We start from the raw sequence: 72,089 nt of genomic DNA, 5'->3' as shown, positions 1-72,089 counted from the left end.
TCGTTAAAGTTTTACAAAACATGAAATCGATAATAAAACAAATTCCAAATTTCAAATTTGGTCTTCCACATGCCCATATTCGTAGGAGGATTACGTCATTCAAAATTCGATGTTTCCCGTTGTTTTATCACAATATACATACATTTATGGAGGTTTTTCATTATTTAATATTTTCAAATATAATGCAGGACTGTAACATTTGGTGGCAACAGTTTGAAAAGTGAAACGGATATTTATAGTGATTCAATGCAAAATCGCAGAACGAAAACAACAGTCCTTCGGGAACAAAGCCCCTTTGGACTTTAATATATATATATATTCCGATTACCTGAATCTATAAAACAAAGAAACAGTGAAATAAAATTAAATACAACAGGAACTGACAGGTGCTTGGCCTTTCCTATATTCTGAGAGCAGCGAAGCAGAGAGAATAGACAGCAGAGAAGAATAGACAAACTTCTTAATTTTGGGTAGTGGATGTTTGTATACGCGACTACGCGACACGAACTAAGAAATGCGCATTCGCCGCTGACAGGATTTAATAAGCTTTTTTTACCTTCTAATCTTTAAAAATAAATTCCTTTTTCAGTATAGTAAATTGAAAGAATGCGCTTCGTATTTCGCCTTAAAGAAGCTCTGATCTTACTTCATTTAATTCCTATCGTAGTCGTGTAAACGCATATAAGTAGTGAAAGAATTCAGAAACTTGCCCATCTTAAGAGAATAAATATTGCAGCTGTTCGAAGCATAGATCAGAATATTTTAGTTCGAGTATGAATAGACTAAAAATATCATTTTGATGTGTGCTACGTGGTTAATTGCGTAGGAAGTCTAGCTAGGTTCCAGAAGATACACTGGTGTGCAAAAATTAAGGACGAAGTCGAAAAATTAGCATATCAGCTGAACGAAGAGGCAGAGCGGACAGAAAGACCAATCGGGAGATTAAGTAAGGTAATGTACGGTAGCACATGCGCAGATATGCAGGTAGACGTAATGGGGGAGTGTCTGAGTAGTATAAAGCATGTTGTCGGTGTAAGATCAGTATTTCTGGCAAAGAGATTGCATGCCGTATAGCAGTTAAAATCACACCGAGTTGCTGCCTCAGCGAGAAATGGCGAATAATCAAACTGTTAGACGACATCTGGATGCTTTTACCCGAGGTCCAATCATTGGGAAGTTGGAGGAAAGCCGCAGTGTGACAAGTGCGGCTGCAGAGTTCGGAATTGCTCACAGCATCGTTTCGCGACTTTGGAGACAATTTCAAACTACAGGAACAGCTATCCGGGGGTTTAGTAGTAGTCGTCCACGAGGAACTACACCCGCAAATAACCAGTATATTGCCTTACAGGCCAGAAGAAACAGGCGGCAGACAGCGGGAGAAACCGCTTGACACACGACACAGGCGACTGGACGACCGATATCGCGTTTTACCGTGGCCAGAAGACTGCACGGTGGTGGTCTGTTTGCACGACGCCCTGTACGGTGTGTACCTCTAACGCCTGCCCATCGGAGAAGGCGTTCTCTGTGGTGCCAGGAACACCGGAATTGGAGAGACAATGAATGGGGACGAGTACTCTTTACAGATGAGAGCAGATTCAGTCTGAGTAGCGATTCTCATCGCATACTCATCTGGAGAGAGCGGGAAAGTCGCAATCATCCCTCGAACATCATTGAAAGGGACAGGTATGGAGGTGGCGGTGTTCTCGTTTGGGGAGGCATCATGCTTGGTAGTCGTACAGACCTTCACATCTTCGACGCAGATTCAGTCAACGGGACCCGTTATTGTAACGAGATTCTTCGTCCATATGTGCGTCTTTTTAGAGGCGCTATGGGTCCGCAGTTCCTTTTCATGGACGACAATGCACCATGTCATCGCACAGTAGCTGCCGAACAGCTCTTAGAGAGTGAGGATATTGAACGTATGGATTGGCCGGCACGATCTCCGGACCTCAATCCCATCGAGCATGTATGGGATTTTCTAGGCAGACGCTTGGCAGCTCGTACCTTACCACCAGTAACGATTCCGGAGCTTCGATTGGCGCTGCAAGACGAATGGGCAGCAATGCCTCTACAACTCATTGACACCCTCATTCTCAGCATGGGCAGACGCTATGAAACCTGCCTAGCAGTCAGGGAAGATCATATCCCCTATTAAAGACCGGATGTTTCTTGCTGGACACCCATCACAGGGATGTTTCGGCCCTCAGTTGCATTGCGCTCCATGCTACTTTTTCAATAAAGCTTCTTTTTATCCCTCTGATTTCTCTTTTAGTAAGTGTTGCTTACATTACTCATGTCCTTACGTATTGGGGATCTTACGGTATTAAATGTGTTGATTTGGAAAGCTTTTGTACAAAGTTATATTGAAAAAACCGTCTCGTCCTTAATTTTTGCACACCAGTGTATATAAATCAATACCTGCACTAGAAAAGTTCAGAATATTTTATGTAAAATTTATTATCACATAAATTAATATAAAATCCCAAAATTATTTTCGAACACCTTGTGGATCTAAACTAATATTTCCAAGAAACCTCAAGAGTTTATAGATAATGGCTCAGTCAACGGGCTTGTCGATTCATCATCGCAGGAGCTTGTTTTGCCTCTGTAGTAGTGCATTTGACGAAATACCCTGTGACAGATTGGTTGAATAATGACATCATTATAGAGGCACATTCCAATAAAAAGTAAGAGAAATCCAACTAACTGCAAATAATGGAACTCTTGCCATGTGAAAAACAGACAGAATATCCATACAACAAATGCTCTAGCACTATCCAAAACCATTCGGGTTGTAGCACTCAGTTCCTTGGTTATACTTAATCCAGCAAAATTACCGATGCCAGTACCTATAATAGTTCCTAAGGGGAAAAATAGAAGAAATTTAAACCAATAACTTTATGTTTAAGTAATATAAAAAGTTAGTACTTACTAGAATTAAATTACAAACTGCAAATATCTAAAATGAGCATTGGATTTTGGAAATCATTAACATAAAGCAAACCTTGCGCAATATATATATAGTAAAATGCGTTTTTCTTATACTATATAATCCATAAAGTGCAAAGTGCGCAGGGTTTCTCTCATATGCAACATGAATGCGAGCGAATCTCCCTTAAGAAGACAAACCCTTCACGAAAGCATCAAGCATCCTTTCCCTTAAAGAAATAGACCGTCTTTGCCGTAATTTAATAAGTCCTCGTTTTATGAAATTTCGCTTTTATTAAGCATCTAAATGAGTACCTTTCGATAAGCGAAAGAAATGTGAAGATTTCCCTTTTCATCATCATCATCATTATCGATATTGCCGGCATATTGCTGCTTTTACGCAATGTTTCCGGCTCATGATACATATGCCCAAAGGGCGCATGACGGTAGAAAGCAGTGACAATTGAAAGGAGGCATCAGTAGTGCGAAGAGGGGGTGACAGCATGACATCACAAGTCTATTAAAACACACAGACGAAGCTCAGAACCAGGAGAGGCAAAACAGGGTGAAAATCAGACTTGTTCTGTTGTTCATGATAGGTACATGTCATGATAAGGTAATACTAAAAAGCAGAAGCATATACAATTTATTAGAATGAAAAAATACATACAAATAAAAGAAAAGAGTAAAATAAAATATGGCAAAAGTCTATATACATATATACAGCGACGTTGCACTCGTGAAAAGTTACGTAGGAAAGTTCGAATCTCGAGCGGTGAAGGCCGCAAGTGGTCGAATACGTGCGTCTTCTGCAAAAATCTGATAATCAAACACTTTGAAGTGTTTCATATGAGGACAATTTTTTGCTTTTTCAAAGAATTTTCTATTAATTTTATGAAGAAACTCTTCAACTCTGTCAATACGTAGGTCTCTATGTAAGGTCTCATTTGAAACGTAAAAGTGCGCATTAGTAATTATTCTGAGAAGTTTGTTTTGCGTAATTTGGAGTTTTTTCATGTCGCTTTGAGTGTAGGTCGTCCAGGCAGGTGATGCGTAACAGAAAATTGGTCGGATGATTGCAGTATAGATGTGACGTTTCCTTTTGAGATCAAGTCTAGAGTTTTTACCTATTAGAGGGAGGAGATTATTGATAGTATAGGAGGTCTTCCATTTAATGCTGTGAATGTGGTCTTTCCAGGTGAATCTGTGATTCAAAACTATACCAAGATAAGTAGCCTTTTTAACAAGTGGCACTTCTTCATTAAAGATATTAATTTTTTTGTCTAAAGGGATTCGGGAATGTCTCTTACCAATGATAATCAATTGGGATTTTTGTCCGTTAATTGCAATTCTCCATTTAGTGCACCATTCTTCTATGGCTGGAATTTTTTCTTGAAGTTTTGTCAGTGCATGATCTTGATTATGTGACTTCACGGCAAGGGCGGTGTCATCTGCATAACATCCGAGGTACGTATTGAGATCAGAACTATTGGGTAAGTCATAAACATAAAAGAGATACAGAATTGGGCCAAGAATAGATCCTTGAGCTACCCCGGCTTTCAGATATTTGGTCTCAGAGTGTTCATAACCAAAGTTTACAAAGAATTTGCGGTTTCGTATGAAAGAGTTAATCAGTAAGATGAGGTCTCTACTGAAATCAAGTGTGATGAGCTTGAAAATGAGCCCCTCATGCCAGACGCGGTCGAAAGCTTTCGCCACGTCTAGCATGAGTAAGGCGACGCTTTGATGTCTAAATAAAGCAGATCCAATAAATTCACACAGACGAACAAGTTGTTTTGTCGTGGAGAGATTTTTACGGAAGCCAAATTGTTCCATTGGGAGCTTATCCATATGCGGTTCAATTCTTTTATAAATGACCCGTTCGAAAATCTTACCAAGTCCTGGGAGTAGACTTATCGGACGGTATCCTTCCGGTTTGGTGGCATCTTTTCCCGGCTTTGAAGAAGAATGTAGAAGAATGACTTTAGCCTTTTTCCATTTTTCGGGAAAGTAGTTATTTTCTAGGCAGGCATTGAGAATGCTGACATATCGTGTAATAGTATTTCCCTTTTACGAAAATGAATATATATATATATAATTCAGTTCTTTTTTTTTTTTCCCCTTTTTCCTCTCTTTTTTCCTCTCTCTCTCTCTCTCTTTTTTTTTTTTTTTTTTTTTTTTTTGAGTGTTTGTGTGTGTGTGTAGAACTATTAGTTTTTTCAAAATAGGGAACACAACAATTCTGTTATACCCTCTTCGAGGTCCAACCATGGATCTTCCGAAAGGTAGCTCTGTGTGCTACAAGTTACACCACAAGAGCACGCACTATGGAAGGAAATAATTCTTTATAGTTTTATGCAGTGACTGCAAAACGTGTGACTTATACAGCATATGAATTTAATTCAATTTTTACAACATGTTTTAACTGCCTACGAAAAACTGTAAGGCAAGGGGTATACTATAAGTAATACTATCTTAATTTCAAACCTGTCGCAACAGGGAAGAGTACGATAAAATTTCAGCTTTGCATACAGTCAAAGAGGCATCGAAACTGTAGATACGGTGATCTTATGGAAGTAGCGATGAGGTAATAAATAAGACCCATTTTTTTTCCTTCCACCGCAGAGGTTTTTGTGTTCCTCTCTATCGTATCTTCTATCAAGGCCCTCCTTAGTAATGTAAATTTCGAGCTCGGGAAAAGAATTTATTTCGGCGTTCTATCGCTTTCCCCGAAGAATCAAAAACTGTGAAATCCTGTAAGGACTCTTTGCAAAAGATATATTAGTGCATAATTTAGAATTAAAGTGTAGTATTTTACAATCAAACTATGGTCTATTTTTTATTCCTATGAGTTCAAAGAATTTCTGGAAGGAAGGGCTTGGAAAGCTCAAAGACTTTTGCACGTAAATTAGTGGTAATTGCTTTTTGCTTTACACTATTTCGACTTACGAAATGTTTCCCAGAAGCAAGAATTCTACTTTTGTAAAGCGTGGAAAACCCTTATCTGAACCTTTTCACGTAGTTTAAACGGAAGCAACGAAAACAATATATTCCTATTTAATAATTTAGAAAATGCGAGACCGGACATATGTGTATTAAAAGATACCCTGTAAAAGAATTAAAATATAATTTCTCACCTGTAAAAGCCAGAGTTACTTGCCAGCTATTTGACATCTGAATAAAGCCATCTAGGGCGTCTTCCATTCTTCCATAAGGATTATTAAAGATACTTTTTCCAACTTTAATGTAATACATAGGCACCAATAGTACTGATACGATAGCGAAAGCAAACAAACCTGTAAAATATGAAAAGAAATTTTTTTATCATGTTTAAATTTACAATTTTATATTTTGTTGAAATTCTTCCTTTTTCTGTCCGATGGAGTCAATTTTTCTTTTATTATTTATCGTCTGTCGCCGACTAGGTCACATGACAGGCGGCGGCAGAGAAAGAATGTAATAACTCTTTAGTTTGTCTTGAGTGTGACTCTTGAAACGATCTGTTCTTGGCCACATAGCGGTAATCAGTAATTATAATAATTGTTCTTGATAAAACTAATCTTGGCCCTATGATGGGGAAAATTTCGTGTTTTGAATAATGTACATAGGCACTTCATTAAATATTTCTGTCTTTCAACTGGAAGTTCTTATTATCGAGTTGAGTCTTTACGTGAAAATGCATATATTGACTCTTGACATACTCGTATATTCTCGATTAAATTGATGCTCTCCCAACTCGTGAATAAAAGAGAATCGTGAATCGTGATCATAACGTTCAAATTGATACATTTAAATCTTAAAATCTATAATATTTTTTATATTTGTGTAAGAAAACATACCAAACGAAATTTTCTGCGTGATCTTAATAAAGTGAAAATCTTTAATTTTTTAAAAAAGAATTCGATATGTTTTCTGCCACTATTTGTCTGTTTGTATCGAAGCAAACAAATCTTGATGCACATCTTATGAGTTATTACTATCTAACATTATTTTCTAATTATTAGTTAATCATAATATATACCTCCTTAAGTATGGTGTTATAGTTTAAAAACAGATTAATCATGTAAATTGCATACAGGCATAGTATTTTACCCTAGTCTTTTTAATCTACGAGTTCCATAAACACCGATAAAATAAGCAGTTATCTTTTAATAACTCTCTCGAAAAAAAGAAAAAAAAAACCTTAATTAATTCGTGTATACCAAAAGCTTCATATGCAATAAATATTATTTTTATTTTAAGACTGTTTTATTTTCCTTTTATGATCATTTATTAATATTTTTAAGTAAATATATATATATATCAAAGCGCGAAGCTGGAAACGATTGCATTGCAATATACATTCAGTGCAGTGAAATAATATTATCTAGTAAAAATCGTTTTTGAACGTTAGAAATTTCCAGAGTCATTCATTTTTAGGCCATTACTTTACGTTACTTCATAAGGAAATATACCATTTTATCCTGAATGATGTGGTGTATGAGTGGTTAGTACATCCAACCAGCAACTGGAAAATCCTCGATTCAAATTGGTGTTGACTAATGCTCACTTGTCTGACGCATAGTCAGCCCAAGCCCTCGAAATTCCTTGTAATAAGGAGCCCAATATTACTCCTGTCGTTGGCAATAGCCTTTACCACCAACCTCTCGAGAGGAGTTTTGGCTAGCCGTATATTTAAAGTGCCCCATGCCGCACAGATACCATATATTTACAAACAACCATACGCTCTCCGGGATTCGAACCCGGGCCGCTCGGCACGGAAGTCAGCGACGCTAACCACTGTATCAGTTTGGTGCACGATTCAAATAGAAAAGGCATAGCTCATTTTCACTTTTCTTGCTCCGAAATTCAGAACAGTTTCTATAGTTTTACTCATTTCAATTTCATTTCATTCAAGGCATTTATCGTCCATGTGCTCTGCTGAATGCTCTCCTTTTTCAATATTTATAAAATCTTCAAGTGGGCCTTAAACAGCCACTTTTCAGACTACTGCCCTTCGGAGGAGCAAAAGATCCTTAACTTCTTAATTTAAACAGCGGCTACTTAGCCAACTGAGCAATTTGAAAGCAATAGTAGCATTTACATGAGTTTAATTTTAGTAATATATGTAACTTGTATGATTAAAAATTTATTTAGCTGTCAATCTCTATAAGATATCTAACAGGTCATTTTTATGAATCGTTCGTTGTACGCACTATCCGTTATAATAAATAAAGGAGGTTACTAACGTCATGTGCTACGTCACACGTGTGTCCCGAATAAACATTTGGTTAATTTTTTCAGAGTCTCTTTACAACAAAATTTTCAGTTAGCAAAATAATTGTTTTATACCAATCGTATTTTGAAGCTAATTTTTAAATTTAAAAATAAGCACTTTTAACTCTAACTTAAAACGCTTTTGTGGCTCACAACTATTGTCGAAATCGTGTAATTATACGATGATATAATGAATAGGGATTGAAAAAGTATTACCGTTTAAAAATCAGAGGCTTTTGTGTGTTACTGCTGAATGTAAAAAAAAAAAAAAAAAAAAAAAAAAAATTGAAGAAAATCAAAGCAAATATACACACCAACCTTCCCATCCAATACTCTCTAATGCAGAAATGTCGTATTTTGTTACAAATTTTTCCTCTAAAACCATTTGAGTCGCAACAATAATTTGTGCCAATACAATCAGAAGGTCACCTAAACGAAAGACACAAATATCACACTTTTAGAACTTTAGAACTTTTAGATCACTTTTTTTATGATCACTTTTAGAACACATTAAATCAAAAGCAAATTTAGTTTTTATTAATGAGCCTGCTTTATTCTATAACTCAGAAGATTACACCATGCCATAAAAAGAAGTATTTTAGATAATATCTACAATCATATTATATCTTTTAAATCCTAAGGAAATTTTATTTGTGTGCTGCTGAAGTACAGAAATTTATCAAAAGCCAATGACCTATTGTTATTAATATGCATTGTGTATTTAAACATAACTCCAGCAGCACGTAGACAGAATATAACAAACAAAATGTTTACCATTCATCCGCAAACTAACATATGTGACTTCTTGCGGTTTACAGTTAATAGAAGGGCGGGATTAAAATATATAAATGATTTTATAGCTATAAGATATTTCTCCCTCCTTCCGACATGCCTTCGTGGTGTAACAGTTAGCACACTCGGCGCGTATTCGAGAGGTCCAAATTCGAGCCCCGATGAAGGCACTTCTGATTTTTCACGTCTCCGGTTTCAAAAATATCCTAATGACTCTATAGTGGCGCCCGAATTAAAAGGTAGTGGATAACGATCTTTCAAACCAGGATTTTGTGATTGGATTTCTTGATACCAAGTCGCCCTTTAAAAGCGGATGTATATAAGGTATTTCTCCATCCTTCTGGCATGGCTCCGTGGTGTAATGGTTAGCACACTCGGCGCGTATTCGAGAAGTCCAGATTGGAGTCTCGGCGAAGGCATTGTTTATTTTGCACGTCTCCTGCTTCCAAAATAACCTAATGACTCTACACAGCAATAAAATTAAATCATTTTTCGAAATTAATATTTTCATGTTTCATTCTTTCAATCAAACTTTTTTCGCAACCTTGAACAAAAAATTAAAAGTATAATCAGTTGTATATTCTATTTATTAGAAACGAATGAACCCAAATCGGAATCCAAATACTGAAAGATTCTCGAAGTCCTTAAATCCTTCAAATAAAAGCATGAAAAGAAAAAAGGAAGAAGAAAAAAAATGAGGAGAGAAAAACCTCTTAATATTAAAAGTTTGTAATTAAAGCAAAATATGTTACCATAACATGAGTTACCTGAAACATCCAAAAGTCAACATGCCATTATACAAATTTTAGATACTGCTAGAAACATTGCCTATCTTATAAACAGAAGTATCGAGACGATTCGAGAATTAGTTTGAATAATTTTCTAGAAAACGTACTGCTCCGTTTATTCTTAAAAATATTGACAGATTTCCCTAACTGGCATAATGAAACAATTTACAATGTAAGGGAATTCGAATGAATATTGCTGATAAAAGGACCACTGAATGAAACAATCCGTTTCTTTTAATGAACTGCGTTCCTCAATTCAAGAAGCAAATTCAAGGTTCAACGCAGACTTGCTCTCAAGCGTACCTGAATACATGCCTGCGTTCAATAATTCTGTGTTCAAGGTTATTCGATTTGTCCCTAATTTTTATCGCATAATATATAATTATTATACTAATAGTTATTAGTTGTAAGCAAATTAACTACAATATTTTTTTTTAAATCTAAAATAAAATAATCTTATATGTGGACACCACGTGACTTCCTTGTACGGCGTATTAAATTATACACATTTTTGCTGCACATAATTTAAATTTATTCCCTCGAATTTCATTACAGATATATTTCTCATCGAATCAGTTCAGTTCTTCGTACTTCACTGCAAGGCAAAAATACGTAAAATTCAATCTTCATTAAAAATTGTAAAATTCCGGAAAAAAAATAAAACATCAAATACAGATAAAACAGCTTAAAAAAGAATTTTTACATCTAAAGTTAGAATTTCTAAGCGAAATGAACAACGGGTAGAAAGACAAATTTTAAAGTTATTTCAAAAATTTTTCACAAAATTTAAAATTAGCTTCTGCACTGGGTAAAAAGACACTCAGGTTGATGTACCATCTATTTTACCAACAGTTTCACACAATTTACTGTTCTGCTAAGAGTTCCGTATGTAAACGAATGGCAGCCACGTTAGACCTAGCGCTTTTTAAACTTTTAAATTGTTGGTAATTCTACAACTATTGCATGCAGATAAACTAAAGGCATAAAAGCCTTAACCGAAACATAAGTACAACAATATTTAATCACTTTTAAAGCAAAAAATTCACACTTTACCAACGTATTAGGGATGCATAGTTTACCAACATATAAGAATTTAAAATTCTGAGTTCACCGAGTCGGGTAACAGTGTGAATGTATATATATATAAGAAAAATAAAGAGTATATAAAAGATAAAATTTAAATTAGCAGCGTAAATTAACTTCCCTTCTCTACTACTTAATTTCCCTACCTACTTCTTCTAAAAACAATAATCTCTTTTGGCACTGCGTCATTTTGAGATTAATTTAATTAAATTACTAAAAATTATTTTAATCACAGATTTATAGAAGTTCATTAGTGAATTAATTCTTTTATTATTAATTTTCAACTGTGAAAAAAAGCTGCTCACATGTAAACGTATTTTCAAGCAAAGCGATTATTCTTAGTGCTAAAATTCATTATTTTGCTAATTTATTTTTTTTATTTTTGACAAGTACAAGCAAAGTTCCTAAAATCTGCATCTTCAAATCTTTGAATAAGATTTATAGCATAGGGTCAATTAATTAGCTCTATATAAAAATTTTCTTTTGCGTTATTCGTGCTCGTTCTTAATGGAAATGAAAATAATCTAAACACGAATTAAACACAACAAATCTATAGCCGATATATCTTCGCGGGCCGCATAAAATTGCTTTGGCGCCACATGTGGTCCTGATATGGACGCCACATGTGATCCAGATGACTGCATTGAGACCGCTGGTTTAGTACATTGCACGTAGCTTTGAACTCAAGAGTATGGCTCAGCAATTTTTCCTAACCTAGTTTTTATATCAGCTACATCTTCCTACTTAATGGTGCTGACTCCTGCTATTACAAAAGCACACAAGGCATTAGTAATATTTTTATCAGCATCAAGCAAAACTTTTACATAATACTGTCATTAGAATAGAAAGGATTATACAAGCATAATCCTTAATACGATGACTCTGGATTTCTTATAAGAATGCGATATACAGGAATCTAACAATTTGTAATAGAGAGATTAAGAATGAAATAAATATTTTATAATATCGCAAATCGTATGATTATATTAAGTATTTACAAAAAATATGAATTAAAAGTATACTTGCCTGTTATTATGCCATTTAAGCTAGCATTGTGCTCTGAGCCTGGATTGGAGCTAAAATCATCAGATATACCAACACAAAGCAAGCCGAAAATAACGATAAATATTCCTACCCATTCACAAACTCTCAGATGTCTTTCTAAAAATGCTACCGATAATAGTCCAGTGAACACAATTACGGCACCTAAAATAAATGAATAGTAAGGTGTAATAAATGCAAAAATAATATGAATACAGCGAAATACAAAAAGGCATTTATAAAATGAAATTACTTCGCAACATTTGGTAGCTTGAAGCGTGTATGAAGGTGAGTCCAACATTCATAATAGACGTTGCTGTCACGTCACATAAAGCAGGCAGAAGAAAGATCATAGGATTGAATCTTTGAGAATGTATACTCGGCACTCCTTCAGGGTTTTCCTTTTTTTTCCTCTGCATGCACAAGAAAATCTTAAAAGCAATGAGGCATGATAATTCGCCCAAAAACATTCCAGCAGCCTAAAAACGTTTAAAATATATTTTAACTTATTTCAGTTAACATTTCAGAATAGTTTATAATGAATCATCTCCTCTTTTTAAAATATGTGTACAGTTTTGCTATCAATGTCAGAAAGAATATTAAATCTTTCAAATGCAATAAAGTCTGGGACGAATATACCTAGAATAACAATGAACCAAAGACAATAAGGATTTATTACAATATGTTTCGAGATAAAAAAAAGGAATCAAATTTAAATGCAATTTTGAAATTAAATCACGCAGGCATCTCCATCAACGGACACTCCGTTTAGAGGTTCCTCAATTCCCATATCTTCGAAGCAAGAAACTAGCGTACTCTCAATTTACCGAACACTAATTCATTACTGAATTAATGAAACATATACAACGAACTATCAATTCCCATGAGTGTCCACCGACGGAAGGTTTGACTACTTTTGTATATCTTCAAAAATATACAAAATAAAAGAGAAAAATTTGAAAAAAATTGAATAAATTGTTTTTAATTCTGAATTAATCTCAAAGTAAGACTTTGGTAAGACTTTAACTTTGATCTTATGTAGGATTAGCTTACCTTATTTATTACAAATATGTTGATAAGAACTAAACATAAACAACTGTAAGAATAAATATTTCTTTGCACTTTAAGGGTAAACATTTACCTGTAAGAATGAATGATTAAATTTTGCAAGATCTCCAGCTCTATTCACAGAGGAAAGCCTATCATCCCATCTAATAATGGAAGAGAAAAATCTTAAGAAAAATTTTCCATTATACTTTAAAGGGAATTTTATGAACAAAAAACGTAAGATAATTTCCAAAATACTTAAATGTTTAATGTTTATTCGCCTTAAGGATAGAAAAAAAAAAAAAAAAAAAAAAAAAAAAAAGCTCATTTAAAAATTTATTAAAGCAGTTAATAGTGGCATCAGCATGTTGCAATGAATCATCCCTTTGAAAGTGCTGCTTTCCTCAGTTCCTAAGGAAACTGCTTGCTTTGGTATAATGAGAAACTTTTACTGTTCAATGCAAATCCAGTGCGTGAGTACGTTTTTGAATAGCAAAACAAAAAATAAATAAAGAAAATAATAACTTCTGATTTGTGTTTCAGAAAGTTTTTAGCAAGTCTAAAAAATATGCTTTCCTGGTAGGCATTCTTAGAAAATCAATAATAGTTGTAACGAAATATTAGTACATATATATACAGATAGATAGAGAGACATCAGATGGGCAATAAGCAATGCTATACTGACTTGATTTCCAAATATTCATTTCCCAGTTTTCTCCTTTCTTTTGATGAAAATCTGCCCATAAAAGTGTTAATATTGTAGCAAATACTATTTCAAATGTCATTTCAATCGAAGATTAAAATAAAAATAAAATTTTGCTAATTTCGTTTAATTATGATATTAATAATTTTAGTCAATTAGAATATTTTAAAAAAATGAACGCAAATTTTCCACAGGCTTCTAAACTTTCCATTTTCAAAATTGTTGTCTCTGTTAAAGAAGTGTTAAATTTCGGTACTTTTTTTAACACGGGGGGGGATATCTACTGCTTAATCCTTAACAACATTAAATTAAAACTAGTACAGTATAAAGTCTTTAATACGGACGTCCGTAATTCGGAATGATCTATAATCCGGACCTCAAAGCTACAAACTTCCTGCGCATAATGCGTTTAAACATGCGCATAATACGTTTACACATGCGCGTTTAATGTATAACGGACGGTATAAGCTAGGCTAAAATTATCTAATTTTCTATTTCAGTTAATGTTGCAGATTGCGTTGTTCCTTAATCTTCTAACTGGATCCGGCTTATTATTTTTTGAAGACTCTTAGAGCAATTTTATAAAAAGTACGCTTGAACTTTCGATTATGTCGAAAAGAGTTTCTGATTCTGGAGCTGCCAAAAGATCTACAAAGTGAAAGCATATTTCGATGTCCATCAAACAAAAAGTGGAATTGCTGCAAAAAATGGATAAAGGCATGAAGAAAGTTACAGAGAGGTTAGTGAAAACGAAAAAATTTCGATTGACTAATTAGTCGGTATTCTCGACACAGCAATTACAGGACTTAAACAGCGGAACTTTGTAACTGAGCGAGAATTTATAGAATTAAAGAGAAAGGATTAGCACATAAAACGAAGCAACTTAAAAAACTTACATTGAAAGAAATATTTAATAAAATAAACAAATAAATATTAAGTTTTTTTTTTTTTTTTTTTTTTTTTTTTTTTTAAATTTTGTTACCTTTTAGATCATAATTGCTCTTTATTTCATAAATTACGGTTTCATATTTCTAATTTTATAATTTCTGCATGCCATCTTACCAGATTAAAATTGATGATATATAATCCGGAAAAAACCCCTAATCTGGAATCGCCGAAGTCCCGACGAGTCCGGATTAAAGATTTTGTACTGTATATCGTTTATTTCCAACTTTAATTCGAAAGAAGAGATAACTGTACGGGGCAGACAATACGATTCCGGACAGTGTTATCTTCCAAAGCAGATAATAGTGTCATGAGCAAATGTGGTCTCGTAAAACCACAGAATTCTTAAAAACTCGGCTGCAAAGATATTCTTAAGATACTATGAACTTGAAGTACTCAGTTCCTGTATAACTTTTGGCTTTTGATCATTGTATGTACCGCCAAATATTTACATTATTCTATATTTATGTCGTAAGAAATCATTTGAGATTTTAATCATGGCCCCAAAAAATACGCCATTCCTCAATGTTATCTTTACATGTCAAATCAATGTCAGTTTTTGTTTAAATTAGAAAGAAGCAGTAAAATGTCTTATGAAACTATCATGTTGATTTTACTTTTGCTCTTTTTAATTACCAAAATGGTTATTTAAGATGTAATTCATCAGCCTTGAATTTAATATACGTATCTCTGTTTCAAATAGATTTCTGAAACATTAATTTAGTCTCTATTCCTGAAATTAACTCAGAATCTAATTTTCCTTCTTTTCATAGTTTTTAATAACACACAACGAATTCAATTTTATATATTTTACGGATGAAAACAATTTTTATGTGAATTTCTCTTCGCGTGAACGTCTTGCATTTTTCTAAACTAAAACTGTTCTTTCCTTGTACTATATGGGCTTCCATATAAAATGCTTCTTCTTACTTAGAAATTCGGTTACTAAGCAGCAGCTACTGAAAGAGATTTTTCAAATTTAATTATAATCAATGTTTTCCAAAATATTTTCTCTTATTTAAAATAGTCACTGGTATCTTACCACTTCATTCTGTTTGCTTCAAAATTGTCTTTATTCTTCATAAGTTTTGGTTTCAAATCTCTCTCTCTTTTTTTTTTTTTTTTTTTTTTTTTCGTACTTCAATGTGTTATGATCTTACACTATATTGTAATTCTTGGGAAATACTTATGACATTGTGGTTTAATAAGCATTAAAGAAAGGTAGCTATGAAAATTTGCATTAAAGATCAGGATTTTTATTCTAAATTATTAAATTAATCAATTATCAGTCACCATTAGTTTTTCTCTCGGGAACGTTGGATCATTCTTTCCCTAAACATGCCTAAAAGCACTTTCAGTTGTTAAAATATATAATAGCTTCCTTTGAAACCTCCCACATTCGATAACCTTGATAGTGTCAGTCAAAAATAAACTTATCAGACACAAAATCTATCACACCAACCCCGCCCCCAGTTTTTATCCTTTAATAAAAATAGAAGAAAACACTTGAAAATAAACTGACCAGTACCGCTTTGATTACATTACTTAAAATTATTTGCTTCAAATATTAAACCAGTATTAAATCAATTTATTTAATTAAACGTTAAAATATAATATATAATTATTTTTGAAAGAAATTCATTTATATACTAAAAACATCAAATTAGAGTTATAAATGATTAAGATTTTATTTCGTTTTTGTTATTTTAATAGCTTGAGATCAAAATTTGAAATCTTTAATACATGCATTAACGTTTTCAAAGACTAGTGTGTATTAGGAAAATATTATTTTCTTACTTCGTGGCTAAAGTACTTATGGAACCTGCGACAAGCATTAATAATGCTAAACTTCTTTCGTATGTTGTCCACGGCATTATGCACTAATCTCTCTGTAATTAAATTATTGTACTATTATCTTAAAGATAATAGAAGAATCTTACTAACATTTTAATCTATATTAACAATCATTCTCATACTGATTGCAAATCGGTTCTTCTGGTAAAAATCTTGCCTCAGTATGTTACGAATGATACCCCTAACTTCAACAGCTTTCAGTCGCCAAAATGTTTTATCCTCGCCAATGTATCTGACAGACAAATAATGACGCTAGAAAAGCCTATGAAATAAACTATGGAAGTTTCATTGAAATCCTTCCAGATGTTTTAGTATAATTGAAAAACGATACCCTGAATCTATGAAGCGATTAAAAATTTTATCTTTTAAGCTAAAAATGTATTTTATGTTAGGCTAAATGGATCGTAAAAATAATGAAATTTTAATTAAAATGCGTCTAAATATATTTTCCATGCCTTATTTTTCATATGAATTCGAAATATGTTTTAAAAAGTGAAAAATACTGCAATTCTCCAAGTATGAGAAACGCTGTAAACGATATATATAAGTAATAAAAACTTCCCCTCTTTCGCCCTAACTCATAGAAGAGAGGACTAAATGAGGATTTTTCAGAGTTATATAATAGCATTTTTTAAATTGTTAGAACGTTTGTTGCAAATCTAAGGGTATTCCCCATATGTAACGTGTATTCGAGCCAGTTTCCCTCCACGAAGGCATTCCTGAGGCAAATAGCCCTCGAGGCTTTACCATAATCACACAAATGAATTCGGTTGCAAATGTAAGCCTTGTACTAAAAAAACCTGCATAAAGTCATTGCAAAAGTTCTAAAAATAAAAAAAAACATGTTTATATTTGAGCCAAATGGATCGATATATAAACGTTTCTGGTTTCATCTCAGTTAACAAAGCGCCAAATAGTCGAACTCTAAAAAATGCTGCCTCATGCCGTATATCAAGCTAATGATCTCTATAGCCATTCGCCTGGCAATTTCCGAAAATGATATTTCATTTTTTGAAAAAGGTACTTGCAAGCTTTGTTTACAGGTTAGCTGCACATACTTACGTATAAGAATATATGTATAAGAAGAATATCAGCTGTTTCGAAAATCGAATTCTGTCAAAAGAAATTATACATTTAAAGAGTCTTTAAAGAGCATTAAGTACACGGGTCTCAGAATTTTTCCATAATAAAAGAAACTTATCTGTATGTCTGTTCATACCTAGAAGTGTTCAATATGAGATCCGTTATTCATTCACAATCTTTCTTTTCTACCAATTTGTCACGCTTTTTTTTTAAATTATATCCCATTTATTCCCCACTTGCCAATGTAACGTTTTATTTATAACTGATTATACAAAATTCTTCAAATTTCATATATAGCTGCACTAAAATCATCTATTTTATGTACAAAATTCGTAACAGTAAGTTATAATGAATAATAAAGAACCAATTTAACGTAAAACATTGCAGATTTGTTTTGTTATCGCCACTTTGATTTCCTGACATCCATAACGTTTATCTTAATATCATCGTTAGTAAACGTTTCTGATATTCCGTTCCCTTTTATCTCTTCATTATCCCCATGTTTCAGCTCAATTTTCTCCGTTTTTCCCAATATTTAACGTGCAGTTTAATATCTTAGAACAGTCTTATTAGCCTATAATGTCATAAAATCTTTAAATTTGTCGTCTGATTTTTCTACAGTGTCTCACAAAAGTGATGGGACACTTGTGCTTTACAAAAGGAAACTGTAGTAAAATAAATTTAAAAAACATGTAAAATTTTTTGGGAGTGTGTTTCATACTTAAATTTAGTAACAATTATTACATAGCATATATTTTCTCAAAACATTAAAATATTAATTTAATAAAAATACAATTGTTTAGAACGGAGCAAAAAATGGCTCACATAAGTGATGGGACACTTACTTTTCCATCAAATATTTATCCAAAAATTTTACTTTTTAAAAGGTTTTAATATTTTGTTGGATTTCCTTTTACTTTTAAAATGTGATTTAATCTTCTTGGGATGGATTCGACTAATCTTTTTGGGATTTCTGGAGTGATTTTACCCCATTCTTCTTGAAGCACCGATTTTAATTGTTTTGAAGAAATGGTATGTTTGCGAATTCTTGATTCCAATTCTTGCCAAATATTCTGTATGTGATTTAAGTCTGGAGATTGTAGTGGTGTTTTTATTATTTCAGGACAGTTATACAGCAGCCAGAGTCTAATGTTCAAAGCAGTGTGCTTGGGGTCATTGTCCTGGTAGAATTTAAAATCTTTATGAAGGTTCAATTTTTGTGCTGAAGATTTCAAATTTTGATTTAAAATGTCAATATACTTGTACTGATCCATTATACTGTCAATAAAAACAAAATTACCAACTCCAGCGGATGACATACACCCCCATACCTTAACTCCTCCTCCACCATGTTTTACTGTTGGCACCAAGTTCTGTTTGCGAAATTCTTCCCTGGGTTTTCTCCACACCAAGATTCTACCGTCAGAACCAAATATATTAAATTTACTCTCATCAGCAAATATAACTTCATTCTAGTAATCAGAATTCTTTTTTATGTTGGATTTTGCGAAAGCCAGTCTGAGTTTTCTATTCTTTTCACTTACGAAGAATGTTTTGCTGGCTGCTCTACCGTGATATCCAGCAGATCGAATTACTCTTCTAATAGTCTCAGGATTAACAATTACTCCATATAATGCTTGTAAATCAGACGCAACTTTAGGAGCACTCATTTTTGGATTTTGTTTTAATATTTCGAACGATAATTCGCTTTCTTCCATTGGATAGCTTTGATGGTCGGCCAGGTCTTCTTTTATCCTGAATCATATGATTATTTTTATATCGTTTAATGATATTGAAAACTGTTGAATGACTCAACTGTTTCAGCAGTTTCTCTAACAGATTTTCCACGTTCAATATGCAAATTAATAACTAATTTTCGAATTTCGGGCAAAGTTTCTTTTCGTTTAGCATTCATGGCTGCACAGAGCTAAAAAACACAAAATTTCCAAAACAAACTGGAGAGAAATACTGCAGACGATTTTATAAATTATTGCCAATTGCTTTTGAGTAAAAATAAAAACCCAAAAAAATATTTCTATTGTAGTATGTAGTAGTATCTAATGGTGTCCCATCACTTATGTGAGCCATTTTTTGCTCCGTTCTAAACAATTGTATTTTTATTAAATTAATATTTTAATATTTTGAGAAAATGTATGTTATGTAATAATTTTTACTAAATTTAAGTATGAAACACATCCGCAAAAAATGTTTACATGTTTTTTAATTAATTTTATTACAGTTTCCTTTTGTAAAGCACAAGTGTCCCATCACTTTTGTGAGACACTGTATATTTAAGATCTTTGATTTTATTTTTTATTTAATGCCACCAATTTGATTAAGTAAAAAACTACCCTAATTAACAGTGGAGTATTATCAATAAACTAACTAGGTTATAAACATTTTTGGATTAAGACCTTGTGTTAATTTTTTCCTAGAATTTCAATCTAAATAACATTAATGCCACTTCTTTCTAAAACAAGCGTTGCATTGAGAATGATCAGTTGACTCGTTACACAAACAGGTAAAAATCGAGTCGAGTGGCTTGTAGAAGAACTGGATTAGCTATGTTTCCTCTTTCCCATCATGCTATAAATTCAGATTTTTTAAATTAAAAATCCATTTTACTTATTTTCTCGCGTTTATATTTTTTTTCCGTCTCTCCAACAAAGGTCTCGACTTGAAAAACGTTTTGTCACAATTTAACTCATTATTAAAAAATACAGTGAAGCGATATTTTTGAAGGATGGAGTGAAATTTGACAGACTGTACTATTTTTCAAGTAATGTGTTTGCAGACTTTCGAGGTGTAGTTCGATAATAATTAAATAAAACTCAATATATTCTATTAGTAAGCGCCGATTCTTTAATATCGATTAAAATTAAAATGACCAACTAGCGTACCTGTATCCTGTCCAATATTCAACCATTGGTTTCAGTTCCCAATGAGCAGCGTTGAATAATTTTCTGAAGCGTTAATATTGATGCAGCGCCTGCAAAATAGCTGAAGTCAGCCCCTTTCTTTTTTAAATTTTTGTATAGGAGAAGAAAGTTTTGAAGAAAGAATTTGTTGAAAATTTATTTTAACAATTTATTGAAGATAAATTATTTTTCTGCATTTCATATTTACAAATTTTTCTACAATTTCTTTTCCATCTATCTCTTGACAGATTTCACTTCCAATGGCAATCAAAGAAAATCGGAGTCCTTCCTGCTATATACTTGACCGTAAATATGTCTTGATCAATTTTAATTTGGAGAATGATCTTTCGGTACTAGCAACACTAACAGGAATGCTATAAGTAGTATCCTCAATATTGTTACGAAATGTAGCTGTTTGTTAATATTGTTACGAAATGAGATAGCTTCCCAGCAAAGCAGCTTTATGGTTGCCATAAAATAACAAGGAATGCAGGGTCTCACATTTGGCGAGAAATCGCTCATTTGGCGACAAAATTGGCGATATACCATGGACGGATGGAGAACCTTCTGGAACGACTTCTTACCGGTTTAGCCCAGAATGTTCTCGAACACCAGTCAAAAGCTACATAAACCCTGCTGGTACGCGGAGAGTTAGTATCGAGTTCGTGTCTCGTCTAGCGAGTCAATCCCTGCGGAGTAGATCGAGTTGACAGCCGGGCAGCGAGTGCCGAGTGGGTCGTCCCCACATAGCACAAAAACATCCTTGGGATATCCCGAGGATGTTGCTCGCGGGATATGCGCACATCCTCAGGACATCCCGGAATATCCCGCGAACCTCCTAAACACCTCCTCCTGAGTGCTTAAAGTCACATCCCAGGATATCCTCAGGACATCCTAACTAAGTCCCATCGACAGCATGCGGGATGTTATTAGGATATGAACTCCTACTTACTACATCCTCAGGCCATCCCGGGATATCCCACTAACATCCTAAACACATCCCATTATATCCTAAAAACATCCTATCTATGTCCCATCGGCAGCGTATGGGATGTTATTGGGATTTAAAGTCCTACTTACTACATCCTCAGAACATCCCGTAATATCCCAGTTTCCTCCTAAACTCATCCTCCCGAGTGCTTAATGTCACATCCCAGTATATCCTTAGGACATCCTATCTAAGTCCCACCGACGGCGTATGGGATGTTATCAGGATTTGAAATACTAATTACAATATCCCTTTAACCTCTTAAATACATACTCTCAACTGCTTAATGTTATACCCCAGTATATCCCCAGAAATCTTCTTTATATTCCAGTGAAAGTGTGTGAAGGTGTTTTGATAACCTGAAACTTGCTTATTTTCCACAGGCAGTCTCAGGTCCTCCATCTGTGGTTACTATGGAGAAATAAGAAATGTTAAGAATATTTATACAATTTATTTTTCTAATTTGAATTTCAATTTATTTAATAATTTGTAAATATATCTAAAACTGAGCAAGAGACTTGAAATGAATTATTAATACAAAATATTATAAGAGAAAATTTTGCTTTAAGATATTAAAAATCTTTCAATCATTTTTAACCATTCAATAGCCCAAAACTGAATTCTTCGATATATTCATAATTAAATTATTCTACAAATTCAGTTCTGACTTCAGTTAATTTGTATTCAAAATTCAATAATAAAATTAAGCATTTAATAACCTTTAAGTAGTGGACCAGATGTGTGTAGATTTTGAAATTCTGAACTTAAGTCGGTTACGTTGATTGAATCATTATTCATGGCTACAATATGATTAAACAGTTCATGAGTTCGTCTTGCTGTTTGCTGTAATGGAGCGGAAGATTTTCTAATCAATTTTTTTATAGAAGATATATAGCTTTCAAATTTAAATGCACTGTAATTATCTAACGGCCCAAACATTTTTACATCTTCGCAAATATGCAGTAGGCCGTGAACATTATGAGACATATACTGTTTTTCATAATAAAGCCCAAAATTTACTACGAAGAGTTTTAATAGAGACTGTGCGTATTCATCAATTGCCGTCTGATTCTGTATTTTGCATAAGTCTAATCGAAATATGAAGTAGTAAAAAATGATCATATAGCTTTTTGTTAAATTTAAAAAAAAATAAGTGGGCTAGTGTACAGTAAAAACTGACGGTATTCTGTAGCTTTCCAGTGTTTCAATTCTTTTAGAGTTGGTTCCTTGGTTTTCTTGCAAATTCAACTGGTACGTAAGGCTTTAAAAACTGGTCATTTAAAAAAAAATTAGTTCAACATTTTTATGTGGTAATCGTGCTTGTAAGGTGCCTCCGCCTATCCTAATAGTAATCATTTTTTGTACTACTCCTGAGCACACAAGGTGCATAAAGTCTAACGGAATATTTATTAGTCCTATATTTGGAATATTCCGTAAAATGGGATAATCGTTTTGGTAATCGTCATCAGTCAGTTCTTCTTGAGACATAAAAGTTCATATTCCGAATCACAGTTTGAAATGGAACTTAAAGAATATTTGCTAGCGCAAAAATTCGATACAGGCTTTTTTCATAATTAAATGCTACTTTATCAGGTTCAATGTTCCTTCTAACCTTCTTCGGGAACATACAAGGACCTGACTAGGAACAGAGAGCTTACTAAAGCTATGTTCACTAATTTGTAGTAAGTAGACAGGATACAGACGAAGGGTATACAAAAACCCTTTATTTTTCTCTATATACAATAACTTCCGTACTTCGGAATACAATGACCCGCCACTCGGGCTCTAACGTAAAAGTATAAAAATAAAACTAAACTCTAATTTAACTCTAGAATAATACACGTCGAAGATTGGCCTTATAATAACAGGAAGCGTATGTAGCACAGAGACTGTGAACACTACAATACGTTTTAATTTATCAAGAGGATTAAAACCTCTGGCCTGGAAGGCAAACAGCAACTGCGTAACTTCTAAGGTAAGCGGCCTGCGTTGACTTACTGCTTCCTCTCTCTCGCTTGGCAAAAAGGCCACACTTAAATACTTGGCGTTTGCCAGACAAACTTTGCATAAAAACCTTCACGCTTATAATTCTGGCCGGAAGTAGAAAATAAGAAGTGATAGTAAAGATTTAAAATAAAATAAACGTTAGTAAAAAACGTTAGTAGTTAAGATCCTTACAACTTCATCTTCTGACGAATCCGCTAATATACGTTAATTTATTCTGCTGTAAATCCGTCTTTTAGATATCTGAGGTAATATTTTTACTTCTGATCATTTATGTAGAATAAAGGAAAGATTTTGAAACTTACTTTTCACACTCTCTCAGAGTAACGCTTGCAAGCGTCAGCAAGTCAGTTCGTAACTGAAAGAGAATTTGGAACGACGGCTATTAACGTTTAGCAGAATAGCTGAATTCTGGAAATCAGAAAGTAAGCACGTGTACTTTCCACTTTGTAGGGTTCTTCAAGGATATCACTATTACGGAACAATTAAAACCGTTGGGGGGCATTCTGCGTCCTTTGTTGTGAAGGGATGCCTCCCTGATGGTTCCTACCTCCATGGTTTCCCTTTTAGGGTGATACAAAGAAGGAAAGTCTGACACATAAATCTGCCACGTTAACAAAAGATAAATCTTCTTGGGGCATCGGCTACAGAAAAAGTGCTTAGAGGTGTTACATTCTTAGCGAAGCTCGCTTTCTCAAAAGCAAAGAAAAGTTGAGAAGCATTACTAATATAATAGTGTAACAGATCAAAAAGTATTTCGAACAATGATAAATAATGTAAACAAAGATTTAAGATTTTCAACTTCAATTGTTATTTATAGTATAAAATAAAGTAATAAAACTGCTGAGTTTAAAGAACGCATTTAATTTAAAAATTAAAGCATTTTAATTTAAAGTTTGAACATCTATTTAATCTGTTATCTAATTTTGAGTTTTCATAACAACATTTAACTTTGTGTTATATACCTTGAACAAACGTGTTTACTGCATTTTCTGGATGTTACAAATAAATTAATAAAGCAGTAATTATTGTTAAATTATGAGGAGTCATGTAGCATTGCCGGCATAACGTATAAGACTGCAGAGCGCTGGATATATTTTTTTCGCGCTTTGTTTAGCAAAGATCGAATATTTATATGTTTAAAGAGGTAGCAAAGTGAGGTTTGAGGAGAGTAAGAACTTAATGTTAGTTCTTCCCATTCTTAAACCTCATTTTCCTATTACAGAGAGGTAAAAAATAAGTTACATTTTACCTCAGTCGCTTTGAAAGACTAATAATTCTCATTATTAAAGAACTTACCAGAAAATGAACGATGAAACTGCAATGAATTTTTTAGCCCAATAAAATTATTCTTCTGTTTATAAATTCAAATTAACGCAAGTTAAACCTCGTACAGACTAGTTTTTAACTGCGTCTGTAAACTAAAATTTCGTTTGTTAAAAAAAAATATTGTTACTAATTACTACACAGTACTAAACATCATTCATTACTAATATAATAGTGTAACAGATCAAAAAGTATTTTTTTCTTTTGCAGTTTCAAAGTACAGTTATTTCTATGATAAGAACTATCGATGAATTTAATAGAATACTTTTATAACTTGATATTTCTGATTAGTGCCTCAGAGACGAGTAAGTGATTAGTGACAGATTGCCGTACAGAAGGGCTCAAGTTCGAATGCCAGATAAGGCATGGATGTACATCATGCCCATCTGTTCATAGGATAAATGTCTTCGTGAAAGGTTTTCTGAGCTAACCTGTAACGTAAATAATATTTGTGTTCAAAGATATTAGAAAAGTATCTAAAATAATGTTTACAAATATATTATGTAGCAATTAGAATTTAATCGTAAACACAATTTCAATATGAAACTCAAAACGGCTGAAAACACGTGCCTATAATTTGTAAGAAAGTACTCTGATCAATAGGCATTGTGAAACAACAACAAAAATTTGAAAACATTATTACTTAATACTTACAGCCAACATATACAAGACAAAAATAAGTGCGTAAGCATAACAATTAAATTTTCATATGTAGAATAGGTAATCCATAGAGTAAGATTTTGATTCTTATAACATCACTTGCGTGTGGTACAAGGTTTCTTTACTTTAATATTTTCAGATATGAGCTTCAATAAAAAGTAAGTACTGAAGATATCTGAGAAACAACATCCTCAGGAGATCTTCATATATCCCGGGACATTACGACTGGAACAGGATATCCTTAAGATGTTGATTTACGCAGTCCTCAGGATATCTGAAAATCAATATCCTGGGGAGATCTTCATATATCCCGGGACATTGAGACTTGAATAGGATATCCTCAGGATGTTGACTTAAGAAGTCCTCAGGATATCTGAGAATCAACATCCTCAGGATATCCTAACTGCATCCCGGGACATTGCGACTTAAATGGGATATCGTGAGGATGTCTTGTGTTATGGGGGTCGAATTCACCGAAGGAGTCTCTTAGTGTATCGCGGTTAGTGCATCGTCAAGAGAGCGTGTTGAGCTCCGGGAACGACTGAACCGAACAGTCGGGAGCCGTGCTCTGTGTGTCGTCGAGTGCATCGCGTGTTGTAGTGTGGAGAGTCTCGAGAGTACGTGGAGTTCCGAGAACGACCGAGCAGAGTCGGGAGCTGTACTTTGGTGCTATGCAGTAAAGCTGTCTCCACCGTGATAGCCTGCTAACCTGAAGACTGTGTAGCTGATCGTGTCAGCGTGTTTGTAGTAGATCTTCGACAAATGTAAAACGTGTTTTAGAGCTGTCCCGACAATACTGGCTAATAAAGTGTGTTTCGATACTTCATCAAGTAGTGTCGTCATTATTCACTCCAAATCCATACGAACCCCGTACGAACGTGAAAGAAGAAAGTAACATAACAACTGGTGTCAGAAAAGGAAAAACGCAACAATATGATCTTCAAGTTCGAGAAGCACAAATTATTTGAAACAATAAAGTTCAGAATATCGAAATACCAGCTGTAAAAATGTCTTCCGAAGCTACTATTTCGTCATTAAGTTCTTCTACGTTAATATCTTTATTGTCATCCCACTGTAACAATTTTTCTAATTTACTGCATTTTATTTCGCATTATCAGTTTCTGATAAATTATTCAGAAAATTAAAATTATCGTAGTGGTTTTTCATTGCATCAAATCTTTCATTTAATGATGTCCAAGCAGTATCCAAAATTCTAAAAAAGACATTTGCCCTAAACTTCTCTTCTGGAGATTGAATGGATTCGTCAGCCTGTTCGTAATCGAAGCGACATTTCTTCTTACTTCGTCGGAATTCTTCAACAGTTTAAACTGTGGCTCACCATCAACTAAGTTCTTTGGCTTTCTCAAGAATACTTTTTAATTGATCTCACTTCTGTAGAATCGGTACTTACGGTCTAGGAATATGATGTTTGTAAACTTACTTCCGATGTGGCTGTCTAGGGGCTTGAAATGACTAATTCGACTTATGAATAACTCGAATATTTAATGAAACATAAATAGTGTTGCTACAGACTACAAAATGATTACATGTGTAGAAAGATGAATTTACATAGATGATATATACAGATGAAGAGAATCGACTGTGTTTTACATCTAAACATCTTTCAGTCGCGTCATCGTCCTAATGGCGGAATCGTCTGGCTTCATCATCGGAAAAGTAAAAGATTTATTTTCACAGCTTGTCGCGTCATCTGATTATAATGAACGATGCCATCCCACAAATGCTCGTCCATCCTGATGGAATGCGGCCTCGCATTCTCGTAGCACCACCATCTCATCTAGGGATCTAAAAAATAAAATTTAAAAAAGATTTTTAGTTACTATTGAGGGAAAAGTCGTCTTAAATGGTTTATTTCAGCCATCGTCCCTTATCATCTTAATATCCTCAGAAATAACGGCGTTAGCTCCTCTTAAATGCTCTTTCGGTGTCCGTTCATCTTGAACAGTCTATCTGAATATATGTATTTCCCAAACACGTCTTCCTTTGATGTTATCTGGAACAATTCGTCTGGATTCGTCTTTACATACGTCTTAATATCGTCTGAATGCGTCTTCTTAGATATCGTCTGGATACTTCTTCTGAATACGTGTTAGATATCTTCAAGATCCGTCATGCGTCTTCTTAAAATCGTCTTCCTTCTTTTGTTCTCTTTCCGTCTTTCTTTTGTTCCGTCTTTGCTTTCCGTATCAGTGTCGTTGTGATCAGGTTTTCTGACTGACTTTTCAATCTTCTCTTCTTCTTCGGCGGTCTCTGTAGTTTCTTCGTCTCCAGTGGCTTCTTTTGCTTCTCTATTGCAAGGTATTTTACTGAAATTGGTCTAGTAGAATTCGGATTTGATTCATCATCTTTAGCAAATGACGCTTCTTCGGGAAAATGTTTCTCTTCAAAATCTCCTTCTGCAGTGACGTTTCTCCTGGTTGGCTTCAGAGCTAATTGTATTGTGCTTGAGTTTCCTTTTTGCACTAATTCATCTTTAATAGCATCATTTTCATTTACAGCAGAATCTTCATCATTCGGGACATCATCAGAATTCACAATCAGGAAATCATTGCCACTTGCTTTGATTTTGGATGAGGTATCCAATTTCATCACATTCTGTACTGTAACAGGAACTATACTAACAGGATCAGTTTCTGGTTTTGGAAGTAAAAAGCCATAATTAACAACTTTTCAAAATCCTTCTTCAGAACCATTTCCATTACAATGAGCATTTTTCTGCTCTTCAGAATCATTCTCAGATTTCTTGTTTTCTGCGATAACACAAATATTGGATCGAAATGACGAACTATCAGCTTCGAATTCACCTTCAAACCTTCCTATAGGCTTAATTTTCTCATTACCAAACCCCGTTAATTGTAGACCTGCCGACTTAAGTTCAGGAGAACCTATCTTCTTATGTATATCTTCTCGGATTAGCGTTACTTGACTACTAGTATCTATTAAAGCATCAATTTGCAAATTACCCAAATTAACAGGTTTATGCATTTCTTTCTGACAAGTCTGAGTTATTGGAGTAACAGTTTTGGCATCTTGGATATTTTTAGATGATGTTTTCGAACAATCTACGGCTTTGTGTCCAAACAAATCGCATTTAAAACACTTAAATCCTTTACTCTTATTGTTACACGAATTAGACTTATGACCTAATCTTCCACAATTATAACACCTTGGCTCTTTAATCTTACTAGGTACAGCGCGTGTTTTATTTTGCGTGTTAGTACTTGAATAACCCTTATTTTTCGTATCTGGAACGCGAATTTTCTCATAAATTTTTAATTTCTCTTTGAATTCAAAAATAGTTTTACACCCATACAGAACAATTTTGTTACTACTCTGATCTGGTATCCCATTGATTACATAATCAAGAATTGATGAATCATCAACAGAACCGCGACTGGCTATTTCACGCATGGCAATTAAATATTCGGAAAGTGATTCACCAGGTTTTAAGTGTCGTTTCTGTAACAAATTATGAAGTTGTGCACTGTTTATTTTAGAACCAAATTCAGATAAAAGATTTTCTTTTAATTTGTCCCATGATATTATACCCTTCAAAGACCTAATAAATACTTTAGAAGAACCAGTAAGCAATTTTTTAGCAAACACAATTTTCTGTAATTCCGATAACTTAAATAATTTAAAAGATTCTTCTAAATCACCAATGAAGGATTCAACTGGATATGTATCAGTGCCATTAAATTCAGAAACAGTTTCTAAAATATCACGAAAATGTAAGGAAATATTGTTAGGCATTATAATGTTTTCATTCACTGAGTTATTAATGGGAGGTGATTCGGACCGAACAGAATTAATATCATCATTTTTATCAGAATCATAAACACTTTCGTTTTCAGATAACTCATCATCGTCATCACTTTCGGATTTTAAAAGCTTAAAATCACAAAGACTATTCAATATTAAATCACAGTTTTTATCAGGATTTGAATCATAATTAAGATGTAACAAATTACACACAGAAATAAAATCATTTGCAGTAAGAGTTTTAAGTAATTTTTGTTTTGTTTCTTCAATATTAAAATCAGATGGAAAACCACAAAAGTTACGCAATCTAGCTCTATTTTTTCGATCACCCAAAGTTCTAAACACAATTTGATGTAAGAGTTTAATTGACTTAGTAGGCCCAGTCTTTAAAGAATTTGAAATTCTAGGAATAGAATTTAAGGTAGTCATCTTAATTCGCAGTATCATAGAACACTATTCTTAGAAGTAACAATGTGGAAATAATCGAAACAAAACTTACTTCTCTTCTTTTGTAATATTCATCATGCTTCTTCCTAGGCTCATCGCGGCCTGAGCGCCCAAATCTATAGAATCGGTACTTACGGTCTAGGAATATGATGTTTGTAAACTTACTTCCGATGTGGCTGTCTAGGGGCTTGAAATGACTAATTCGACTTATGAATAACTCGAATATTTAATGAAACATAAATAGTTGCTACAGACTACAAAATGATTACATGTGTAGAAAGATGAATTTACATAGATGATATATACAGATGAAGAGAATCGACTGTGTTTTACATCTAAACATCTTTCAGTCGCGTCATCGTCTTAATGGCGGAATCGTCTGACTTCATCATCGGAAAAGTAAAAGATTTATTTTCACAGCTTGTCGCGTCATCTGATTATAATGAACGATGCCATCCCACACTTCTATATTCTTCAATGAATGTTTTTAAGTTACTTATTGCCTTTAAGGCTAGTGTAACACTCAAATCATTTACTTCCAATTGTTTGCTGACAGAATTGGAACAAATAAATTTATAATCCTTGATTTTGGCACACAGACTTCACGCTTCATGTTGCACTTCTTATGAAAAGCATTCACCTTCGGATATTTCAAAAAGAGCGTCATAGATTTCTCCTAGTTGATATCTTAAAGGTCGAAGAGCTTCAATTTTGTTTTCCGATCGAGTGTTTGAGAGGGATTTTTTAAGGTTAAAGTGGAAATGTTTTTCAAACGAACTGCCCATCGCTTAGGAGAAGAGGAAAAAATGTTATAATTCTTGAATTGTCGAAAAAAAATAACTGTATCTGCATTTACCTTTGCTGCATTGTTAATAATTAAATTTAAGCTATGAGGGGCACAAGGAATATAAAAAGCACCAGGATTTATTTTTAAGATATTGTTTTGAGGGCCATTCTTCTTCCCTTTCATATTTACACTTTTGTCATATAGCCCTGGCCTCTCTTATCATCAAAGGGAATGTTCCACATTTTCAACATTTCCATTATTGTCTCACATAGGCCGTTACCTGTAGAATCATCGACTTTAATAAAGCCTAAAAATGCTCCTTGACTTCTGCCACTCCATCACTGAAGAGAACAAAACGTATGACGACGCTCATCTGTTGAATTTTGCTAATTAGGAGTACAATCTAAAATTATAGAATATTACTTGGCGTTTCGGAGAGATAGTAAGATTTTCTCTCATATACTACTGCCAATAACCTGCAGCATTTCATTTTGACTATCTTTGCTTAAATAATGGACTTTGCTGTTGCTACCTTTAGGTCGTAATACACTTTCCACGTGACACTCCATAACGGGTTGGGACTTTGCTAACAATTCCACTAATTTAAGAAGTTTCCGTTGTCCTTTTGGTACAGCACATCAGAGGAGCCTAGAAAGACTAAATTCTGGCTGCAGAAAAATTTTGTGATCTCAATCAGTCTTTTGTTAATACATTTCACCAATGCTTCTTTTTATTTTCATACATCTCTTGCATTTGGGGAATCAATTGCTGTTTTATTTTTTAAACTTTTCTCAAGCTCTTTCCATTTTTTCATATGTGTTCTACTAGTCTCATGCTTATGCAAGGCTTTAGATACATTTATCCAGTCATCATAATCCTTTACGAGACTATTACGGTCAATCGATACAAATATCTTGCAACAGAAGCAAAAAAACAAAATCTGTACTAATGGAGTATAATAGCCATGTACGGGTAATTAATTCTCCGTTTTCCATTTTTCTGTTGTAATGCGTCCATTATTACTTTTCAGATAACCTTTCCTTTGAATAGGTCCCATTTCAGACAAAATGAAGTATCATCAAAATCAATATGAGGAAAGGAACTTTCATTTATGCCAGTCTCTTGCCTCGAATTATCTGGATAATCATTAACTTCCGATTCATTTAATTCCATACTTAGATCATCATTCCCTTCCTTTGGAGTTCCATCAGCCCTTTCAATAACTTATCCAATATAGCTGATGTTCTTTGGCTGGATGATGTATGTTCTTTCGTAATCGATTCTGATGCTGATTCAGTGTGAACATCATTTACATCAGACGTAGCCTTCATCTTCTTTATGAAATAAAACATTGCGTCTGCCTGCTTCTGAAGAGCAGCATCTTTCTCAGCTTTACGTTTACGATTTTGGGCACCGGATGATTTCTTCTTTGTTTCCACGTTATCAAAATTTCACACTAAAATTTAAATTTAAAAATTCAATTCTAAATATTAAATATCTAACCTTTCTTTTAAAATTAACCATAACATCTGCTAAATATAGAATAAAGATTAAAAGTTAAAAAAATGAAGCTAATGAAAAACTGAAAAAATAACCTTTAAGATAACTATTTCGAGCAGTTGGTAAAGAATTAGCATCTTTCGAACAAACGATAAGGAAACTTTTGACCGTGTGATGGGTCAAACTTAAATGCTTGCCAAGGGCTCCGTGTGCAGTGACCCCAAACCTCTGGTTTCCTCAAATACGAGCGAAGTCTTAACCCATTTGTACACCACCACGAAAGCACCGAAAACAAAACAAACAGGTACCAACTCATGGCGAACGTTAACCGCATAATAATGTCTTTATAAATATCGCTTCCAGCACATATATATCGCTTCCAATATAAATATATATAAATATCGCTTCCAGCAGCTTTACGCGAAGTTGTCGTTTCCTGTATATCTATCTTTTTGATGTCGCACTGTACTAATGCATTATCTTTTATAACTGAACATTTGTGTATTTCTAAGGTTGATTTTTATTTATTACTATCCTTAATCTTGTAAATGCTTCTGATATTTTATTGTATTGCTGTTATTTGTTTTAATGTATCGCCTGTCAACAAAAGTCAGATTTGTAAAAGGCATCACAACCAAAACCGCCGATGTTTGGACATATAATCCATAGATAATATCTAGAAATGGGCCCTCCACAATCAAGCTCAACTTCCCCCAAATTCTCACCAAGATGGAATCAACAGGTTGTCGCGGAAGAGCAGCAACAACGGTTCGATTTCACCAATGGAGGAATACAACCATCGGTGAAATACAGCCATCGGGTCTGTAGCTAAGACTTTAGAAAGTCTTAGCAGCAGACAGAACCACCCTCGTCCGATAATTTGAAGTTCCATTTTCAGTGTAAGTGCTATTCGTACATTTTGCAGGAATAACCATTAAAAATACCCCTAAATATTAAATTCAACATCTGAAATGCCTTCTAGTTGGACAGATTCAGATTTTCTCCAAAGAACGAGAGAGAAAGGGGAACAATGCGTATCGGGCACGTAACCGGAAAATTTCAGAGGAAGAAAGTGCAGAATGTTTTGCTAATATAAAAAAATATACGTTTATAACTGGTATGAATTCTACTATGTGGGGTAAACTCAAGCTTAAATGACCAATGTAGATAATTATGTTTTTTAGCTCAAGGGAATTAATCAAATTTTGAAATTTCAACCGTTAATGAGGACGACAAATTCCTCAGGGGATCCGATGCAGCATTCCTCAGCGGGGTACGAGGTAAAGCCCCGGAAGGCAATTTAATATTAAAAATCTAACAAAGATTCTCAATATTTTACGAAAATAACTGACTATAAAAATTCAGTTCTTTACCTAGGGCACATACAAACTTATCAAGTTGAACTTCCCCGATCATTGTATTAGACTTATTGCTTCCTGTCTCCAAGACAGAATCTTTGCAGCGAAAATTTGCAGTTCTGTTTCTACCAAGAGAAACATTTTCGCTAGAATGCCCCCCAAGGATCAGAACTTTCACCACATTTAAATAACATTTACACTTACGGCATTCCTAAAGACACACAAATTACCATTGTTCTTTTCGCTGATGATACTGAAATAATGACCTAAGCTTCAACAGTTACAGCTCTCCAGCTCCTTCAACATTACTTCAATCACCTAGAAAAATGGTTCACTTTTTGAAGGATTGCACTTAATACCGAAAAATCAAAAGCAATAATTTTTCGTTAAGAACCAGCAGATTTCACACCACCAAGATATCTTCTGTTTGATGAAGAAATTCACTGGGTTGATTGTGTCAACTCAGTGAATTTTCCAGTGAAGCCAAATATCTAGAAGTCATTCTAGATAAAAAAAAATTGACTTTTCATAAATATCTTAGGAAAACTGTGAAAAAAATTCACATCATGCTTGCAACTATGCGCCCACTTCTTGGCAGAAGTCATATCCCGCTTCAAATAAACTCCTCTTATATAAATCTATACTTCGACCAACATTACTCTGTGCTAGTCCTGTCTGTGTCGCTGCCAAAACTCACCATCAACACACCCAAGTTCTTCGAAACAAAGCATTTCGAGAGATTATCAACGCGCCATGGTTCATTCCAAATTCATATATCCACCGTGATCTCAAAGTAGACACAATTCAAGATTATATTGGAAAAACGTGCCAGCAATTTCTTCTATTTAATTCCCACTCATCTTAACAACTGCATCATTTTTCTCAGATGTTCTCCATTTCCCAGAGAAAAACACAAGTATCCATCTGACATTTTACATCCATTCATACTAGAATCTTCAGTTCACCGATTTGGACCTTCCACCAGAAACTCACCTTATTCGTCGACTGATGGCGGATTCGACACTTGACTTATACCTTCGTCTCATTTTGTCCATACTACTCATTTTGGTTTACCGATGGTCTTCACCAGATGCAGAGTAAAAGGAGGCGCTGCTTTCTGAAACTCTAATTCACTCTTAGTTAGTATAAAAGTCTGAACCACTTTTCAAATTGTTGCCACCAAATGTTCTGCATTACATTTATAGAAATTAAATAATGAAGAATCTGCATGAATGTATGTATGTTTTACGCATTGTGAAAAAGCATGTTACTTAGATCATATTTTGAATAACGTTGTCCTGAACTCGAATATGGGCGTCTAGAAATACAAATTTGGAATTTGTTTAATTATCTATTTCATATTTTCCAAAACTTAAACAATAGATTTCAAACCATTCTGTTAGCATTAACATTGCTTGCATCTTCCAATATAAAAATTTTTATGGGCTAGGTTTTTTTTTTTTTTTTTTTTTTTTTTTTTTTTTTTTTGTGTGTGTGTGTGTGTGTGTGTGTGTGATATCGCTGCTGAATTGAATTTTGTGGTTTAATGCGAAGAACACGATATTTAAGGCTGCTATCACATACAATATTTGTTGCCGAAACACCACGTTAGAAGGAACAATTCTGGGAAGTGAGCTTCCGCGAAATCGGGTTACCATCTTCACTTGGTAAACAGGCTGAAAGCCAAACAAGAATCAGTTATCGCTCAGATTGGCGAAAGTGACGTTTCCTTTCATGTGACGATTGCTTTTCCGTGTTGTATTTTGTGTCGCTTACACTTTTTGCGTTTTAAACTTTATTGTTAGTTATGGAAAATAATAGAAAGGTAATGGCTATTAAGTAAATCATTTTTATCTCGACTGTGACGATTTAAAAAGCTAAAGAGAAAAAACATGCAAAGAGAAGTCCTATTCTTTGTAATGATCTGTTGTATATATTTGATTTTATTATTGTAAATAGTTATTTTTGCATCCATATATTTATTTAATAGCTTTTATGTACATGATATAATGCCATTTACTGATATTTGTTTTGTGATGAGTCACAAATTTTTATTTTATTCCCAGAATGTTTAATATTTCGTAAAGGCTACTTGCTCAATTTGTTTTTGTTTAAATTCCCAAGTATAGTTACAAATGCAAAGGTTGCGTGTAAGTGGGTGAATTTTAATGACTAGCCTAATGACAAAATGCACTTCAATTATTTTTCAACTGTGTATTCCATATCCATGATAATTTGCAAAGAACTGATGACTACAGTGGCTGACAATTACATAATCATTATATGAATTAGAAGTAACTTCAAATAAACTTTTTGGCAATGTTCATTTTTGCATTCATATATATATATATATATATATATATATATATATATACACATCTAATAAGTCACATATTTTTCTACACATAGCAAGAGAGATGCGATGGTTGTTGAAGTATGGTTATTAGTATTAATGTAATGAATAAGATTTTTATTAATGAATGTATATACAAATGTTTTTCATCATTCATAATAATAAATTTATAAATTTCCAATGTTTCAATATGTAGCATTTATAATAAAAAATTAGTTCTTAATGTGTTTATAATCTAAAAAGCATTTCATTAATAACATGAAGATAATAGCATACAAATTTAATGTGTATCCTCATTATTAAATAATCTATGTTTTAATAAATATAAATAATCGCTGATTATACAATTTCAATTTTAAAATAATAAAAGTAATTAGCAGAAAAGTAAAGTCGCGCATATACAAACATATTTCAAAAAATTATTCCCTTTAAACTTAATAAAAAAAAATTCTATTGTATAACAATAACATTCTTTTCACGCGATCAGCCTGAAATACGACAAATTTGGAGAACTTTTGGCGACGAATAATTTGTAAGCAAATAATCTGAAATAGCACGTCATAACATATTGTCTACTCTGAAATTTTCACGAATATAATAATGAATATATAAACATTTAAAAATGACCTAGACAGTTATACTACAACAAAACAGCAATATATATACGGTTTTTCCGTATTTCTTCAATTAAATCAGCATCTATTTCCACCGTCCATAATTTCCCAACGAGAGCCCTCGCCATATTGAAAATTACCCATTATCCTCACGGAGGTTAGAATGGAAGGAGGGAGGGTTCGCAGTTTCCTCCACTATCGGGGAATAAAACTCCACCGAACAAGCGGCGTCCATGTTTGTAACTGCAAAACATTGCATTACGGCAGTGAAACGTACGTGATTTTAAGCTGTTCCGTGCATGTATTTTCCACTAAAAATATGTAAAATTTATATATTTCGCTAATAAATCGCGAAATACTTCGCTATTGTTAGTTTTTGTTTTAAAGTTATAAAGATGATATCCGTAATTTACTACGTACAGAAAATCATTAAGAAATAGTTCGAAATCTAAATGCATGTGTATAACATTAAAGCCTTTAAAAATAATGTTTCTGCATATTTCAAGAATTTGTTTAGGTTTTATTAGCAACCTGTTCGCTGTACCTTCCAGTTTTTCCTTTAAGAAGTGATATTTCTGATTTATTCACAATATTGTAATTTATTAAAGAATCATTTAAAATATATTTAACCTGGAATTAATTACAGATAATTATCTAAAAAAATAGTAACAGGTTGCATTTTTTTAAATGAAAGTTTTAAATAAATTCTTTTCACAACCAACAACCTTATAACAACAAGAAAATAAATATTAATAAAATAAAAGATTTATGTGAATTCAGTTTATGCGCGTTTCATATTTATGAATCTCAAAGAAATTGCCTAGAATTAAGCTGAATTACCGAAATATACCTATACCTATATTTTTGGACACATTTTTCCACATGTTCAGTTGTGTAAATATTTTACTTACTTTTATCGCTATACTGCCAGTTAGTTTACCTTGATCAAATACAGAAATTATGTTCTTAACAGTTCAAAAAATTTTAAAATGAATAATAATTATTACATAAAGAAAAGCATTACTTTATTTCACACCTTTACAATTCATAAAAATTGTAACAATTGGTGTCTTATTTTTCATGAAAATTATCAAACGAATTACCTAAAACGTTCAAATTATACAGTTTAAATCCTAGCATACATCATTCTATGTTAAGGAACAAAGATGCCAGCTATAAACAGAAACATTAAAATGTATTTAACATATTTTGATTATTATTAAGTCCTTTTTTTCACATCTGGAAAGAAAACAGCATGACGTTGTGATATTTTTTACCACAGTTATCAAATTACATAAAAAAAAAAAAAGAAAATCAATACTTACGCGGGAAAAGTAATCCCAGGAATCTTTTTCGAAAATCTGTTTGTGCATCCATATACAACACAAGCTGACACGCTTCAAAAAGAAAAGAAAAAATATTGCAATTACAGACTTCCTTGCACAACTCACAGTGATAACAGGAACATGGCCGCCAAGCTTCACCGTTTAAGTTGAACCTTCCCTCCTGTCTAACCTCCTTGATTATCCTTCAGAAGGAGAACTTTCGTCTGATTGGTTGAACGTACGGTTTCAAAATGTTGCCCATAGCCGGGATGCGTATTTTCAATTCCTCCCTGGGAAACGCATGTTGCGCCTAGCTGGACGAAAAATTTCTCGGAAGTCTCCCGTATAAACCAATGCTACTATACTTCACGACAAGCTAACCTGAGAACACATACAAGACTAGAACGACCTTTTCACAGATTTTCATGCTGTTCTTCAAGTTATCCATACGCAGCAAACTGCCCGCGGAGATCCAATTCCTCCAGTGCGCTGCACATTTGGCGACTTCTTGCCAGATAGAACTTTAGACTTCTTCTTTAGATAGAAACCATTGTTCCTTCTTTCATAGTTAACTTAATTGATCAGCACATCCGTATTGGTAAGGTCAGGTGATTTGAATACATCAAAGCACAGAAGAACTATCTGACTAAGGGGTGAGATGCATTTGTAAGGACTTTCTAAAAGAAACAAGATCGTATTCACGTTATATATGAGAAAACACCAAAACCCGCCATGAATACAGCCCGTTCGCTTGGGCTTAAACAATCTTAAACTACCAGTATTCTGTGATTTAACCACTTGGCTACTGGAGGGACACTTTCATATTATATTTTCTAAAGGTTTTTTAGCTTGGATTTATAATGCTTTTTATAAATGTTTATAGTTTTGCTTATTTTTTTTTTTTAATTTTCGGCCTTGAAAACGGCCTCAGTATTTTTAATTTGCTACATTTAAAAGGGCCCTTTTTTAACTGAGGTATTAAATCCTGCTAATATTATTATAATAAGTAACATTATTGTTATCGGAATTATTAGGAAAATGCTCCTGTAATTTGACAAAAACTATTCATTACGATAATCTTGGTGCAGTGGTTTTCCAGCTTTAGGCGGTTGAAAATTATACACATATGTCGAAGATGAAGCAGATACCATAACAACTGCTTTTTTCTCCTCCCGGTCAGTGAAGGAATGCTTAGTTGCTTTTCTTGTCAAGGGTGAGGTCGTGGTTGCTGGAATTTGCTGTTTCGCCAATAATGCCAAGAAAGGACATACTTTCCTTCTGGTCATCGAATGATTTACATGATTTAGCCAATTTTTAAACAATATGCTGGACGCAACTTAATCTAGCGTTTCACACATTTTTTTCCTTCCGTTCTCTTTGTGCAACAGTATTCATATTTCACAGCGTATTTTTTACAATATTACTTCTCGAAATGGTAGAACTGTATTCTATGGCAGGCGCATACACTGACAGACAGACAGACAAAGTAGACAGATGTCTTTTGTTGCACCCGCTAAGTCTTTCTGCACCGATGGGCGAAAAATAAAGCATAGGTGCGAAGGAAAGGTATATAGAAAGGGGGGCGATTTCGTATTTCAGAGGAGAGTAAAAAGGAACTTCGTATATTTTATACGAGTTCGAAAGGCCAGGAAGAAAAGATGGGAAAAAATAAAGTAAAAAATAAATGGCCCAAAAATAATGGTAGGGAAAAAAATTATATTTATAATTTTAAAAAAAGGGCTTATAGAAAGAAAAGGAAAGGAAGTAAGAGAATTTTGTTAAAAAAAAAAACACGATTGTGTCCATGAGTGTAGTCAAAGGAAGTTGTTATCATTTACATTAAATAGAGTCGTACAGGTGTGTGTAATGAGTGTGTTTTGTAAAGCTGAATAGATGTGAAGATGGGGGAAAATTAATAATAAAATATAAATATTGAGGGTCCAGTCACATAACAGTCTAGTTTAGAAGCCAACTTTGGCTATAACAGGGAAACTAAAATTTAAAAATTTTAAATTAAACTTTTATTTTTTAACATGGGAAACAATATATTAGCCTCTATCTTGAGACACAGTAACAGAAGACACATAAGATCAAGATGCATATAATATCATGCAAAATTATACACTCAAGAGCCAAAATATTATGACCACCTGTCAATAACGAGTTGGGCCACCTTTGGCGCGCAACACAGCTTCAACACGCCTTGGCATGGATGCTACAAATCCTTGATAGATGGCCGGAGACATATTGTACCAGATGTTGTAGCAACGGTCACGCAAATCCGAGATATTGCGAATTGGTGGTATTTGACCTCTGAGCTGCCGTCCCATGATATCCAAAATGTGTTCTATCGGATTTAGATCCGGTGAGTTAGGCGGCCAGGACATTAACTGGAAATCAGCATCATGTTCCTGGAACCACTCCAACACATTTGTAGCCTAGTGACACGGGGCGTTGTCCTGTTGGAACATTCCATTTCCAGCTGGAAAAACAGAGGTCATGTATGGGTGCAACTGGTCCGCAATGATGTTCAGATACACTGTAGCATTCATGGTCTGCTCTACCACAACCACGGGTCCCAGTGACGCCCAAGAGAACGTCCCCCAGAGCATAATACCGCCACAACCGGCCTGTGTATGACCTACTGTGCATTGAGGGAGCAACTGTTCGCCTGGAAGACGGCGTATCCTGACACGGCCATCGGCGTGATGAATGACAAACTGTGATTTATCTGACCACGCAACTCTCTTTCACTGATCCATGGACCAGTCGCGATGTTCCTGGGCCCAGGGCAGTCGCAGTTGGCGATGACGCTTGGTCAGCAAAGGCACACGAATGGGACGTTTGCTGCGGAGCCTCATATCCAACAGTATCCGCTGAACAGTGTGCTACGATACTTTTCTACTTTGCCCTGGACTGTATTCGACTGTCAGCTGAGCCACTGTCTGGGACCGGTTTTGCTTCACCACGAGAGAGTCTCCGATGACCTTTTTCTTTTATAGGGCGTGGACGTCCAACACCCTGTCGTCGACTGCTGGTTTCATCGTCATTCATCCACTTTTCATACGTACTAACAACTGTAGATTGCGAACAACCCATGAGTCGTGAAGTTTTAGAAATACTTGCTCTGAGCCTTCAAGCCATTACAATCTGCCCTCTATCAAAGTCGCTTAGATCCGCAGCCTTTCCCATCACACACAGAAGTAAGTGAAAGAATGATTCTTCAGACTCTCCAGCAGCAGTTAAATACCACTTCCACCTGATCACGTGCCTTCCACGTCATCCAGGCGCGTTCATCGCAAAATGTAGGGCTGGTCATAATATTTTGGCTGTTGAGTGTACATTAACTTAAGTAACATCATCAATTGCGGTTTCCAACGTATTCATATACTCAGAAAACACCATCAGATAAAATCATAAATCTAAAACAAGGCGAGAACATATCAGCAAAAATAAATAAGTAAATAAATTATAGAGTTTTTTATTTTAATATTAATTAATTTTAAAAAAATAAGTATTTTATTTATTTATTAAGTTAATGGTCATAATTTATTATATGTGTACTATTTTATCAATTTGAGGCACACTGTATTAATATATGCTTTTAATTTAAATAGATAGGAAATATAGATTAAAGAAGCAAAAACTACAAATCTATACATTCATTGAGGCCAAAGATCCTGTTTTTTGCCTCTCCAGAAATTCCTCAAGGGGGCCGCAATGGGTAGCGCTAAAAGACTACACTACTGATAAGGGCTACTGATAAGGATAGCGTCCCTACGAGATGGTAACCAAAAAACAAAAAAAGGAACCACATGATTTAAAGCAATTATTAAGTATTTAATGCCAGAACATAATAAAATGAGCATAATAATAATGATCATAATAAATAAATGAATTTAAAGGTACTTAAATTATTAAAGTGACAGATAGTATTAAAGTGACAGATATTTGATTTAGCTTAGAGAAAAGAAGTTCTATTTATCTGAATGTTCCGTCTTGGTGTTGTAAAATACTGCAAGGAAGATAAGACCTTCAGGAGAACTTTCGGTTTTGAGAACGAGACAATGTAGAGGATATTCTCGAAAATGTTTCTTATGCCTTTACTGCTTAAGACGTGTTTAAACGTTTTTGGAATTTCTTTAAAATGCTTAAGACGTCTTTACACGAATTGCAAAATGCACGAAAAATGCTTAAGACGTGTAAACACGAAGCCCGAATTTCGCGAAGATTGCTTAAGACGTGTTTAGACGATGCGATCTGATCTTCCTTCCCCTACCTTTCTGCAGGCGGCTGTCAGTTGACACAAAGGTCTTAATAGGGTGTGAAGTCTCTTTGAAAAGAGCGCTTTAGGGAAAAGTCCTTAGAGTGAAGTATCTTTGTCAGACAGCAGGTATGTATTATCTGTGTGCCGACTAAAAGTTTGCGAAAGAAGATAAATCGTTTTACAACTGTTTGCCTTGTGGTACTTTATACAAATGAAAGTCAAACAGGATCCGACGTTGTTATAGTACATTGCCGAATTTTAGTAGAAACAAGAAAAAATAAGAATTGTAACGGAAGACGCCTTTATGCCTATATGTTATAGAATCAAATATTTTATTTTTGTATTGAAAAATGATTACAATTTCTGATTCGGCAGGAAAAAATATAAAATGTTGCAACAAGCTTTCTTGTTTGCCTTTGTATTTCAAATGCGCGTTATTATAATGGTATATTCTTCTTTTTACATTCTTAAATGTTAAAACTGTACTTTCAGCATGCCTGAGTTTTGTACTCGTATGTGTGGCTCTATGCTCCGTAGAAATGGCGAACTGACATATAAAAATTATATGAATGTTGAAAGGAAGATATTCTACTCGAAACTTCAACTAAATGGAATAAATGAATACGCTGAAGGAATTTCTAGAAATATTTGTTTTAAAAATTTTATTATTAAGATTTTAAATACAAAATGTTTTGAAATCTAAAGAAAAAAATATGAAATCCTTGAATCCTTGAAACATTTTTGGAGAGAAATCTATCGATATAAAAACTCTTAAAATTAATGGAGTGTAAATTAATTAAAACAGTTAGTGTACGGAAGGGTTAGATATACTGCGCACAAAAAATTACAGTCAGAAGATCAATTATTTAAAGATATAAATTAATTACATTAAAAGAATTTAAAATAAATTAACATCTGTCCAAATGTCAATGCTAACAGCAATAGCACGAATGAAAGTTATTCTTTAAATTCCGAACTTAGTTCATCCGTCGGTACGCAATGATTGTGTCTTTGCGATTACTTTTCTTATAGATACTACAAAAGGCCGCCAACGAAGTAGCGGTAAAATCGTTGAATACTAATAGTTTGAAGCGGGTTCAAATCCTGATGAATGGATTGCCTGCATACCAGTTTTAGCGAATGTTTGTTGCGCATGTTTAATGTGAATATGAGCCAATTTTAGTTAGCTTTTCATAATGACGTGCCTTGACTACGAGTCCTCGCTCGGGTTGTGTTTGGTTTGGCTTGTCAGATTATTAAGCACGTGAAGGCGATTTGTCTAAGGGGAGGTATGCTTTCGTGACAGATTTTCTAAGGGAAACAATCTCGCACTACAAAAAGTTAAAACCATAAAAACGCCCATGCAATCAGCTTGTTCACGAGGGTTTGAATGCAGGTCAAACTACCAGTATGTTAAGAGAAGCGATTCCAAGAATGTTTAATTATTTTATTTAGTTTGTCATAGGCTAGATAAAATAATTAAACATTCTTGAAATTTCTTCACATTACTGAAATGGCAATAACTTCGAATTATACTATGCTACCACTTTTCCTCTAATATGAAATTTTGAACTTTTCCGTTATCGGCAGCCCACCAGCGACTGAGCGGAGTCTAACGGAACAACTGGTGGTTCTGTCCGGGGTTCAAATCCCGGCAAACGAGCTGGTTGCCAAGATGATATTCTTAGTTTTCCATATGTGTAACATGTATGCAAGCCAATTTCCGTTAGGCAGTCCTCGAACGAAGGCATCCTTGACCTTAGGCAAATAACCATCGAGTACTTTGCCATAATCAAATAAACCTTTACCCATAACATGCTTCAAATATTTTTATGTTGAAAAGTTCATGCGCCAAAGTTGGCCCCCGTTGAATGAAATATGTTGTTTATTTTTTCTTTGTTTTTTATAACAACAATGTTCTTGTTTTCAGAATCTGAATTATCAATAAAATTCTTTTAATAATGTGCGATTCTTTTTTTTTTTTTTTTTTTTTTTTTTTTGTTTAATGAAAAATTAATTTAAGCGACAAATCTCTTACATTTAGAAAAATTTCTATTTTCGAAACGAGTTGCTGTCGAAAGCGCATCTTCTCGTTGCTGCATATATTTATTTAAAGCAAACTGCTTGGCGCGTGTGCTTTTATATTTGAAAAGATTCAGAGAATTTTCAACAGGGAAATAAAGTTATTAATTTTACTGAATTTTGTGGATTCTTTGTGTTTTGAGGTAAAAGTCAAACCATCAGATATGTGATAACCTTAAAATAAGGGTATATATAATCAGGATTTTGCGGCCAGACATTCCCAGCGAAATACATTACAAAAAATTATCTATGTAGAATTGATGTATATTCCGTTTAGTATTTTAATTTATCAGTGTTATTACACATAAGTTTATCAGTGTAAGTTATATCGAGTTTTAGTTGTGTTCGATATAAGAATTTTATTTGGTTTATATAAATCCGATTCGATTAATAATATTATATTTATTAAATACTATTTATTAGGTTTCCAAATCTGTCAAACCCAATCAATGGCCTCCTGGCTAAGATATCTGATTATCGCTATTTCGACTCGTATTCGAACCCAAACAAAGGAACTGGTTGAATTTTGTGATTTCCCCTATGTGTAACATGAACATGAGTACGTTTTACTTAGAAAGTCGTCCATGGAGACATTCATTGCCTTTGGCTGATAGATCTCGTTTCCTTTGCCATACTCAAAAAATCTAAATATTTTTCTAAAACACTAACAGATGCATATAACAAAATAAAATTAAGTAAATAAGAAAATAAATTAAGTAAATGCATATAAAAAAACTGAAGTAAATGTATATAACGAAAAAAAAAATGAGGTAAAAACAAATTTTCAATACAGTAGTTTTTAAATTGCTTGTTTTCAAATTTTATTTCATTTTTATGTATGTACTAATATACAGTGTATGTGTGCGAAAGTGTGCTTGTTCGGCATATCCATATATATTAATTAAATAAATCTGATTTGAAAATGCATGCACTAACGCGCTATTCTCGTAATTTGAAAAACACTAAAGTATTGTCTGAGAAAAAGTATTTATAAAGAAAATTAAATTTCGTCTCCTTACTCGGTGCTGTGTAAAAAATTTAAATAAGCTTATTAATTTTTTTCTTCTTTATTAAAAACAAATTAGTTTCTTTTCATCTATATATGAAAAATAACAAAATCTTGCTGTCAGAATGGAAATTCTTAAAAATATAAAACTCGTTTTCTTCGAACAAAAGTTTCTGAGAAATTTCTCTAGGTCAGCAGGTAGTAACAGGACACAAGCCTCTAGCCCCTCAGATGCTAGTTTCCTCCTGATTCCTCCCTGATCATTTGCGCAGATTCACGCGCAGCGTGTTTATGTCAGGGAGCTCGGCATGCAGAAAGGAATCAGCTGGCACTAACGCCGTGCCGTTAAGTTACGAAAGTGCTGCGCATTACTCAGTGCAAATAAATTTCTTTTATTAGTTTTTCTGCAGTATTTTTCTTTTTAAGTCGGATACATATTTACATGTTTGATATTGATTTTTGGTTGTTTCTCATTTTCTATCAAATAATATATTATTTTGATTTGTGTTTTCCCTTTTGCACCGTTTTGTTTAGTTGTTTAATTATAAATCTATATATAAAAGAATTCCTGATATTTATTCATTCATTCATCTATACATCATCGCCCAAAGCTATTACAGATGCAGATATCAAAAGCTAGGAGCTCATTTCTTGTCTACTGAAGGCGTCATTTAAGAAGAGATTTTTGAAAATTCGGCACCCAAGGGGGGAAAGGCAAAACATGTTTTTACGTTTTTTTATATAAGGAAGAAACAGATGTACACAAGAGTCTTGCTTTAAAATGTATGGAACATGAATACTTAAAAACCAGTTTCAGAAATTCGATCCCCCCCAAAGACCTCTACCCTTGAGAATTCGGCCCCCAAGGGGGTAGGGGGCTGTGGTAATACAATTTTTATTAAGGTAGTACAATAATTGAGACAGATCGTTAATAATCATAACAATAGAATAGAATAAATATTATTTTGTCTTTTATTGTTATGGGTTACCAGACTGGCAGCGTTGTAATAAGCAAGTCGCCACAGGGGCAAAACATGTTTTTCACATATTTCTTCACACTTTAGATATCCGTAAGATTCAGTGGTGGATAAGGCTGGTGGGCTGGTGCGGTTATGGGCTGATCAAGAAATTCGAACAATCGAATTGATACAGATAAATCGGCGAGACAGCCATGCGTAGAATTAATACTTTCTCTGAAAAGTATATCTTCCAATGGTATACAAAATGCACAGATATGACAAATAGCAAAATCTTCTGGATAAAATATCAACTTTTAGAATAATTTTGTCTGCTCATGTATATTTGAAAATATTTCATTATACTGAGCCAGTAATGAAATATTTGCAGACTAAAGGATTAGATTACATCCTAGCATATAATATAGTTAGGGAGGCTGCAAGCTCTTTAAGGTGGTCTACTACAGCAGCATTACAATACTAAAAATTTGTTTACACGCAGAATCGCTAATTAAGAAACTATGTTGCGTGAAATTTGGCAGAAATATAAAGCAATAGGTCAGTTTTGGAATCAAAATGTTAGAATCAGGTTTGGAATGAAATTTACTTAAATATTATATTTTAAAAAACTTAGTTTGAAATACGTAATTTTAATGTGTACTTTGGAAAGCCATCAATAGATGGCGCTAAGAGTTAAAATTTAGCATTGTAATCTTATTTCTGCAAAAATTCACGAAGTAATTGATTTTGATATCAGTTATAAATCATATTTTTTTCTAAATAATATTTAGAAGCGTTTCATATATTCCTTTATACACAGTTTTCACTAAACAGTGTCAGCTGTCAGCGGAATGACGTTTACGGCAACCCTATTGCATTGCTATTCCGCACTCGTTTTGTTTACATTTATTTGTACTGTGGTCAGCAAAAAATATGCGAAAATATCAAGGACGACCAAAAAAACATCCTGGTTTTAATAAAAGATTCAGAATTCAGCGAAAACGTCGAGTTCAAGAAAAAAATATGAAATTAAATTCCCGAGATGTGGAAGATTCCGAACAAGCGGATGTTTTCGAAAGGTGAGAAATAATTTATTCTTTATATCGACTACCTCGTGTTTATGATTTTGTAGCAAGTTAATTCAGAAGTAAAATATGCGTATTTTTTTTTTTATTGAAGGTCAGAAATTATTGATACAACTGCATCTGTGTCAAAGGAGAATCATTGCCCGGATGATTTTTTTTACAATCATTGCCCGGATGATTTTTTTTACAAAGTAAGGTTTTTTTTTTTTTTTTTTTTTTTTTTTGTATGTGTGTGTTTGTGTGTGTGTATGAGGGGATGCTAATAATTGTTCAATTCTGTTATAACAATTTATTCTTCCATTCACACTAAATTGTTGGGAAATAGTGAAAGGGTAAATTCCAACTCACAAGGAATTGCTGAAATAATTGAATCTTTTCAAAAGTATGAGCATGTTCTTGCGATCTAAATTGAATTCACCATCATTACATGGTATTATTGGAAATTTTATAGTCATATCTTTGCTACGAAATGCTTTGTCAGTTACCTATGGTATATTTTTACAGGTGTATGCACATTTCATTCATGTGCTCGCTGTTCAACTTTATTATGTCATTTACTTGGATGTTAAAACTTTCTTCTAGCGTTGGAACATTTTATGATCATTTAGTAAAATTTATATATAAATATATATTATTGCTTGTTTATTTATGGTTCTGTGTATTTGTCATGTATGCATGTTGTGAAGTGTAGTTTTTGAAAAATATGTCACAAATGGTAAATTCCACCAAAAGCTGAATTGAATTGATATTGGGATGCAGGTAATTAGAAAATATCTGCCGTGTATTTTGAGCGTAAACCATACTAGTGCCAAGAATGGGACCAATACGCTCAGGCTTGCTTAGCCTTTTTGCCATTGTCCAAATTGAATTATCTCTAGTAGAAAGGGAGTGAATGCTTTCTCTGTATAACAATAAAATATATGTCTTATCAAAAATCTACCAATAAGAAACTTTTCATATGTTATGTGACAGACTTTCTGCAAACAGAAGTCCTCAGCTCTGTTCTTGTACATGTTTTTTAATTGTGGTTCAGATGTGTACTTCTCAAAGGAATTCTTCTCATAGGAAGATTGTCTGAACATTTAAAAACTATATTCTGCTTTTAGGGGCCTAATATTTTAGGCCCCTAAAATTAATATTGAAATTTCTAACATGTTGAAAAATATGTCATCTGGATTCCATGCAAAAAAATATAATCCCTTTTTCATTTCTGCATTTGCAATTCCTGCATTTTCTTTATTCCTACATTTTTTAATTGGAAGGAATTTCATTCGCAGAGCTCTCTAATTTATTCTTACAAATCATGTAGTAATGTACCATTTTAGATAGATATAAATAACGCGTTTTGTAATTTTTCTAAACTGTGGTTATATAGCATGATATAATAGCTACACAAGGTGGTATGGCGAAACAGTATACAGCAATATCTGTCGCACTGTCTGAGGTGGGTGGTAGTCATACATAGCTCAATGCTTAAGTTTGTTATGTGTTATTTATTTATTCATGTTTTTTTTAATTATCTTATAGCAGTTTATTTCTTTCATTCTTAGGTCTGGAAGTGAAAAATTTGACTTTTCTACACCAGAAGTTACAGCTAATGTTCCTAAGACAAACCAGGCTTTCTTGAGGTAAGTTGGTTTATTTCTAAAATAGATATTAGCTGTGCATAATATTGAAACTCTTACAGTTACTTAATTATGGTTAACTAATTATGTATTAATTTAGAAGTCAAGCAACCAAAATCAGCATTATATTTTCAAATAGTGAATATTTCAAAATATGATGCTGATTTTTGTTGCTTGACTTCTAAATTAATACTTGGTCGGCGTGTTATTGTATCTTAATTAAACTAATTATGGTTCTTTTCTTCTCAGTTCTGATCTGGACATTTCAGTTATTGACTCTGACGTAGAAGGTAGAAATACAAGCTCTTTTTTGGGGTAAATATGTATTTCTCTATGCCAAAATTAAAATGTCATCATTTGTTTTTCTTTTATGGTGTTACATTATGTTGTTTACATACTGATAGCTATTAAAACTGTTAAATATAATATTGTAGCTATCAAAAAGAGGGGGATGAATTTGATTTGTACCAAATTTGGACGTTTTGCATGAAAGAACTTGAAAATAAAAGATTTTTTTTTTAAATATATTCATTGAAATCAGTGAAATTTTCAGACGGGACACTGAAGCAAATGAAAATATTTTGGGGTTCGATTCTTTTGATGGGAGCCTCATCAATAAGCCTACTATCTTTTTTAAATATTGCTTCTTTTTCATTGTTTTCATGATGTTTTATGTTCCCTTCATAAAAGAGATTTTTAGTAATTTAAATTTTGTTAATAAAATATAACAAAATGAAATCTGTGATTATGTGGCTATTATTTTTTCCATATATATTTATTTGAGGAAAGCCAAAAATTTTATTATTTTACAGAATTTTTAAGAAAAATATAAGGATAAAATTTTTTAAATAATTCTGATTACTACCTTTGCTTTCCTCTCGTAATGTGCCTCAAGTTAGAGCAATTAGACAACAAATTTAAGTCATGTGATCTTTTTTTTTTCAAGTTTTTTTTTAGGCTTAGGAGTATAAATTGCTTATCCCCACAAGACATTGCATCTGCTTAGTATGCCATCCTAAGGCTCCGTTCAGATGATGGTATAAATGTCATAGACACATAATCATAAGGCATAAAATGTGGGAGTTCCATTCACACCTGCGAGAGAGGGTCTAAGCCATAGCCAATTAGAGAAGCTAAATTTGTGCATGCATGTATGTGTCTACAGCTTTCTCTCTCAATAGGTTTCATGTATATGCTCTGATTAGCCGACTCTTATATCAAGTCGACACAAAGTTGAAAACTTCAAGCTTAATGCCCAAACTAGTTTTTGTGACATAGCAAGGTCTGACTACGAAGCGTTGTTAGTTGGGAATTATGACATTTATACAACGGCTTGAATAGAGCCTTAGAAAGTCATTTGGTAACTGAGGTATCCACCATGAAAGAGTTATTCTTGCCCCTCTGAATTCAGTGTTTACTGGAACACGAACATTTTATACTCAGGTGTAGAGGCTCTTCATGTGAAACCTCGGGCACACAAAGTACTGACTAATATTGCACGAGCAAATGACACTGCGAGCATGGAAGCAGCAGTTGTGAAGATGACTCATCTTCTTGTAGTAATATACTGATAATCCAGTGTATTATTATTGTTAATTTATTTGCTATCTGTTGCCTAAATTTTTCTAAACCTAATTGCAAATGCGCTGCCTGCATGGGCGTTTTCATGGTTTTCCCCATGTATAATGTGTATATGAGCCATTTCCCTTAGAAAGTCTTCCATGAAAGCATCCCTCCTCTTAGGCAGATCGAGTGCTTTGCTGTCATCAAATAAGCCAAATTTAAACCTAATTTGTAATATTTATATATATTAATTATATATATGTATATATATTGTGTGCATATATATATTTTAGCTTGGAGTCTGAGCCTCTTCAGGAGAACCTTAATGATGAATTTCTGTTTCCTGATTCACCTTTAATTATCGAAAGGGAAGATCGACGAAAGGCAAATCCATTACCATCTGGCAGAACAATTTGCAATATGTCTTCTGTGATAGTGCAGGCTAGGACATTAGAGCAACATTCCCTAAATTGTAAATTTGGAGGATCATTTATTTTTGACAAAGTGATTCGACGTGGTCTTGTCACTACATATAACTATGTATGTGATAAAATTTTATGTGGGGAAATGGCAACAATTTGTTCTGATATGGAGAAAAGCAGACTAAATCAGCTTGCAGTATTAGGTGCGTTATCTACTGGCAGTGGATTTTCACAAGAGCAGGAAAAGTTTAGCATCATGGAAATTCCATATATGAGCAACTCTACCTTTGCTTCTTGTGAGCGAAGTACTGGCAAAATAATACAGGGATGTGCACAGGAAACTATGTGTGCTGCTATAGAAGAGGAGAAAAGGCAGGCAGAACTTCGCAATGATAAAGATAATGATGGTTATCACTGTATAACTCTCATTGCTGATGGAGGTTGGTGTAAAAGAAGCTATGGGCATGGTTACAATGCTTCAAGTGGCATATCTGTTATTATAGGCATGGTCACCCAGAAAATTTTGTTTGTTGGAATTCGCAACAAAGTGTGCCTTATATGCAGTGCTATTGAAGATGGCAAGATGGCAAATAAAGTGCACCTTTGTTGGCGAAATTGGAATGGGCCTTCTACAGGTATGGAAAGCAGTGTCATTGTGGTAGGTTTGAATTATCTCCAGTGTTTTCACAAAATATGTTGTACTCGACTTGTTGGAGATGGAGATGTTAACACAATGGCCAAAGTGAAAGAAAGCGTTTCATATGGAGGACGGGTGATCAAAGTAGAATGTGCTAACCATGCTGTTCGAAGATATCGCAGAGCTCTTGAGTAACTTCAGCAAAATACTGCGCGTTTCCCTGTGGCTAAAGAAATTACTGAAAATTAAAATGCCACTGTGAGGAAGATATCAAAATCACTACTTCTGTTGAAAGACTGGAGTATAAAGGGTCTAACTTATTCTTATGTTGTGGTACAATGGTATAAATCAAGTGTGATGTGTATATTAGTTTTCTCTTAGGGTATCCTCTGCGAAGATACTGCTTCTGGAAAAAAAGGTAATTCTACTAACCTTTTCAATTATCCATCTGCTGTTTCACATTGAAACCAATTTCCTGCATCTGATTGATGTTTCTTGATTTATTTCTCATGCAATTCTGATCTGACATCATCTTCTAAATATTAGTACATATATATCTGCATTAGTGATAATCAGCTGTGAGCACATAGTGCACCATCTGCGACTCATTTGGGTATAAACTATGCTAGTGATTATAATGTCCTTGCTTTTTCCTATATGCCATATGTTGCATGAAATTTTGTTATATTAATCTAGCTTCTTGTGAGGAATTTCTGTGATCTTTCTAGTATGTATGGTCAAGAATTAGGCTTGTGATATACTGTCATGATTTTGCCCACATGTTCCCTGAATATACTACCATTTCCTTAGGAAGACTTCCAAGAAGAATACTGTTGTGAGTTCTAAGCCTAACTATGGTTTGGAACTATGTTTATAATGAATTATTGGGATTCTGCACATGTAATGTGGATGCAATTCTATTTCCATTTAGAAGATTTTCTGCAAAGGCAATGCTTTAGCTGTGAGATAATTCTGTTTTGGAAATAAAACTGATATTTATTTAGATCTGTGGTATTTAAAAGGCAGTTTATCAATAGCAGGTAGCATCTTGCCTCTTTGCTTTGATCAGGGCCTGTGCAACCAGTGGTAGTCAAAATTTTTAGAATTTAGAGATTAGTGCATAGCAAAATTTTATAATTTAGCAGAGGGTCCTGAGCAGCAGAATTTAGAGGCAAAAAAATGTTCAGAACTTACGAAGACATCAGCCAGCAGAATTTAGGATATGCAGAGATTGCACTGAGTGGCAATAGTGCCATATGTTACATTTGCTATCTGCATTATTAATTTGTGAAACAATTTCAGCTGTTTGAACATGCATTTTTCTGTTAGAAATTTGTATTTCTTGCAATTTCTTTTTTTTGGGGGGGGTATGTGATGTACTCTGTTGTCGAGTATATGGTGTTAAAAATATTTTATCATATTTTTTTTTCAGGTGTAAATTTTGTGCATGATTTGGCTTTCATTGAGACGTCTCTGTGTAAGGAGTTACTAAGGAAGAGAAACTTACATGCAGGTTGAAGCATGCAGTGTCAAATGTATAAGGAATATAAAAGATGATGTATATTAGTATAAGTTTGAATAACCATAATAAAAAATTTCTTGAAAATTGTGTTTTTTCTGTGAGTTATTAAAATTGGAAATAATTAATTACAATATTTATGAAAATTTTCAAAAATAAAAATACAAGTAGTATTTAAAAAGTACTGCAAAACTCATTTTTAAGTAGAAAAATTATTCTCAGATGAAATCCTTTCAATTATGCAAAAGGACTTTTTTAGTATTTGAAAGGTTCATTTGAACCCAACAACTGAAACTAACGTATCCCTAGCTCATTGATACCAACCATTTTGTTGGTATCAATGAACCCGCTACTTTCTAAAAGCATTTCTGTCAATTACTAAGGGCCAGTGGCGTAGCTAGGGTGGGGCATCTGTCCCCGGGCGCAGCATTCAGGGGGTACCAAATTGATTTTATGAAATTTTAGAATGAAATTTTTCCGTTCTTGGCACAGAGAAAGGGGCGCAAAATCTTCAGTTGTCCCCGGGCGCTGAAAACCCTAGCAACGCCTTTGCTAAGGGCTAATGAACAGGTCTTGAATTCTCAAGATGAATGTTGCCGAAACAGAAAAAAGTGTACTTCAGAACATTTTGCAGTAGCTCAAACGGACCTGATCTATACTGTAGTCAAGGAGAAATTATTCCCCTTCCTTTTCTTTCAAAAGCTGAGTTCCCAAACGCACAACGGGAGGCCGTTGCTAAAAGCTGAGGAACCAGTTTTATAGCTATTTTTAGCAACTTGTGAGCTGTTTTTCAGATAACACAGTAAATCTCGGGGAGGGGGATTTGAAATCATGATCACTGCCGGTACGGCAGAATCTAGGTACAGCAAAATTGTAAAATTCAGCGAAGCATCAAGCAATAAAATTTTAGAATTTTGGGGGAAGGGCACTTGACAACAGAATTTATTGCGTACAGTCAGCAAAATGCATAGCGCCGTACCTAATTCATGATACAGCAGTATTCATTACCAATAGCAAACTTGTTTGAGGATAAGTTAGAAAAAATGTTTTCTAGTTGTTACCTAAAATCGGTAAACAATAATCTTTGAAAGATTATTCGATTATATCGTTACTAATATGGTAAAAATTTGAAAAGCAATCAGAAGCCGTATCTCTAGGGTCTTCACGTCACGATTTATTTTTATTTGTTCGAATATGATATTTAGATCTCTCTTCCTACAAGTATGTATCTTCGTACGTAGAAAGTATCAAAAATAATAAAAGTAATTAATAAATTTTCTCTAGTTGCCCTGAAAACTACATCTGAATATAAAGATAAGAAAGACATCAGTATATTGCTGTTGTTATTTGCTGATCATAATGGTAATCAACCGAACGTGATCACATATACCGTCTTCAAAACTTTGATTTTTATCAAGCTTCATATAAATACTAGGTTTTTGTTAGTCACGTAACTTGGCATCCTAAATTTAAGATGACAGATGAAATAACACTAGTTCTGAATTAGCTCACTCAGGAAGTAAAATTTTCTCCTTCCCGTCAATATAGCATATTTATAGCTCCCAATGATGGCGATCACTAACTAAATATGTTATGGATTAGAAGCCTATTGCACTCCATAAGTTTTTCTTTATTCGCTTTATGTGCATGCATGCTTGGTTGTGGAAGAAATTAAAAAGCCCCCCCTTTTTTTTTAACTTAGATTATTCGAATGTATACGCCAGACATTTATTTGTTGAACTGTAATTATAATTTAGAACGTGGTGCTAGAGCTGTTGCAGCCGAACCGAACGCCAGTTTGTTTAGAATTATAGAGTTTGATTACGCCAAAGCAGGTGAACTTGGAAAACTCCAAAATCGGTTATGCATCCAACTCGTTCATCGAGGCTTGAACTTCGGATGAACTACCAGTGTTCGGCGGCTCGCTTGCTAGAATTTAGAGAGGAACTGATTGTTAGAATTGCGTTAGGCTCTATGAATGTAGCAAAGCCACGAGGGTTACCTTCTTAAGATGGCAGGCTTTCGTAGAGGAATTTTCTGAAGGCTTAGATTAGGTTATTATTGCAAAGCACAGTAGGATGCCTTCATGTTGAACTTTCTTAGAGAAATTGGCTCCCCATACACGTTACACATAGACAAAATTATGAAAACGTCCATGCAGCCGGCCCGTTAGCCTTGATTCGAATCCAGGTCGGAACTACCAGTGTTCAGCGATTTAATTCCTCTACCGCGGGAGGGCCTAATTGCTGAATGGAACTGGCTTGTATTCATGTTACACACGGTGAAAACAAACAATGCAACCAGCTGATTCGTCTGGCATCGAACCCAAACCAGTTCGAATTTCCAGTATTCAGTAGTCTTAACCACTCGGCCACTGGTGGCGTGTGGTAGGAGCCACAGATAATGTAGTGAGTAGCAAAAATCCCTAATAGTGGCCCTGGTTACTAGTAGGATTGTAAGTATATTGGTAATCATCCAATCTACAGCAAGGAAATTTCGGAGCTTAATTGTAAAGTCAAATGCGACACTCCGATAAACGTGGTATATGTAGAGATGGAAAAATTTATTATTTAAATTACTTGTATTTATTAGTAAACATTTTATAAAATTTATTTTTAATTTAGCGTTTAAGAATTCTAAGAGAGTTATCTGAGTATTTTTTCCTCCTCTGGTAATCCAATTAAATTGAGTAAATTTATGTTCTGTAATATCTTTGCGTGTTATATACATAGTTTTTTTTTCGTTCAAAGTTAGACAAGTTTACACAAACAATACAGGTCGAAAAGGGAGCTGGTCTGCGCCCGGTGAGCCTGTCGGCAGCGTCGCAAAGCGTAATTTGACTAACGAAAAGATCATGCTTTGGATCTGGTGAGATTGCCGTGGTATTATCCATAAAAATGAATCTCTCCATTAGTCGCACTATGCATCACATAAACGTCAGCTGTGCGCCGCATGAGCTGACTCAAGCAGATAAGGTCAGACGTGTTCGAGCCTGTACTATTCTTCTCGAATATCAACGCAAAGTTAAAGTTCTGGACCAGATAGTCACTTGTGTTGAAAAATAAATTTATTTCAACAACATAGGCCAAAAATTTAGTTGATCTGCGCCCGTGAGTCCGTCGGCAGCATCGTAAAGCGTAATTTGACTAACAAAAAGATCATTCTTTTGTATTTGGTGGGATTGCCGTGGTATTAATCACAAATAGTATATGGAAAAAGGTAAAACCCTTGACAGTAAAGGATACAACGAGATGCTAGTGCATGTTGACGCTGCTATCAAGGAAAAGAGTCGAATTGAGTTCCGGCGCAGAAAGGTAACGTTCCATCAAGATAATAAATACCATACGTGTCTGCATTCACCGGCTGGCATCTGTACGGACTCGAAAGGGATCTTTCACCACACCCACCATATAACCCCGACATCGCACGTTCGGACTTCTACCTTTTTTTCACACTTTTGCAGCTACATCTTGCTGGTCCTATCTTCACTTCTGCACAAGACGTTCGAAATGAGGTTGACCTGTGTTTGGACTCGGGCCACCAAGTTTCCAGGCCGAAGGTTTTGAAAAACTACCAAAACATTGGCAGAAAAGCATAGATTTTTGGTAGTGATTACTACCCGCACTAAAGGTACTGACTGCTTTTTTTTTTTTTTTTTTTTTTCTTCATAACTTTATGAAGAACGTTCGTGCTTAAAATTTTCGTTACAACCATTAAATTCTGTAATTTATGAATTCCTTCCCACTTCTCATGTATTTATCAGCTGTACTTTATGAACCTGATATTCCTACAATTATCATCTGTACTTTATAAATCTGATATGTAGAAACGCAATTTGATTTTATGCATTTCAGTATCAAGTGAAATCTTTAAAGTAATCGTTCATTATAACACTTTATGTTATTTTCATTCAAAGCTGAACTCAGATAATGTACCGAGTTTGAACTACCAGTAATAGGCGACTTTAGCGCTCGCCCGCTAGAATTTAGAGAGGAACTGAGTGCTAGAATTGGGTTAGGCTCTTTGAATATAGCAAAGCCACGAGGTGGCAGATAGCAGATGCCTTCGTAGAGGAAGTTTCTGAAGGCTTAGTTTAATTTATAGCAAAGCTTCCCATACACGTTACACACGGGGAAGATTATGAAAACGCCCATGTAGCCAGCCCGTTCGCCTTGATTCGAACCCAGGTTGGAACTACCAGTGTTCAGCGATTTAACCGCTCGGGCGCGGGTGAGCCTAATTGCTGAAGGAAACTGGCTCATATTCATGTTGCACAACAGGAAAACAAACCATGCAGCCAGCTGGTTCGCCTGGGATCGAACTGAAACCAGGTCTAATTTCCAGTAATAAATATTCTTAACCACTCAGCCACTGGCGGCGCGTGGCAGAAGTAAGAGCCACAGATATTGTAGTGAGCAGCAAAAACCTCTAATACTGGCCCTGGTTACTAGTAGGATTATATATTGTTAATCATCCAATCTACAGCAATGAAATTTCGGAGCATAATTGTGAAGTTAAATACGACACTCCGATAAACGTGATAAAGATGGAAAATTTAAAAAAAAAGGAAACTTACTATGCAAATACATGTATTCATTAGCAAACATTTTATAAAATTTATTCTTAATTTAGCGTTTATGAATTTTCAGAGAATTATCTCATCGGATTATTTTTTCCTCCTTTGGTAATCCAATATAATTGAGTAAATTTATGTGCTGTTAATATCTTTGCCTGTCATGTACATAGTTTTTTTTTTTTTTTTTTCGTTCAAAGTTAGATAAAACTGAACGTACGTTACACTGAAATTACTTTGTCTAGAAAGTAAGCCGCTTGGATAGAAACAGATGTGAGGTTTCATTTTTAGAAGACATGAGATCACTTTCTGTAAAGTAATGTTATAAAATTTTGAATTTGAAATAATCGTACTTTGTTTTTAGTAGCGCAGAATGATAAAGATTTAATGAGAATATAGCAAAGCATCTTTTTAGAAACGCTGTTATAATTTTGCTACTTTATTTTTTTATGGTAGGTCAAGGAAAAAGGCAGGCTGCTAAATACGGTAACAGCACATTGCTCTGTTTCATATATAGCGAATCCGCTCTGAAATGAGGCACGAAGCGGTAAAGTAGCTGAACACCAGTAGCTCGGTCCGACTGGCTGCGCTTTCGTGGTTTTACCCTGTGTAACGTGTATAGGAGTCAATTCCCCTTAGAAAGTCTTCCACGAAGGCATCCTTTCCCTTAGGCAGATAGATCGTACCGGTGTTTATGTTATCAACAGTACTGGTTATTTTCAAAAATGATCATCCTAGAAAGGTGATTGCCAAAAAGTATTCACTTCGCTTATTTATACGTTATGCATGAATATACTCTTTTTAGTCAATCTAACATATATAAATTACTAATGCTGAAAACAAATTCAATTTTCAATATTCTGTTTCCTATTTGTTCCTGTTCAATGAAACAAATTCATACACAGCAAATCCAAATGCATCGCTACAGGAAGATGATAAACCAGCTCAGTACGTAATTACAGTTGCATCCGGAAAAGAGTACATATACATATAAATATATAATATATATATATATATATATTATCGTTTTTTAGGATGTATCTATAATATGCATCATTTTACTTTACTAAAATATAATATTCAATTTTGTAATTTAGGAATTTCTTCCCCCTTATCATGTATTATCAGCTTGTACTTTACCCCTTCAATTATCAGCTGTATTTTATAAACCTGAAACATAGAAACGCAATTTGATTTTATGCATTTCAGTATCAAGTGAAATCTTGAAACTGATTGTTCATTATAAAACTTTATGTAGTTTTTATTCAAAGCGGATCTCAGATAATGTGCCGCAAATTATTTCCACACTAAGTTTTTTGTGCAAATAAGACGTCCTGCTAGTGTTTTTGTAATAAAATGCATGTTATTAATTGATTTCGAATTTTCGTTGCATCTTGATATTGCTGCCAAAGATATTCAATCAAGAATAGTATCTTTTACTACGTTTATGTGTATGGATACATAGACCATTTCTCCGTGTACTAGAAAAATTTCATAATGATTTATCCACTTTTGAAGTAAAAAAATAATAGTTAGGAGTGTTATACGATTTTATAATACAAGTAAAAAATATATATAAAGCTCTGGAAAGTGCTAACACATATTTATGGAATATTATGGATGGTAATTTATGAAATATTATGGATGGATGAGTAAATGGAATATTATGTGTATGCCATATATGTATACACATATCATCAAGTATAAAATCATTTATATATAATTTTTATGTCGCGATGAAATTACCGAATTGCTTAAAAATCTAGTATTTTTAAAAACTGTTTTCTTCCGCAGAATAACGGCAAATTATGAAACATTAAACATTGAAAAGCGTGATGAACAAATTTTGGGAAAAGAAATAGCGACTGCTGCACGTATCTCACAGATATCTTTCATTCAACACAAAATGGAAAAGTTCTATTCCTGTTCAAAACATACCCTACAGTCTGAGTCACAGACGGAAGAAATGACAGCAGGTCTTTTGTTCAACTTGAGGGGATGCGTTTAAGTGTTTTATGGCTTACTCACTTTCTCGCCAAACGAGTACAGAGGAAAGGATTGCGTCGTTGCCATAGTAACCAGGCTGTAGGTAGTCTTACAGATTTGAGTCTATCGCTCAACGTTCGTAGCGCCATCTGTTATTAAAAATCGACATGAGAAAGGGGTATTAAACGCTCTTAAAAGCCATTTCTAAAAACTTCAATTTAACATTTAATGCATCAAAATTGTTTGCAACGGATTACAATAATAAACTAGAAAGGCAGGGTTGTGATATAAAAGAAGAGCTACCTGTTAGAAGATACCAAAAGTCAAACAAATAGACGATGAAGAATAGGCCGACTATAATTTAAATTGCTCTATCAAACAAGTTATTGTCTTTACTTTTATATTGGATAACGCCATTTAATCGATGAATAATAGGTTTAAAGGGCATAGGAAGTTGTATGAAGACATATCACTTTTCGATCCCCAAAACGTTTCGAAGTCATTGTCGCCGAACACTTTCGACTATTTTTCTATATTATTAGGGCATTATGCAGGTGTAACAGCTGGTTAAAATTCTTAAGGATGAATATCAGGACCTAGTAATTCAATGTGAAATAATAAAAAATTCAACTGAAAATCATTATTCTGAATCTAATATTGAGTCAGAAAGAGAAAAAGCTCTATCTATTCATGAGCATTCATCCACTCATCCAAAGCTAAATGCAATTTCTTGTTTGCATATAAATTACTCTTGAAATATAATTTATGTAGTATTGTGTATGCCAATGTCTTTTTTGCTTATACGTTTGTACTCGCCCTATCTATTACGATGAATGTGAAATAACTTTTTCAAAATAAAAAATTGTAAAAAGTAGATTAAGGACTGCAATGAAGCAAGCTAATTTGAAGTCACTACTATTGATGAACATAGAAAAGCAAAAATTAAAGATATTATGGAGGAAATATTTGCCCAGGCACATGGAATTAAAAAATCTTTAAATGGCTAATTATGAATCAGTGGCTGTTTTGTTTATATAATATTTAGTCACTGTTATTTATTGTTTGTAGTTTATTTGAATATATATATATCTGAATAAAGTGTTACTTTTCTGTAAAGGTAACACTTTATTCAGATATTCCGTCAAAACCGCTGCTGTGCATTGAGCCGTATGTGGACGAGCATTGTCATGCAGGAGCACGAAACTTGCAGTAAGCATTCCACGCCTCTTGTTTCAAATGGCGCATCACAATTTCCACAGTTCACAGTAATTGTAAGCGTTTACTGGTTCACCACGTGGAAGGAACTCAATGAGCAGAATGCCCTTCTTGTCCCAGAACACTGTGCACATCACTTTGCGTACCGATAGCGTCTGTTTGAATTTCGTCCCGACTGGAGATCCACTATGCTGCCAATACATTGACTGCTGCTTGTTTTCTGCGGTGAAGTGCGGAATCCAAGTCTGATTGCCCGTGACGATCCCATCGAGGAACGTGTCGCCGTCATCGTGATACCGTTACAGAAATGTCAGTGCTGCTCCTAAGCGTTCAATTTTGTGTTCAGATGTCGGGTTTTTCGGCACTCAACTGGCACACAATTTTTTGAACAGCAGGTGCTTAGTGACAATCTCTTGCAATAAGAATTGTGATATCTGCAGAAAATGGCTGCTCAGCTTCGTAATCGTGAAGCAACGGTTCTCCATCACAAGCTGCAGCACAAGCTCAACAAGATCATCATTGATGAGGGACTGTCTGCCACTGCACTCTTCATTATGAGCACTTTGACGACCTTCTGAAAAATGCCAACAACAACGATGCATCATCTGCTTTACTCATGATGTTTGTCCCATAGACCTGACAATGAATTTCAATTGGCGCAGTACTTGCATTCAAGAACTTTATCACTGACTCAACCTCGCAGGCGGCAGGAGAAGGAATAAGAGCTTCCATCTCGGACCACTGCAACCACACTACTGGCACGAGGCACAAGCGTCTCGCCCCTCAGATGCTAGTTTCCTCCCTGATCATTTGCGCAGATTCACGCGCAGCGTGTTTACTCCAAAAAGCTCGGCGTGGTCAAAGCCGATTTTTTTAAAACGTTGCGAACTTGGTGCGCATTACTGAGTGTAAATTAATCTCTTTTATTAGTTTTTCTGAAATAGTTTTAGTTTTAATTGGTATACATATTTATTTGTTCAGATGTTTTATTATAAATCTACACATAAAGGAAGAATTCCTGATTTATTCACCTACATATCATCGCTCAAAGCGTTTAGAGATATCAAAACTTTGGAGCTTATTCCTTTTGTACCGAAGATGTTACTTAAGAAGCAATTTTTTAAGATTCCACGGGCAAAACGTGTTTTTATGTTTTCATATAAGGAAGAAAGAGATGTACATAAAATTCTTGCTTTAAAATGTATGGAATATGAATACGTAAAAACCAATTTCAAATGTTTTCAAAATTCGGCCCCGAAGGGGGGGACGTGTTCTTTACATATTCCTTCATATCTCAGATATCCATAAGACAAACTTATGAATTATTGCTGTAAAATGTAAGGAATACGAATAAATGCTGACATCAAAATGTGTGGGGAGGGGGACTGATTGGCATAAAATACAAGTTTACATAATGTACAAATAAGCCTTATTCAAGGTACAGGAATACCAGGTACTTTTACCAGGTATGTAAAGCTAGTTAGCATTAAAAAAAATTAAGGTTTCTACTATTTAATGTTATTAATAATTAAAACCCCAAAATAAAAATGTAGAAATTCACAAAACTGTGATGAGATTGTTACAATGTTCAGTTAGTTTTAAACAATTCTACTCATAATAAAATGGCCAGTGCACAACATGTGAATGTACATGGGGTTGAATAATTAGAAAATAAAAATCTTGACAAATATTAAATAGTAGAAAATATTGCTTACTGTTCAAATTTGGGATTGACTCAGTTTCACCAAAATATATTTATCAACATTAAAATGTTTGGTAATAATCTATTGACTGAACAGTATAAAAGTCAATGAATGATTGATTGTATGGACAATATTTGGTACTGTTGGACTTGGGGGGGGAGGAAGGAAGACAGTAATGCAAGGAGGATGAACAAAAATAGATTTACTCATTAATCACAGAATACATCAGCCTATCACGAGGACCTGAGATAAAGGTTTAAAACCCTGTTCTGAACTTCTACATCTGTTCCTGATCATTTTAAGGATCAAAGTGGGAATTATCTTATTATTAAAGAGAAGTTCTGAAGAATGAGAGAGATATTATACAAATAAGAAAAAAATATCATCTGACACATATAAAACACTTACTGGCAGTTCAAAGAAGATGTTTTAGATGATAAAAATGGACAAAAGGAATTGTGAATAGGTACTAATGACTTGTTAAAATATATATTTTTCACTAGATGTGTTAAATTTCTTCTGTGGTATTATGTGTAAAATTTTTGTGATCCAAAATAATTTTTAGAATTGTATTCTGTGAAGTTACTAATTTTGTCAGTTTCCTTTTCGTTTTGTATTTGAGAATCTTTTGGGTATTATATTTTTATTAGGTGGAATATCTTTATTAGCAGTTGGGAAATGTATTTAACATATCAGCAGCTTCTAGTTGTAGTGGTGCTGACTTTAGAATCTTGTTTAACACATCACATTGTTTGTCAGCTTTTAATGAATCTACTAATTCTAAACATGTTTGTTTTAGTTCATTCTTTCTGTGTTCCAGTGAGAGGGTCTGTGATTTTTTTTCGGCTACTTAATTCAAAATTCATTTTCATCATCTATAATAAGTGGATAATTCATTATGTATTGTACTTGTAGTATAAGTAGCAGTATTTCTAGTGTGCTGATGTAAGTAATGTATTTAATAAGTAGCAGTATCTCTAGTGTGCTGATGTAAGTAATGTATCTAATAAGTAGCAGTATTTCTAGTGTGCTGATGTAAGTAATGTATTTAATAAGTAGCAGTATTTTTAGTGTGTTTGCACATACTCCACCTAACTTATAAGGTATTTCTCCCGCCTTCGTGGTGTGGTGGTCTGCACACTGGGCGCATATTCCAGAGGTCCGCAGTTCGATTCCCGTCGAAGGCATTGCTAATTTTTCAATCCGTCTTGCTTCCAATGTAAAATTCTAATGTCTGTACAGTAGCGCCCGAACTAAAAGGGTGTTAGATGATTGTTCTCCACACCCAGGATTTGGCGATTAGGTTCCCTAAAAACCCCAGTCGCCCTTTAAAAGGGGGAGTATATAAAGTATTTCTCCCACCTTCTTGGCATGCCTTCATGGTGTGATGTGTATCCAGAGGTCCGCGGTTTGATTCCCGGCGAAGGCGTTGCATATTTTTCATCTTGCCTGCTTCCAAAAAAATACCTAATGTCTCTACAAACTGATGAATCAATACAGCTGCATATATATCAATGAATGCATAGATTACACACAGTGCACTGTATGTGACACGTACAAGTTTTGTTACTTTCATGTATAGTGTATATTTCTGTATGTGTTGATGAAACAGACCACCCATTCTCATTCTCTATTACTTATAAACATAGTGTTTCATTTGTTTTATGTCTGATTCTTAAAACCCAAATCTTACTTGTTAATTTAACTTTATTTGCTGTAATTAAGCAGTTAATCATTTTATCTCTTACAAATCTCATAATACCATGTATAGTGTTATCCAATCTCTTAACATTTTTTCCATGAAGATAAATATATTTTAATGTTCAGTGATATCATTCGATGTGCATGTAATAATAAGTAGCACTGTGAAGTCTATAACAGTATGCCCAGCTAGATGTATTTTGTAAATAATATGTTTCAAAGTAATTTGCAAATTCAATAATGTCAGGATCTTCTTTAAGTAATTTTATTGCTGCTTCTGTCAGTGTATGAAAAGTATGAATGTCTTGTTCTTCTAAGAGAAATCTAATAATTTTATATGTTTTTGCCTGTTTTTCAACACCATTGATTTTTTTCAATTGTTTGTTCAGGCTCTATCAATATGCCATGCACAAAAAAAAAAAAAACGTTTCTGTAGTAAACCCATTTCAGACATAAATATTTGTGGTTGTATTTGCCCAACATTTTCTTTAATACACGAAAAAAAATGATAGCACTGGCTGATCACATGGATTAGAAATTAAAAATGCACACGGGAATCCTTGGCACAAATCATCTATTGTATGTAAAGTTATGAGTTCAAATCTGTATGCATTCACCCCATGTGTACCATCAATACATATACATCAGAACTAAATTTCATACATATACATCAGAACTAAGTCAGAACTAAATTTTTTCAGTATCTCTATTTGTGTTCTGTCATCATTATCAAAACAAAATCATTTCCTTTTAGAAATGAATATTGTGTACAATATTCACTCATGCTATGTTGATCCCTGGGTTTTATAAAATGAAATGCATGGATGTTCGGAATTTTGCATTTCAGGTACCCACCTATCTACACAAACCCAATCATTTTCATGTTTAACAGAATTAGAACACAAATTGAAAGATTTTTTGATGTTATGTAAATCTTGTTTTGTAAGTAAATGAACCCTCTCAAGCCCAGCATCTCATAGAGAATTTCTAATTTCATCTAAAATATTATCCAGAGAAATTTTTGCTGCTATCTTTGATGCAATACTTTTTATTTCATCTGTTGTTAAAAATAAGTGACCTAAATCATTCCGATGCCCAATATGTATTTTCTGATATGTGTGTGTGTGTGAGATTATGGCAAAGCCTCGAGGGCTATCTGCCTAAGGGGAGGGATGCCTTCGTGGAGCACTTTCGGTTTAATCTTAGTATCCGGTGCACACGGGATTTGGCTACTTTATGATGAGCAGTAAAAACGGGACATATACGATGAGTAGTTAATGGATCATTCCAAGAAAATATACAGTCAAACATAGTAGATACTATGTATATAGTATATATACTATGTGTGTATAGTATATATATATAGACGTTCCTTAGATCATTTTTGGTGTTGGCGATAATTTTCTCCAAGTCGCGCCAAGACTGAACCGTATACTGGGATTTTACCGCACTTTCTAAGGGAAACTGGCTCGTATACACATTACACATGGGGAAAACCACGAAAACGCCCATGCAGCCAGTCCGTTCGCGGGATTCGAACTCCCAGTGTTCAGCGACTTTACCGCTCGGCCACTGGTGGGCCCTATTTTTTTGATATGACACTACACATTTTCCATCTGTATGTTCTGTTACTTTTAATGCAGCTGGGCAATGTGCATTTATTTTATTGCTATCAAGGATTTTTAAGTGAAGTAAACCTTTACTTTCTGATATAAAATTTCCTGAACAGTGGCATTACACCATGTATATTAAATATGCTTACTCCATAAGAAATTTTGACTTTGCATTATTTTCAATTTCTGCCTTCCATGCCAAAAAATCATCAAATGAATTAAATTCTAGCTCTGTATGATTCAAATCAACATCATGAACATTAATGAAATGAAATATTATTTCTCGCATTTTAAAATTAGCATAACATACAGGACACACATAATTACCTGTTAGAAGTATGAATTTTATTTTGATGATATTTCCAGTTTTTTAGGTCACTAAATTTCAGATAGCAGTCCTCACATTTGTAGCTTGGTGATCGACCACTTTTCAAAGAATCAATAATGTAGTATTATTAGAGTGTAATGTGTTGGTATGGCGTTTCAAACTGCATTTATTTTGGTACGTTTTTAAGCAATCACAGCATACAAATTTACTCTCAGCCACACTAAAATTATTTGCACAATCAACCATACTATTAGAACTTAGTTTTCAGAGACTCAATTAATGTAGTATTATTGTAATGAAATTTATATGCATGGCGTTTCAAATTGTATCTATAGTTGAAAGTTTTAAGCAATCACGGCAAACAAAATCACTCTCAGCTATACTAAAATCATTTGCAAATGAACCATATCACTCACAACACAATCATAATTATCACACATACCACAATTGGAATTATCGCACACGGTTACTCTTTCCTGATTTTGATTCGATTTAGAATCAAAAATACCTTCTGAGGAAACAGAAGTACTTGGCCCTGAAATGGGCACTTTTACTTGATTTTGTGCAGAAGATATAATAATCGAAGCAAAATAAAAAAAGAGAACTGCATCACCGAATACACGCTACCACAGCAGTCAAAGAGCAGAGTAAATAGTATGCCTAAATGCTTATGCTTATATTAGCCCAGTTGGGCTTTAATAAGCTATATTGATCTAATCCCCTAAGGACAATCAGAATGTCAACTATCAGCTAGTTCCCAGCCGGGAAATCGGAGGGTAAATAGTATATTAAAGAACCTTGAGTAAATACGAGGCGCTTTCAGGAAAATGACGACATGCGCAGTAATCTGCTCAGATGTTCAGGGAGGAACCAGGAGGAAACTAACGTCTGAGGGGCTAGACGCTTGTTAACAGGACCACTGACTGCTTTGTTTGAAAAACCCGATGAAGTGGATGATTTTACCCCCAAAAGGTTTTCTTTAACAAAGCAGATGCGGTCCAAATGGCTTTGCTGAAAAGCGTTCGTATTTGAATAGCTTGAAGCTTGAAAGCTTGAGTTGGAAGACTTATTGTTTCCGAAGCAATGAGTCAGACAGCAATAAAATTTGTTATAGATATTTCTCTCTCTTTGTGAGTTCTTGAAATCTTGGAATGGGTGAAAGTTTATTTTGTTTTACATATATAAGGAAATCGCATGTAAAGCAAAATAATTCAAGGCACATGTTGTATGTTAATCATTGTACGTCCCTTCAGCTCTTCGGTTGGGTATTAAGAAAAGAAATTCCTATACTGCTTTTGTATTACTTGTATATCGAAAGATTTGAAAAAAAAATAGCTTCATATGGAAAGTTTTTCTTCGATGAACGAATACAGCTGAAACATGTTTCTGTCTTCAAGTATATCCACAAAACATGAAATAGTATTGTACTCTTTTGTATTCTATTGCATTTTTATATTACTTCGTGGTAAATTTTTTGGTTCTTAAATTTCTCTCTCTCTTTTCTTATAATACACAAGTACTCTTTCAAATATGGCTGACCTATAAACCTAAATTTTTATACTATAAAATTTTATATGAAAATTAGCCGTAATCATTAGACACAGCTTTGTGTATATTATATTCTTGAATACATGCCTGCAATTAATACTAAGAATACTATTGATAAAATTCGTGATATAATTAATAATGAAAATACTGTTTAAGCTAAAAACCGATTTGAATCTTTTTTTCATTATAGGGTAACATGAGCCAAACAATTTTCGTTAGAAATATACAATTATGCTAACTTGACACATCAGATAGAAGATATTTTATTATCATCATCGGGGCTATGATAAAAGATTTTTACGCTTAAGATTTTGGATTATGATAAAGCACACAGGACCTATTTGTCTAAGAGAAAGGAAGTCTTCGGGGTAGAATTTTTTTGGGGGAAATAAACTGTTAATTCACAATCAATTGTACTTATGAAAAACCCCTAAACCCTCCATGCAGCCGCTAGAATTTACCGGTGCTCAGCTATCTTACCGTTTGGAGACTAGTTGGCTTTCTGAACTTACGCAATACCTATCTGAATTTGAATATTTGCATAAAAAACGAGCAAAATAAAATGACACATTGTAAATAGTACGTTTTACTGAAATCAAACTTTCTTTGAAAAAGGAAAATTAATTGTAAGGAATAAGATGGATGCATTTAATTAAACGGCGGGCAATAACAGCGCTGATCGTATGTTTCGTATAGGAAATCATTTTCTTCGTGTTATCGTATAACGGAAAATATCCACAGATTATATTTTACAGTTTTTAAGAAGTCATGGGTTATCTGCTTTAAGAGAACACCTTCGTGGGCAATTTTCTAAATAAAATTGGCTTGAATTCACGTTACGCATCGAGAAAATCATAAATACCACAAGCAGCTAAACTGTTCGGTTGCCAACAACAAAATACCAACATCCAGCAATCTTATTCACTCAACTATAGTGAACTTAAACTAATGTTTGTATATTATTAGTAGTATTAAAATAACGAAAATATTTATTCTAATAAAAATTTTTGTTTGAATATCCTCCCTAGTAAGGTATTTCCTTTGGTTGGAGATTTGTCATCAATAAATGCTATGTTTAAACAAGACATTTATTTAGAGCATAATGCTTCAAAAATGTATGCTGGGATCCCTAGAAAAAAAATATCGCCGGAAAATATATCTCCGAAAAAATATTTAATTATTCATATTCTTATGATTAATTATTAAATAATTAATAACTTTTATAATTATTAAATGAAATGCTTATTTATACTTTACCAAATGTACAGCAACACTCTTTCTTTACAAAAATACCATATTGAATAAATTATATTGTAAGCAAAGTAACAACATTGCTTTGTTTAATTAAGATACAATAACAAGCAGAACAAACATTAAATTGGAAGTCAAACAACAAAAATCAGCTTTATATTTTCAAATTTTTACAATCTAATTTTCATTATATCTTATCTCGTTCATTTGCGCTTTTGCAGCTGAAGATGATGGTTCGGTAAAGCCATCGAAACTAGTCCTGTGAAAATTTGAAAATATAACGCTGATTTTTGTTCTTTGACAAATTAATTGCTTTGTTTTTTATTAATATGTCTCATATTTCCTATTTCAGATAAAATTTACTAGTGTTTCTTGGACAGGAAAGCAAGAATTTTTAATTTGAATCAATAAATTTATGATACACTGAAAACGGTTTCATGTTATAATTCCCTTTCTGAATATCTTGAATGTATATAAAAAAGTAAAATGCAAATTTAATATTAATATTATCACCCTTAAAAACACCCAAATATTTCGTTTTTCGTCCTCTTAAAACTACGTAATAATTAAGGAAAAAAGAAATTATTTAAAATAATTATTAGTTGCCTGCAGTTGAAGAATATAGGAAAATGCTGAAGGTTTTAAAGATGTTTAATTAGTGACAAAAATACAGAAAATCGGAAATAATACGAAATGTTTCAGCAATATCTCAGAAAGAATGAAAATTGCACCAGATATTTGTCAGAATATAATTTTAGCGATAGCAGTTTAATGAGTCTGCATTGAAATTCCGGTGATAATCAGTGACATACAGATTTAGGTTACTTAGGTTAAAAATGCGTAATAATTTAAAATTTAACCGGGTAAATTTTAAAACCAATTTATTTGAAAACTATCAGCTTCGCTGCGAACCTTCGTCTGGCTTTTAAATGTACCGGAAAAATGGCTGAAGGGAACTCCAAACGTTAAATTTAAAAACTGCTTAGGATTTTACTCTGCAGAACAACTTCATAAAAAAGTTATTACGCATAACAAAATTACAATGAAATAAGCAATGTCCCTTAATACAAATATTAATTATCCTAATAAATAAATTAACCAAATTCCCTTTGCAAAATTTTAAGAGCTCAAATAGTATAAAGGAGGTTAATAACTTTGTTTCCTAAAAAAATCAGTCAAAACTTTTCAATATCTTAAAAACAGTGAAATGAGCAATAAATAAAATAAAGGAATGCAAAAAACAAAAAATTCTGAAAAGCAAAGTATAATTAATGATATTTTATCTTATCGTTTCAAGGGAAAAAATTACAATGAAATAAGCTATATCTCTTAATACAAATATTAATTATCCTAATTAAAAAATTAACCAACTTTCCGTAGAAGAACAAAAATCATGCAAAACTTTTCAATATCTTATAAACAGTAAAATAAGCAAAAAAATAACATGAAAGCAACTCAAAAAACATAAAATTCCGCGCAGAATTTTACTCCACAGAACAACTTTATCAAAAAAAAATCAATAAAAATATATTATATTTATATAAAAATGACAATGAAATATGCCAATCTCTTAAAAACAGTGACATAAGAAATACGATGAAAAATTGTTGCCAAACCCATATTTCTAAAAGAATGAAACTATTCAAAATGATGCGATTTCATCAAAAATCTATCAACAACAATAAGACAGGAAAACTGAAGCCCAAATCACATTTTTAAAGATGTGAGATGTGAGAAATGTACTCGGAAGCTTCATTTAAAAAATCTTTTAAAAATACAAAATATTATCATTTTTCCAAAATTCTTTTTGTAAAAGCATTCGCAAGGATGAAAGTTTAACGTGTCCAAAAATCAAAGAAAAATAAACTGTACATTTTTTAAAATAAACTTTTTTAGAAAAAATCCAATTGAAAAAGTGTTAAGCTCCCTTTGTTAAATAAATTCGTATTTAATCGATTTATTGAAACACGAAATTTATTTTAGGTTCGCAAAATAGCTAAGTGCCTACGTTTCATGACGATATGAAAATGGAGTGTGTAGAGTAAAATTTCGCTTTCCTATAGCCCATTATGTTTCAAAATGACACGATTTCGTCACAAAACATGAAATAAAAAAAATTCGAATTCGAATTTCGAAAAACTCGCTTCGAAGCGCACTGGCTCTTGTGTAGATGTACCTATGTACCAAATTTCGTAGCCGTGGGTCTATTAGCTTACGCGCAGCTCGAACGAAAGGCGCACACACACAGACAGACTTTTTCTTTTATTATATGTAGAGATAAGAATGTTTAAGGGAAGGAACCTTTCAAGTTTCGCAGCTGTAGCCTGCGGTATTAAGACGATCATCACGGAGAGTCCAGTCTTTTGCAATTCTCTTGAGAGCTCACAGCTACCGAACAATATATGGCAACCAATCTCACTTAGCGGAATCATTGAAGTAAAATTCTGGGAGGGATGGGAAATAACAAAAGAACTGCTTGACAATTTTCAGAGGTTTAGGGTTATTTTCGCGACATTTTACGGGAAGTTCGGTCCAAAACTAGCGACAGTTTTAAATGGATTCGCAGATAATTACTCGACAGGCTAAGGGTTAAATAAATGGATATTTTGTGAAAAACATCTTTGAAAATTTAGGAGCTCTTCTAAGATCCTGCCTCCATCATACGTGATCACAGCGCCTGCTACGTCAGGCGCATACACTTTCTACTATATCTAAGGCTACTATAAAGGAGAGCTGAATCATCACCCATTTTGAAGCTAACTTGTTGGTATTCGCTATTGGATTAGCACTGATTTCTTGACATATTTGTGGATCGATTCCGACCTAATTTTCAGAAAAATGGGTGGTTGTGCTGCACCAAATTGTTCGAATCAGTCTAAAAATAACTTTAGGATGTTTCGTTTCCCTAGAAATGAAGAAAGACGAAGAAAATGGATAGTTAATTCTCGTCGAGATCAATGGATCCCGGGCCCAGGAGCGTATCTTTGTGAGGTAAGTTCAGCTTCGTATTTTTCCATAGAATGTTAGAAAAATTACTCTTCTTGGTACTTTAAAATATTTATTTTCATTTAACTGTCACTTATTGACGATCAGCTGATTTTATAAGTACAAAATCAAATGCGGAATGTGTATGTGTTTGTGCAGTAAAATATCGTTGTTTCATGTTGTTTCTTTTGTTATCGTGAAAAGTTTATACCGTTTGTAAAATTTGTATCATACATTTCATGTAAACTTTGTGCTCAGTTAGAAATGTGATGTGCCTTTTTCTTTTCTTTAATTTTCCTGTATGATTGGTGATTTAAAGTAGCATTCTATGTTTTGATTCTGATGTATTGTCGCCAAATCGGATAGTTGGCGCCAATGTTAAAAACTGGATGGTATGATCCAAATAATAAATGATTTTGTTTTTTCTTTATAGTAAGATAA

General features: G+C 33.8%; 1 protein-coding gene and 1 long non-coding RNA gene across 2 annotated transcripts; one reads left to right on the top strand and one right to left on the bottom strand.

Annotated features, from left to right (window-relative positions):
• Positions 1-2,428: 2,428 nt before the first annotated feature.
• Positions 2,429-16,569, bottom strand: LOC118205654 (solute carrier family 35 member F6-like). The gene is made up of 7 exons (XM_035377941.2): positions 16,381-16,569; positions 13,030-13,099; positions 12,142-12,367; positions 11,874-12,053; positions 8,503-8,613; positions 6,066-6,224; positions 2,429-2,861 (listed from the first exon to the last, which is right to left on the bottom strand). The coding sequence occupies exons 1-7, from the start codon at positions 16,455-16,457 to the stop codon at positions 2,536-2,538; spliced, it is 1,149 nt and encodes a 382-aa protein (XP_035233832.1). The 5' UTR covers positions 16,458-16,569; the 3' UTR covers positions 2,429-2,535.
• A 31,948-nt stretch (positions 16,570-48,517) lies between these two features.
• Positions 48,518-52,819, top strand: LOC146998374 (uncharacterized). The gene is made up of 3 exons (XR_015039297.1): positions 48,518-48,607; positions 48,854-48,919; positions 52,659-52,819. It is a non-coding gene; the product is annotated as an uncharacterized LOC146998374 (long non-coding RNA).
• The last annotated feature ends 19,270 nt before the right edge of the window (positions 52,820-72,089 follow it).

This window comes from Stegodyphus dumicola, chromosome 2 (assembly GCF_044657685.1).
Source record: "Stegodyphus dumicola isolate Sdum_Otavi_A_Nest chromosome 2, ASM4465768v1".
Classification (NCBI taxonomy): Eukaryota; Metazoa; Arthropoda; class Arachnida; order Araneae; family Eresidae; genus Stegodyphus; species Stegodyphus dumicola.
The sequence above is the reverse complement of the archived record's forward strand: the minus strand, read 5'-3'. Positions and strand labels throughout refer to the sequence as shown.

Bases quoted from the DNA above. Each gene is read 5' to 3' on its own strand.
- LOC118205654 (XM_035377941.2), bottom strand. From the start codon at position 16,457: ATGCCGTGGACAACATACGAAAGAAGTTTAGCATTATTAATGCTTGTC. The intron at 13,100-16,380 runs GTAAGAAAATAA...TTCCATTATTAG, and splicing joins ATAAGTACTTTAGCCACGAA to ATGGGATGATAGGCTTTCCT. The intron at 12,368-13,029 runs GTAAATGTTTAC...AAACGTTTTTAG, and splicing joins TTAATCATTCATTCTTACAG to GCTGCTGGAATGTTTTTGGG.